A 65,873-nucleotide genomic window follows, 5' to 3' on the forward strand; every position below is an offset into this window, starting at 1 on the left:
GTTTCTTGACAGCAAAAATGGCACAAATATACACACTTTTTGCCGGCCGAGGACCGTGAGTGGTATTTAAAGAAGCTACTGGATATGGGGATACAGAGGTGTCCCTTTGAAATGGTCGAAAACTGGATTAATGACCCCACGCTAGGGCTGGGCGATAAAACGATAACGATAATTATCGCGATATATTTTTTCTTCGATAAAACGATATCAAGAGTTCGATAAATGTTCGATAATGTTTTTGCGCCAAAAGCGGAACGAATCTCATTTGAACTGCGCGCCACACGGGCCGTTTATCCGCTCGGCTCAAAGTCCAAACGGCAGCGCACGCAGCGCGAGTTCACTCGAGCAGACGCGTTTACTAGTCTGATCGGTCTCGGTCACTAGATCCAGTGAGAAGCGCTTGAATTCAGCGAAGAACACAAATGTCTCAGTGATTTAAACCAGTTTAAAGGCAGATGAAACAGCGCTGACGAACATGAGAAACAATGTGCGCAACGATACAGAGAAGGCTTTTCCGTCTAACGTTACACATTTCCATCATTTACCACGGATTTAACGTTACTGTAACGTTAGCCTAGTAATATTAACTGCACCATGAAATGTGCGTGGGATATAGCCTAAATAAATTGAATTGTATAATATTATTAATGTAGATGTATTAAAGGACTAATGGAATATAATTACAGTTTTTAATAATGTATTTAGGCTACTGGTTTTCATAAATACCATATAAACCATAAAGTTACATTTTATCTGTGGTTATCATGATCTAAATGCATGATGCTGGATGACCAATGGTTCATTTTAATAAAACTAAAGAATATTACATTTTACCAAATAAAAATAATGTTGTTACTTTTTTTTAACAGATGTTACTGTTTTTGTTAATGAACATAAATTGTATATAGTTAAATCTGCATCCTAACTCAAGCTAATACTACTGAAATAAAGATATTTATTTTGTTAAGGGAAAATGACAAATGTTTGAATGTTCTACCTCGGATTTGTGAAATGTTCACCTGTTTGTTAAGTGTTTGTCATGATATGTTCTGACAATAAAGTAGTAGTTTAAAAACACAACGCTCTGGTTTCTACAGCTTTCACTTTGGAGTAAAAATCTGTCTTTAAACTTGAAATAAATAAAGATTTGACATTTATCGATAATTATCGATATCGACTGATATAAAAAAAATATTGTGATATTTTTTTTGGGCCATATCGCCCAGCCCTACCCCACGCAGTGGCCAAATATGGACTATTCAGAGTTTCAGACATCTAACGTTACCACTGTCTCGTGGAATCACCAAATAACGTTAGCCTATTTTTTTTTTGTCATTAACACACTCACAGTATGACAAACTAGACGATGTCTAGAGGAGTCGGTGGTTTACTTGGATCATATTTCACTTGATTTAAGCTATTGACATTAGGCTATTGGCATTTGTTTTGTTGTCGACTAGCTAACGTTGTTACAAGGTAACGTTAGAAAGATGAAGCTGCTAGCTGCAGTTTAACTGTTAGTTGGTATGATAACGAAATTAAAGCCAGTAACTAGCAAGTACACTACTTCATGTTAAATCCAGATAGTTTGGGGGGTTGAATTAGTGACACAAGCAGAAACCAGCCAAGTCCACTTTAGTCCTAGCCTGCCACTATTTCAACTGTAAAATCAGTTAACAGCCAAGGTAACGTTAGCGTGCCTAGTGAGAGCTAATCACGTAACTTTAACGTTATAGCTGCTAACAGCTTCGTCTTTCTAACTAACATTAGTATAGCCAGTCGATAACAAAACTATGTCATTAGCTTAAAATAAATCAAGTGAAATATGATCCAAGTAAACCACCGACTCCTTTTGACATGGCCTCATCGTCTAGTTTGTCATACTGTGAGTGTGTTAATGACAAAAAAAAAATAGGCTACTTACTCTTTAAATACCGCTCACGGTCCTCGGCCGGCAAAGCGAGTGTGTATGTTTGTGCCATTTTTGCTTTTTAAGAAACTTTGCAGATCTAGAGCGAGTTCTGTTCTCAGGGGAATCCGTTTGTTTTCCCCCAAAAAGGGGCGTTACCCTTCGATGACGCAAAAGTAGCATTGGTCTATCTATCTATCTATCTATCTATCTATCTATCTATCTATCTATCTATCTATCTATCTATCTATCTATCTATCTATCTATCTATCTATCTATCTACCTATCTATCTATGCCCACCACCACCTCCTTCACTGGGAAGGACACTATCTATCTATCTATCTATCTATCTATCTATCTATCTATCTATCTATCTATCTATCTATCTATCTATCTATCTATCTATCTATCTATCTATCTATCTATCTATGCCCACCACCACCTCCTTCACTGGGAAGGACACTATCTATCTATCTATCTATCTATCTATCTATCTATCTATCTATCTATCTATCTATCTATCTATCTATCTATCTATCTATCATAAGCCAATCTATCTATGCCCACTACCACCTCCTTCACTTGGAAGGACTCTATCTATCTATCTATCTATCTATCTATCTATCTATCTATCTATCTATCTATCTATCTATCTATCTATCTATCTATCTATCAGGGTGGAGCAGACAGTCCATCGGGGGCGGCCAGGGCGGAGCAAGACAGTCCATCGGGCGGCCAGGGCGGAGCAAGACAGTCCATCGGGCGGCCAGGGCGGAGCAAGACAATGTTCCGCATTGGGCAGCGGAGACTTCCCCTCGGGCAGCCAGGGCGGAACCTGCCATTCGGGAGGCTATCTATCTATCTATAACAAGCTGTTAGTTACAGTTGCAGATTGTCATTTCTAAAATTGTCAGATTGAGTGCTGATTGTTATACTTTTTCTGTTATTTGTTTATAACTCACAAACTGCAGATTGTTATGTGCTATAAACAGACAGACAGATAGATAGATAGATAGATAGATAGATAGATAGATAGATAGATAGATAGTGTCCTTCCCAGTGAAGGAGGTGGTGGTGGGCATAGATAGATAGATAGATAGATAGATAGATAGATAGATAGATAGATAGATAGATAGATAGATAGATAGATTGATAGAGTCCTTCCAAGTGTCTGCTCCGCCCTGGCCGCCCGATGGACTGTCTGCTCCGCCCTGGCCGCCCGATTGACTGTCTGCTCCGCCCTGGCCGCCCGATGGACTGTCTGCTCCGCCCTGGCCGCCCAATGGACTGTTTGTAGTCCTTCCAAGTAAAGGAGGTGGTGGTGGGCATAGATAGATAGGCTTGTGATAGATAGATAGATAGATAGATAGATAGATAGATAGATAGATAGATAGATAGATAGATAGATAGATAGATAGATAGATAGATAGATAGATAGATAGATAGATAGATAGATAGATAGTGTCCTTCCCAGTGAAGGAGGTGGTGGTGGGCATAGATAGATATGTAGATAGATAGATAGATAGATAGATAGATAGATAGATAGATAGATAGATAGATAGATAGATAGATAGATTGATAGAGTCCTTCTAAGTGTCTGCTCCGCCCTGTCCGCCCGATGGACTGTCTGCTCCGCCCTGGCCGCCCGATTGACTGTCTGCTCCGCCCTGGCCGCCCGATGGACTGTCTGCTCCGCCCTGGCCGCCCAATGGACTGTTTGTAGTCCTTCCAAGTAAAGGAGGTGGTGGTGGGCATAGATAGATAGGCTTGTGATAGATAGATAGATAGATAGATAGATAGATAGATAGATAGATAGATAGATAGATAGATAGATAGATAGATAGATAGATAGATAGATAGATAGATAGATAGATAGATAGAGTCCTTCCAAGTGAAGGAGCTGGTGGTGGGCATAGATAGATAGATAGATAGATAGATAGATAGATAGATAGATAGATAGATAGAGTCCTTCCAAGTGAAGTAGGTGGTGGTGGGCATAGATAGATAGACAGACGGAGCAGACATGTAACTAAACAGACGGACACAATGTAACTAAACATTATGACAAAAAATTAAGTATAACAGAAATAAGCTGTCTGTCTATCTATCTATCTTATCTATCTATCTTATCTATCTATCTATCTATCTATCTATCTATCTATCTATCTATCTATCTATCTATCTATCTATCTGTCTGTCTAACTACCTATCCATCTATATCTGTCTGTCTAACTATCTATCTGTCTGTCCATCTGTAAATATTATAGCACATAACAATCTGCACTTGTGACTGCTAAACAAATAACAGAAAAAGCATAACAATCATCAATCAATCTGACAATTTTAGAGAAAAAATCTGTCTACTCTATATTGCCAAAAGTGTTGGGACGTCTGCCTTTACATGCACATGAACTTTAATGACATCCCTTTCTTAATCCGAAGGGTTTAATCTGGAGTTGGCCCACCCAGGTTTAGGACTGTGTTTGGAAATTTTTGACCATTCTTCTAGAAGCGCATAAGTGAGTGCAAAGCTGTTCTATTGTGTTGAGGTCAGGACTCCAGTTGACAGGCCAGTCAAGTTCATCCACACCAAACTTGATCATCCATGTCTTTACGGACCTTGCTTTGTGAACTGGTGTGCAGTCATGTTGGAACGGGAACATGACTCCTCAAACTGTTCCCACAAAGTTGGGAGCATGAAATTGTCCAAAATGTCTTGATATGCAGAAGCATTAAGAGTTCCTTTCACTGGTACTAAGGGCCCAAGCCCAACCCCTGAAAAACAACCCCACACCATAATCACAATGCAGATGCACAATGCAGTCAGACAAGCACCGTTCTTCTGGCAACCGCCAAACCCAGACTCGTCCATCGGATTCCCAGACAGAGAAGCGTGATTCGCCACGTCAGAGAACATGTCTCCACTGCTAGTCCAGTGGCGGCGTGCTTTACACTTGCATCCCACGCTTTGCATTGCACTTGGTGATGTAAGGCTGCTGCAGCTGCTTGGCCATGGAAACCCATTCCATGAAGCTCTACACACTGTTCTTGAGCTAGTCTGAAGGCTACACGAAGTTTGGAGGTCTGTAGCTATTGACTGCAGAAAGTTGGCGACTTCTGCGCACTGTGCGCCTCAGCATGCGCTGACCCTGCTCTGTGATTTTATGTGGCCTAGCATAATACCACTAACAGTTGACCGCGTGGAATATTTAGAAGTGAGGACATTTCACGAATGGACTTATGGCACAGCTGGCAACCTATCACGGTACCACGCTTGAATTCACTGAGCTCCTGAGAGAGAACCATTCTTTCACAATTTCACTAGGTGCTTGATTTTATACAACTGTGGCCAACCATGGAAGTGATTGGAACACCCAAATTCAATGATTTGGAGGTGTTCCCCTAATACTTTTGGCAATATAAAACCCTTTTCAGTTAGTAATGGTGAAGTTTTTTGTGGGCGGAGCTTAGGTGGTGGCACAACGATCCCTCTGGCCGCTTCTATAATGTTAGTTTTGTTAGCTTGTTTTTTTAACAATGACTGGTGAAAATCCAATTTTATCTTAAAGGGATAGTTCACCCAAAAATGAAAATTCTGTCATCATTTACTCACCTTCAAGTTGTCTTAAAGCTGTATGAGTTTTCTTTCTTCTGTTGAACACAAAAGAAGATATTTTGAAGAATGTTGGTGACCAGACAGTTGGTGGACCCCATTGACTTCCATAGTAGGAAAAAAAGATACTATGGAAGTCAATGGGGTCCATCAACTGTCTGGTCACCAACATTCTTCAAAATATATTCTTCTGTGTTCAACAGAAGAAAGAAACTCATACAGCTTTAAGACAACTTGAAGGTGAGTAAATGATGACAGAATTTTCATTTTTGGGTGAACTATCCCTTTAATGTGCAAGGTCACTCAATAGTTAATTTTAACGGACGAAACCAGATTCGCTGACCCGTACACAATGGATGGACGATCTGACAGGATTAACGTTAACGTTACCTCCAGTTGAGTGGCCTGACCGCACGGCTAAAGTAGTTCCGGCAGGTCTTGACCGCATTAATAATGGAGAAATTAGGAAAATAATGCACACCCGAGGTGTAATGGCCACTCCGCTTAGCGTCGTGACCGCATTACCACCTCGGGTGTGCATTATTTTTCTAATAATTCAATGGCCTGTCGTCAATTATTCCTTACATAATCTGCTATTGTGAATGCTAAACAAAATGGGCACAAAAAAAGCATAACAACAATCAGCAATCAATAAATCTGACAATTTTAGAAATAACAATCTGCAACTGTACTAAAAAATATTTAGTATTTACAGTTGCAGATGCAGATTGTTATTTCTAAAATTTATTTAAATATTATATAAAGAAGAACATAAATAAGCCGTCTGTTTTTTTTAACAATATCTATTTGTAAATATATTATAACAAATAACAACCTGCAATTGTGAATGCTAATTAAAATGACAACATACAAAAAAGCATAACAATCAGCAATCAATCAATCTGACAATGAGATATGACAATCTACAAATACAAAAAAGTAAAGTTTAACGAAAATAAGCTGTCTGACTATCTGTCTATATATCTATCTAGGCCTATCTATCTATCTATCTATCTATCTATCTATCTATCTATCTATCTATCTATCTATCTGTCTGTCTGTCTGTATTATAGCACATAACAATCTGCAATTGTGACTGCTAAACAAATAGGCTAACAGAAAAAGCATAACAATCATCAATCAATCAATCTGACAATATTAGAAATGACAATCTGCAACTGTAAACATTATGACAAAAATACAAAAATAAGCTGTCTATCTATCTATCTATCTATCTATCTATCTATCTATCTATCTATCTATCTATCTGTCAGTCAGTCAGTCAGTCAGTCTGTCTGTCTGTCTGTCGGTATCTATCACTTGCTTGTTCAGTGTACAGTGGAGTTTGTCATAGCACTCACTCACATAAACATACATGTGCACAAATGCACTGTATACAATATGCATGCACAATTGATTAACTTTACACTTCAAGTCAACACTGAACTGACTTGAGCTAAATAATGACACTATTGGCTTTAGAGCCTTTAAATTGTGAAGCTGCTTTGAAACAATCTCTATTGTATAAAGCGCTTTAGAAATCGAGGTGACTTGACTTGTATGCATTCAATATTTTGTACACAATAACAAATGCAACGGTGGAAAATCTTTATGTTTCTCAAAATATTGACTTGATTCCTATGTATTCAAATGAGGTATATTTACACTATAAACAGAAATGCAAGGGGGTGAAAATAAATTATTTATCTACATATGACAAATTAATGTAAGTTTTGATTTCTATGTGATCAATTTACAAGTGTTTTCACACATGATCACTGGGTGTAGCCAATTACAATTATTTTACAATTGGAGTGTAAAGCAGATAATGTGCTTGAAGTTTTACAGACTTGGTCTGAAGGTTAGTTACACGAGGGAATGGTTTAATTGAGTGAGTCTCAAGTACCAATTTTAGTGTGTAAGCAATTAAAAAACAGTAATATCACAACAGATCATCAGTGCATTTTTTAAAAACATTTCTGCATGTATTCAATTGAGTGTGTGTGTGTGTGTGTGTGTGTGTGTGTGTGTGTGTGTGTGTGTGTGTGTGACAGAGAGATTAGCCATATGCCAAATAGCCAAATGTTCTCATTACTCATTACAATCATCTTGTGTTTACTTTTGAAACAATGATGTGGACTGAATTATAAATGCTAAACAACTTAATTTACCAATTAAGCTATTATCTGCAGTATATTTATCTAGTAGCCTATATAAAACGGTTGTTCCAGTTGTTTTCTTCACGATAATGTATCACCCAATGTATCACTCACTGCACAACACCCCTAGCAACCATCTTAGCAACGCAAACACATTATCATTGATATTGTTCATTGAAGCTTATAGACTATAGAGTATTGTGAGAGATAGAGCGAGAGTAACGTTACCCGCATTTACAGTAGATATAACATAGCATTTTCCTTCAGCTCAGTCATATAACTTATTCCTAATAAAACATCTGTTTGAATTTCCGCTGCGATATCATGAACTTTTAACAGGTTTTCCCGTACCCTGACACGCTAGTCATTTTCGTCTTGCTTCTCCGTGTTCACTACAACTGACAGACTGTCTCATAAAGACGGTCTTTGCCGCCATCTAAAGGTGAAATAATGTAAATATAGTTTTGCCTACCTTTGATGTCGCGCGATGCAGCAGATTCACTTCTCTACCACACTGCACTCACTCGTCGACCTCGTGAGTGCTTATGACGTCTCAGAGGCGACGTCACCGCGCCAGAAGTTGAGGATGGAAATGGTTGTTTATTTAAAGTCGCGAATTTATGTTCTAGTTGTTGCTTCAAACAATTAGATTAACCTTTTTCTTTTTTTATCAAGTGTGAATGTTTTAAATGACTTTTAGATATTTTGATTTACCCTGTCAGCTCTAGACTTTCAATCTAAAACTATGAAAAGTCATTGTAAAACTATGATAAACCGAAAAAAATAAACATAAAACATTTCAATAGCCTAATTATCAAGTGAAATTCCCAAGAGTTTCCCAGTTACCAAAGAGCCAACAAAATGAAATGAGGTGAAAAAAACAGGTAGGCTACATTTCACATATCAAATATTTTTATTCTGCTGTGTTTTTATCTATGACGCAATTTTTGTTAAATTATGCACAAATAAAAGGATAATTTGTTAGTAGTTAATAATAAAATATGATTTGTTTGTATTCATGCATCAACGTCAATTCCAACACTGAGTATAATCAAAAAGAGTACATATTATTTTTTAGTTGGCCCACACTCTAAAAAATGCTGGGCTGTTTCAATCCAATTTTGGGTCAAATATGGACAAACCCAGCCGTTGGGTTAAATGTTTAAATTACATTTTTAACCCAACGTTTGGGTTTGTCCATATTTGACCCAAAATTGGGTTGAAACAAACCCGCATTTTTTAGAGTGCATTGACTTCAATTTTAAAATATGAAACTAGTTGCTCAACTAGTTTCATAGTTTATTCAACTGAGATGTTTTATTTAGTCCAACATTTAGAAATCTAGTGTGAAGATTCTGTCAATTAAATTACAAAAAAGCTTGTTTATTATTTTATTTGTTATATGATAATAGGAATTAGTTACAAAGCTATTTTATACTGACACTGCTAACATAAAATACTTAAATGCCAAATGATACATCAAATTATTTGCATTTAAAGCACATAAAAAAACATATAAAGTTTTTTTTCTGAGCATGGAATAGTTAAAATCGACAGATGCTTGACATATGCATGTTGACATACAAATACGAAATTTACTTTAAAATATACTCAATTGAAAGGTGCTTAAACACTACCGATTTGTTTAGATAAAAACTCTCTTCATGCAAAATCTAGCTTAAAAAAATGTCAGCTTAAAAAATGAAAAGGTACAGTTCACTTCATGTCTGTTGACCATTAAGAGCATCAAGACACCATTATAGACTTAAAGTGACATCCAGTCTAAAGAGTCTAGTCAGTTACAAAATCTATATTTACTGACAAATTTCCTGAATAAAGACTGAAAACCAATTAAGTATAATCTGTCTTTTACATTAAAATGTAGAAAAACCCTTTGCTATAAGCATACTATCCTCAACTAAATTAAAGTTAGATCATGATGTTTAATGTGGGAAATGTCAGACCTTAATCTGCAGGAAAAGTAGTTGTGCTGAAGCTCTCTCTCACTCACAGAGGTCCTTATGTTCAAAACAGACAGTCAGCACTGTGTTAAAGTATTAACTGATTAATATTGCTGCGATGAAGAAGATTCCTCTCAGCAGATTCAAGCAGTTATAGTTATGTATTTTGAGTTTGTGCTAGAAAAAAATACAAGACATTTGTGAGAAAATATTACAAGTGTGCAACTCTCATTGGATGAATGCACATACTGATTTGCGGATGAGCAAAATTTGCAAAAAAATACCATCATAGAAATATGCTAATAAGGAAATACAGTATGCTAATACGGGAAATATGCTAATATGGGACAGTCTGTCAGCAGTCGTGGGTGGAGCTTGAGCAATTTGACATCATATTGGTCAGAAAATCAAAACGGCTTGATTATTGAGAGTGTTTAGGCTTTTTGAGTGAATGGATTTTTATTTCATTGTATGGTAGTTGTGTTCACACACTGCAAAGACACATTTATATGCAAACACCATATAAAAGTGAATTCTGCATCCGATGACCCCTTTAAAGCCGCAGACACTACAGATTACCGTTGAATCCTTAGATCTTTAAACAACTTTGTGGAGCAGCTGCTTCAGTTTGAGCTGGACACTTTCACTGCCAAGACCCAGAAACACTTTCTGTGCAGCTTTTCTGTAAATCATGTTTCTTTTCTGTATAAACGTTTTATACAACAACAACAACATCGTCATTTACATCAAGTGGGCCTTGGTAATTAGCCATTAAACAGCAGTTTGCCTATATTTGGTTCACTGTGCCTGTCAGTGTGAGAGAAATGGTAGAGTCCCAGATGTGGTTTTCTTTAATTCTTTAATTACTCTTTCCACCAGAGTCCTTGTGACGGGCTATTGATTGTATACGTTTCGTCTCCTCTTTTGGAAATTGGGCTGCTCTTTTGAATGGAGGGATAAACAAGTCTGGCTCCCACATTCTCAAGCAGTCGCTCTATGGTAAAGCCTTTATCTGCCAGACAACAGTCTCCAGGCTCGAGCAGTTCCAAAAGTCCAGACTGTTTTGTTATCTCCCTGAGATGGATCCAGTGAACAGCTGTGAAACAAAGGTTATGGCCCCACATGGAGCAACACCAACCAAGCCTTTGAAGGTAGGGTAGTTTTTGTAATGTGAAAACATCTCCGACTGTAGTGTAAGTGCTGTGGGGCTGTCACATCTGATCTCAGTACAGTCCAAAATAACACGGACATCTGGGCAGTACTTCTTAAATTTTGTTGGCATGGTTGCTCTGACTTGCTCTTTGGTCATCCAAATAGGCAAGGACCCCAAAACAAGGTACAGAAAATGTGCCCGTGTTATGATAACTCGACTGACCGTTGTCGCACTCACATTGAATAATTTGTTACATTTATATAGCGCTTTTTCTGAGACCTCAAAGCGCTTTACATAGAAGGGGTGGGGGGGGGGGGGGATCTCCTCAACCACCACCAATGTGCAGCATCACTTGGATGATGCGACGGCAGCCATATTGTGCCAGAATGCACACCACACAGCAGCTTACTGGTGGAGAGGAGACAGTGAAGAAGCCAATCAGTATATGGGGATTGAAGATATCTGCCAAGACCTTCTCTCGTAGACCTGCAGACACGCGACATATAAAGAAATAAACTCATCAATAAGCTGAAGCTTTCTGTTAGGGCTTGGTCCTGGAACCGTCTCTAGACCATGTCTCTGTGCCTTAATACACAAGGTTCGATGCCGATGGTTCTATTGATGCCCAGAAAATCCTAATAAAAGTGTGTAAAATCGGAAGTCGTCATCCGAGAGACAAAATCTATTTATTTGAATGCGGGAGACAGACAAAGCTCGCACTTCAGCCTCCAACTCTCTAATTCTCTCTGCTGCAGCATCCAAACAAACACGGAGGTGTTGAGTAGTCATGGTCTGTGGGTGGGACGAGTCCGTAATAGACTACAGGCTGTTCATCACTGATCTCTGGTTCACTGCAATGTTGGCGCTTTAACGTTACCTCATCTAGTACATTGGTTCGTTTTTGGCGAACACTCCCCCAGTTGTTCCACTCGAACCTGGACGGTATAACTCCACGTTTCAAGCGTTTACGATCGGCTGTGGACGAGTAGTCAGATTCTGTGAAGTGTTGCCCGCATACGTATGTACTCCCTTTTAAAACAGCAAAACTTTTGCCTTTATCCCGTCGAATAGCATGAATCCACATTTTCTTCGCTTTTTCATTAGTTAGAAAAGAATGGAAACTGAGATACGGCTGTTTAGTAGATTAGAACATTTAGGAACAGTTCCTCGCTGTGCTCGCCGCCATTGCTACAGACTAGACCAGAAGTTGGTTTACGCTATTCGCCATTGGAAGTGACGACACACGCACTGTGATAAAGGCCTATAGGAAAGCAAAGGATTGCAATGACAGTTCGGATGCTGAGGAAATTGTAGCCTAAATGTCTAATCGTATGACAGACCTCAGCCATATAATTTTGAGCCTGCTATGTGGCCAAGAGAGCAGGATTAGACAAAACAACAGTCAGAGGAGACACATTGAGTTGTGGTGTGAGGAGAACAGGACAAGGGTCTCGGTGAGAGATCAGTGTTAGCTTATAGATATATTTTATCTATTCCCCTTGGCTTCGCCCTGGTCATCTGCACAGCCTGCTCCGCAGTGGTCTCCCGAGGGGAAGTCTCTGCCGCCCGATGGACTGTCTGCTCTGCCCTGGCCGCCCGATGGACTGTCTGCTCCGCCCTGGCCGCCCGATGGACTGTCTGCTCCGCCCTGGCTGCCTGATGGACTGTCTGCTCCTCCCTGGCCGCCCTTAGAGGCATGGGAACAAATGCCCATGCCTCTAAGGGGAATGCATGCCAGATTGACTGACTAAGCACAATCAAAAATGTAAGTGGCCTGAAAAGCCAGAGTAAAATTCAATAAAGGTACATATCAGTGGTCCACTGTTGATGACATTACTTACTACTAACTAGCCTCTCCCTATGAAGGATCCCTTTACCACTCTACAGATAAAGCATTGTGGAAAATTTGCGTATCTACCCCGTAGTGATAAAATAAAATAAAATTCTGTATCAAATTTATCGGCAGGACAAGTAGTTTGTTTAGGCTTAGTTTGTAGGGAATTACAAACATGCGCACATATATTCAAACGCACATAACTATAGAATTAATTATTGATGCGCACATGAGCGTCATCAGCGTTTCTCACAGGTTCGCGTTTAAAGTCTGTTTAGAGGGAACGATGTCGTCTTAGCGGCCCCTAATTTAATAACAAATTATAATTTCGACGGAAGTGAATCAATCAAAACTAACTTTAGCTGTAAAATAACATTATTCAAGAACCGCTATAAAGCCAAAACAATTTGTTACCTTAAATTATACGTTTATCTCTGTAAAGCTGCTTTGAAACAATCTACATTGTTAAAAGCGCTATATAAATGAAGATGACTTGACTTGACTTGACTATGGCCACTGCCCAATGAGGAAGTACAATCTTACCATTCACCTCGCAAGGTCAAACGGAAGGACTTGACCCAGGGCATACTTGCAATCATTATCCTAGGAAAGATTCCTTTAAGAAAATACAACCAGGGGCAAAAAATGGACCCTGGCCTGTCACTTTCAGGGGGACCTAAACTTCGACCCCTAGAACCACCAGGGAGGCTAACTTTGTTCTAACTTAACCCTGTCATGCAACAACCTGTCTGCTTAGGCAAATACACTTTGCCTATATCATTATTGCATAATGGCAATAACCACAACACATCGTATTCCAGAGACAGGCGTCTTGGGGAGCAAGACTTCACATAACAACCCTCCAAGTGAGGGGAGTGACACTGCTCATCCCGTAAAAATAGCTCTGGGGAAGCTAAGAACTCTGCCATAGTGACCCTCAATGAGGGAAGTACCTAACAAGCTCTACTAAAGCAAGTCTATCAGGGAGGCTCACAAGAATATTTCAACCTGATACTACCTTGCTTATAAAGAGGCCACAGGAAGGCCTATCGTTATCCAGCCCCGGGGAGCGGAGAACTCTGTAAACCGACCCTCTCAAACGAGCGGAGTACTAAACAAGCTCTGATCGGCAGAGTATAGGGAGGCGTTGGTACTACATAACCAATCAAGGGTACTTAAACCAGCTCAAGCTGAGGTCTGCTGATCAAGCCCCCAAAGAGGGCCAACAACTCAATAGCATATCTAAATTCTAGCAGCAAACGTCCCTAAAGGAGGCTGACACAAGGCCTCCTAGCTTGGCATAACTCCTGTACATAGCCCCAAGGAGCAAAATACTCAGCATAAAATTTCTCTAAACAAGAGGAGTACTTAAATATGTTATAAAGCAATGAGACTATCGAGGAGGCTATAAAGAAAGCTACCACACAAGTACTGTCATAGGCATATGCTCAGGGCTTGCATGCAAAGCTCTAGGGAGCTGAATACTCTTCAAAATGACCTTCTAAATGAGGGGAGTATTTGTCCAGACTCAACCTGAGCACATCAAGCGTTCAAAGGACACCTGTTACAAAGCGCTCTAAGAAACCAAAGCACTCTCTATGATTACCCTTAAAATGACGGGAGTACAACTATGCTTGACCATACACACAAAACGGGACAAAACAACTCAGAGAGGAGGCCTAACCATACTCGTTGCTCCAAAGACAGTCTATTAAAGAGGCTCACATTACCCAAGAGCCGGCTTTTCAATGACTCTGTCTGTGCGGAGCTCTGGAGAGCGGAGGCCTCAGCAGGATGACTCTCTAAAATGAGAGTAGGCCTTACAACACTTTGGCTTAAAAGACAGATTACCGAGGAGGCTCTAAAAGAGAGCCTACACTTTATGCAACTATCAGCACAGAGCGTTGCAAGCAGAAGACTCAACAGAACGACTCTCAAATCTCTTTATAGCGAGAGGAAACCTAACAACACTCAAACCCAAAAAGACAGTTAACAGAAGAATTTACCACACCATTACTACTCTCTGTGTGAAGCTCTAAGAGCAGTAACATCAGCAGAATTACTCTCTTAAGAGAGAGGAGATATGATCTATCCATACAGATAATTCCACTAAAGAGACTCACAGGTAAAAATACATAATTAGAGCTCTGGGGAGCAAGGGACTCTAGGGACCCTAGAGGCAGTTAACTGAGGAGGCTATTAAAGCCTACAACTCCAAGTATTACCCAAGGACAGCACACTAAAAACTACTCTTGGGCAATCTAGGCTGAGGAGGCTCTAAAAAGATTATGCACCTTTAGTTATTGTGTGTGCGGAGCTCTAGATGGTGGTAGCCTCAGCAGAACGACTCTCAAAAAAGAGAGGAGGCTCATAATTAAAATTATCACAAGACAAGGTAGTCACATAACTTGGAAGTTGTCAGGAAATATAGTCACTAAGGAGCTCCGGGGAGCGGAGGCAACTAACTAGATAGAGGAGGCTCAAAAGAGAGCCTAAAACTCAAAGCTACTTCTCCTCTTAAAAATAGCTTTTAATCCTATTTAACATAGCTACTAACGAAGCCATGGGGAAAAGAGATCTCAGCAAAATTACTCTCATCCCAGAGAGGAAACCTAACAATGCTCACACCTGTTTACACGAAGAGTGGAAGCCTCATAAAGAATGGCTCTCAAAATGAGAGGAGGCCTACAACGCTAGTTTAAAACCTATAAAACAACCTATAAAAAAAAGAGAGAGAAGATGTAAGATCTGCATCTGCCGGTTCCAGAACAATGTTCGCTTCTAGACTTGATCAGTTCCCTCAGAGCTTGTTTCTTTTTCCTCAACTCCTGCATGACCTGCTCCTTGGTGGAGGAGGGGCCCGAGCAGCAATGCTGGCCTTCTGGCCCTCTTTCTCCCCAATGCTGAATCTTTGGGCACCTGTGGGTGCAATGTTCACCCACAGGTGCCTCTCGGTGGCTACCATCGCTGCCATCTATCTACCGATCGTGGCAGCAGTCTGTTTAGTTCCCCGGAGAGCCAGGTCTGTGGTGTGGCTTGCTTCAAACACAGGTCACGCTGAGGCGTTCCCCATTAGTGTCCTATAGGACACAGTGAGAGTTCCTATTCGAAAGGGAACTCATGTTTCCTTGTTTACCTTTTAATAAAATGTTTGGGCATATATATTGGTTCTGTATCTTAGATTTTAAAGGTTCCTACTTTATTGTTAAAACTTGTCAATGGCTTAATGTGTATCTGTGACATTAAAAAATCTAATTATTTATCCACCTCTCATTGTGTGTGCATGTTATATGTCAATATTTTTTTTAAGTACCTAAGTAATTGACATGACTTTCATGACTATATATATTTTTTAATGTAAAACACTAATAGAGGTTATGTGACCAGCCAGGTAGATACAAATAAAAACCAAACAATCAAGTATTAATGCTGTGGAACCTTATGGAACCTTATAAAATAGTCTTAAGAGTAGTCTTTGTTCTTGCCCAATCACAGAGATTAGGGGCACAACCTATTTTTTTTTACAGTCTATGGCACAACCTTAGCCAGATAATGTGCCTTTAGGAACATTATTTTCATTTTAAAATCCAATTAAAATACACCCAGTAAAATCTACTTAACCTTACCAGTTACAAGGCATTGCAGTTTTGTCAGTCACAATGATATGGACGGTTTCTTAGCAGTGGCAGGACCTGCAGATATTATAACTCAACATCTCATAACTCAAAAACAAACATCTCTGGAGATACAAATCTAGGTGTGCAAAGCTTGTCGCATCAAGACTTGCGGTTGTAATTGCTACTAAAGGGGTTTCAACTTCGTACTAAAGGGCTGCAGTCATTGCACTGTCATCAAATTGATTAGAACCCAAAAGTTAATAAATAACAGTGAGAAGCACATGTCATGTGAAACAAATGGTACAGATATGTATTGAGTACAAGTGACTGCCTCTCCAGAACCATACTGAATTGTTCCAACAGTCCTCAATAAGCATATCGATGAATTTCTTACACAGATAAGCACTAGCATACTGGAATGATGAGCATTGTCAATGAGTTGCACAAATATTTGCAGCTGTACTGATATTAATAATAGGACTCTATCATTATATTAATGAAAATAAATATATTTCAAACAATTTAATTGAAAGCCACTAAATGTGTCTTAAATCTTTATTAATAGCAAAAATCTTACTGCTTATGTAAATGAAACAACAAAATGTGTGCATATAAGAGTAAACCAGACAACATGGAAGATCTCAGTAGTTTAATTCAACAAACATTCACTCTTTTTCCTCATATCACTCCAATTATAGATTGTATTGCACAACAGGGTAGTGTGACAGCAAAATAATATTACATCTTGGCTCTACAAAAAAAAAAAAAAAATCAGTTTTATACAAGTAAATTCCACAAACAATTAACCCTCAAAAGAAACCATGCTTCAATTCCAGTGTTTCTGCATTGCAATAATCAGATTCATAGTAAAATATATGTAAAGCTTCTCACAATGCTTGTCTCCTTGCTTATAATGGCTGCTAAAAGTTACGCACATTTAGCATACTAATAAAACATTAACTCAATATTCTCTCTGACACATACAACATGAAATAACTTAGAATGATAAAACATAATGGCTAAAGTAAATTTAAGATTTCAGTGCATAGCCATAACATCAGATAAACGTCTAATGTCATTCTGAGTACCTGTCAATGTACATGAGGTCTCTCCATTATAAATGCTGGTGTTAACGTCTATTATGTAACCAGTATGACCAGTAAGATTCAGTTCAAGGTTGAAGTAAACCACAGTTCACCATTCTGATTCACACCATTTGAGTGAGCAACTATATAGACATTCTTACACTGTTTATTTTATGCATAACAGAAAGTGTTTTGTTTGGATTGTGGGAATTCTTTTACTCTGCTTACAACAATTTGTGCAGATGTGATTCTGATGACAATTGTTCTCTAAAGAGACCAACTGAGGCACACGAAAACCAGCACATGAAGCATAAGAAGGTAGCCAATGAAAATGTAGCGTGACTTTCCCCTGGATGTCAGTAGTTTGGAACAGCAGAATATGCTCCTTCCTTTGAGCCACCGCTGGCCCAGATGAACCCCACTCTTCATCTAAAAAACACCAGATTGCAAAGCACAGCTTAAAATTTAGGCACACTCAAAACTGATACTGAACAGCATGGGAGTTCACTTGTAAGCAAATGTGTAGATTTATATTCAGGAAGTACAGTCCCAAAAAGTTAGTAAACCTCTGGAATTACCTGGATTTCTGCAATGATTACTCATAATATGTACTCTGATCTTCATCTAAATCACAATTAAAGACAAACACTTTCTGACTACTCAAATGATACACAACCAAGGAAAACCAAAGAGTGATCGTTGACAGGGCAGGCTGAAAAAAGTTTATCATATTTTTTATTGCATTTGTAGTTTTGAACTTTACAGTTATTAAACTGGACTGAACTGACTTAAGCTGAATAATGACACTATTGTTTTTCGTAGAGCTGCCTTACAACAGAATTTGAATTTGTCTCATATCTGATGATGAAGTTTGCATCATTGATCGTTTTTTCCCCGTTCATTACTGTGAAGCTGCTGTTTAAAATAAAATCTGTTATTGTATAAAGCACTATATAAATAAAGGCGACTTGACTGATATTCAGTACCTTGTGCAAGAACGTGTGCCGGCTTGGCCGAAGAATAAGATCTTCATACTGTTGCTCCTCTGTTTCCAGCTGAATACTAAAGTCCCTTTGAGAATTCCATGATTGTTTTGACTCCATGCTGAAACAAACACAAAAAACTAAATTAAAATGGTGTATAAAACACTAGCACAGCAAAGCTACCTATAAAATGTTTAGATACAACTGCTTATGTATATAATGTATATTATATATGATGCTGCCTGAATCATAATCATACACTGTTTGTTTGTTGGCCAGAGGAGAACTGGCCCCCGACTGAGCCTGGGTTCTCCCAAGAGTTTTGTTCCTTGCCACTGTGTCATCTTGCCAAAAATGAAACTTCACTGAACTTACTTAAGCTGGACTGTGATGCTATTTTCTTCTGGAAACAAACTCGGTTGCATTATTTGAATGCAAATGAATGCAAACATCCGAAGAGCGCCCTGAAAGCTGCAACGCACGAATTGAATATGTCTTGCGCTTGAACTGACAAATTTACACAAAATTATATAAAACGTCCATCTTGGCGAGTATCCTGGCAAACATAGTCAGTTATATATGAATGAACGTAAACAAAGAAAACGTATGTACAGTAGAATGGGCTATATTGGTCCTGTGCATTCAGTCTTAAAGGGACAGCAGCCTAATAAACCTGTTGCTGTGTTTTTGTCAAGTCAAGTGATGAAATCCAATTTGATGTTGACCTTAAAACTGTTTGAATTTGTGGAAGCGAATTTGTAAAGCGAAATAAAATGGACCGAAAATTGCCTGTTGAATATTAAAGGTTTTATTTTTAAACAGTTTGAATATTTTGGAAGTGAAATATGAAAGGTGAATATGGATTATTGAATTTTTAAAAATGAAAATGTGTTTGAAATGTTTTGAATTGAAATATTCACAGCTTAAATATTCAACCATGTCAAATTTGAGCCAATAAAAAAAATGCAAGTCCTAAAAATACAATGCATTAAAATGCAAGCATGGTTAATGCAATGCATTTTTTTTCAAGTAGTGCAATTCAACAAGCTTTTGGTTTCAAAAACATTTGGCATTATTTTACTTCCATAGTCCTTCGTCAGATCTGGATACGGCCTGGATCCGGCAATCACTCATCCGGCAATTTTGTGTAATCATTCACTGCTATTGACTGAATTACTTTTGCAACTTTATAAAGATTAATTTATAATTTATACATTGGTGAATATGCAGTATTATTTCACAAGTGATTACTTTATTCAAATTATGTACCTGCAAACTACTGTTAGACCTACCTGAAAATGTTTATTTCATTTGTAGGTTTTCTTTATTCTATTGTATTTATTTGTTCTATTAGTAATTTGTTCTTATTTTATTACTGACTATTTAATACTTGTCTTCAATAATGTTTCAAATTTACATTATGCGGGCTGGTATTTTTTGCTATCAAAATTGGAATAAAGAATTGTGATATTTCACTAGTATCTAAATATTTAAACCACTGACCCAATCCTTCAGCTCTAAATATGCAATTAAATGAAAGATCAAATATGATAGAGCAATATAAAGAACAGTGAAAGTAAAAGAAAATTGTACAATACATTTTAACATGCTTAAGCATGAAAATAACTAAAGGAAATATATATTTACTAAACAAATTAAGCCAACTAATATGATTCATATTCTTTTACTTTCTCTACTCTATTAAAAATGCAGTGAAAATACAAGTATCGCTATTGGTAGCGGCAAGTGCCAAAAATTTAAGTATCGGTATCGGAGTTGTTCTGGAAAAAGTGGTATCAGTGCATCCCTACTTTCAATGCGTCACCATCAGTTGGTCAAACTTCTCAGGACAAGTACCGCCTTTCATCAAATCATCACCTAGTGACCAGTAATGTTTAATTTTTTTCACCATTCATTCTGCACAAAGACTGCAAGGACTGCAAGCACAAGAGCCATATCTGTCTCCACAACATTACAGTATTATTCAGATTCAGACACAATGGCCACACTACATGAAAAGTTTGGGCCGCCTCATCACAACACCTTAAACAGAACTGCCACTGTCATGAACTTGTCAATGATCAAGTGTGAAGATACAGTACAGCAGCCATTAAAGGGATAGTTCACCCAAAAATAAAAATTATTTTATCAATTACTCACCCTATTGTTGTTTTAAACCCATAAGACTTTCATTCCTCTTCGGAACACAAATTAAGATATACATATATACAGTATGGTATACAGTATGTATTTGTGATTCACACTTTTTTATTTTCTCTTCATTCATTATATTCATTCTCCAAACATAGGCTTCGCTAAACATCTGCATGAAGATTGCTAAAATACATCAGCAAGAAACAATAAAAAAATTATAAAAAAATTAAAAAAAAGGAAAAATAATTAAAATAACACTGTCAAAGAGTTATTCACCAGATACATTAAAGAGACCCTTAAAATGTGTCTCCCCACCAGGTCATCCCTCAATAAATGTCAAGTATCTGCCCCACTTTCTCCTATAAACCTAATTTTCTTTCACAAGTAATCTGTATGCCTTCATATGCCCAATTCTGTAACCCATTCTTGAAAAGATAGCGAACCTGGTGACCGCCAACTTCTCATAATAATTTGTCTCCCAATCATAAAACTTATTTGAATCCATTCAGTTGTCTCTACATCAGGCCTTAGAAAAGATGGCTCTCCAAGGACATAAAAACCTGGACAGAATGGAAAGCAACATTCTGACACCTCTTGAATATAGTTATTAATCTTAGACCAAAATTATTGTATTTGTATGCATCAGGTCTCCGTCCTCCCTCTCACATCGCCAGCATTCAGGCTGAGCCTAAATAACCTGCACTGGGTCCAATAAAAACGATTCAATATTTTAAACTGGATAAGTCGTAATCCCAAATTGGCGTTACTTTATAATTTCTCCATATTCTGATCCAGTCTTCATCACTAACTGAGACATTCCAATCCTTGCTCCAGACCAGAGAGCAAGGGCAGAAAGGAAACTACAACCTACTTTATCCATTAGCAATCTATACTGATGCCTCATGTCCTCTACCTCTAGTAAATAGTTAATTCTTGGAAGACCTCTGGGGCTTTGAAACAAACGACTTTGACTTCCTTTTTTGATCCCCAAGGGAAATTAAAGTGTTACAGCATCAACAGAAAATCAAGACAACACACAAGACAAAGATAGACAATACAGTCAATCAATAATCTCAATAATCTGAGTATCTATCAATTAAAATACAATCCAAAACAGCAGTATGTCATCTGCATACAACATGAATTTGTGAACTGTTCCCCCTACAGAAACCCCAGGAAAGTCTGTACTTGCTGTTATAGCTGCTGCACGTGGTTCTCAAGCCAAGCAGAACAACACAGAGGGGATAATGGAGAACCTTGCCAGGTCCCTCTTGCCAACGTAAAATAAGAGTTCTGCCCATTGGTCTGATCCGCAGCTTGGGGATGCATGTACAGTAACTTTATCCATAAATAAAATAAAAAAAACACCCCTAAAGCCAAAGGTTTTTAATGTCTCAAATAAATAACCCCATTCCACGTGGTCAAAAGCTTCTTGTTCAAATCAGCCACTGTCCACATAATATTATCAAGTCTCCTAATATTATCCGCCCCAGTTCTCCCAAGTATAAAACCCACCTGATCCCCATGAACTAAGGAAGTAATTACACTGTCCAGCCTGTTTGCCAGGATTTTAGATTTTACATCCACAGGAATCAAATAGATTGGGGCAATAGCGCTTACATTCAGTTGGATCTTTATTAACGCTTGTGACAGGGTGGGCAGCAACTCACCTTTATTATAACTCATACATGTTAAGCAGTAATGGAGACACTTCAGCAGTGTAGCACTTAAAAGTTCAGCAGTTCAGCAGTAAAGCCATCTGGCCCCGGAGACAGAGGAAGGCAGGGACCTGATAACCTCCACATTTCATTCATTATAATAGGAGAATCAAGTTCCCGTCTCTGCTCTTCTGTTAACTTGGGTTAACTTAGTCTTTCATCATCTCGAATTCCCTCTTTTTGATTTCTCTTTTTAAATTTGCCAGATCTTTAATGTCATTTTTTTAAATATATGATGCACACTGAATAATATAACCCCTTAAAGGGCTATTTCAATTCAGAATTAAAATTTCCTGATAATTTACTCACCCCCACATCATCCAAGATGGTCATGTCTTTCTTTCTTAAGTCGAAAAGAAATTTAGCGTTTTTGAGGAAAACATTCCAGGATTTTTCTCCATATAGTGGACTTCAATACGTTTGAAGGTCCAAATTGCAGTTTCAATGCAGCTTCAAAGGTCTTTACACGATCCCAGCCGAGGAATAAGGGTTTTATCTAGCGAAACGAACAGTCATTTTCTAGTCATTCTCATCTTGCACTAGCTCTGCTATTTGTCATGCATTATGTAACCACGTTTACCTTCCTGGAAAAATCCTGGAATGTTTTCCTCAAAAACCTAAATTTATTTTCGACTTAAAGACATGAAGATCTTGGATGATGTGGGGCTGAGTAAATTATCAGGAAATTTAAATTCTGAAGTGAAATAATACTTTAACACATTCTTCAATGCTTCCCAAAGAGTTCCTGCAGAGGGCGCAGTTGCCATATTTTCCCCTTAATATACATGTATTTTAATTTCAGGAATTTCAAGCAAGATATGAAATAATGATGGAACCAGCGGGTAGATAAAGAGATGAGATTTTGATATAAAATAATAATAAATTCTAGAGTACATCTGATGAGAAGCAGAATAAAATATATAATCTCTTACATCCGGATTCAAAAGTCAACAAATGTCTACTAATCCAAAAGCTTTGCACATATTTGTTAATTTTACACTAGCTTTGGACACATTACATCTAAACAAACTACTCTGATCAAGCACTGGGTCAAACACCAAATTCATATCCCTACCTAAAACAATATTGTACTGCCTAGCTGCATATAACATGCCCTCCAAATTTACAAAGAAAGCTGGATCATTCCTATTTGGTGCATAAACATTCCCTCATTATAGAATATTTCACCAACCCATCCCCCCATTAGCTTCTCTGGTTCCTTCTGTAACAGGCGAGTTTCTTGAAGAAACACAACATCACATTTCTCTGCCCCAAGTTTAGACATTTCTTCTTTTAATTGGATGGCCTAACTCCTTGACATTCCAAGTGGTGAGACGCAGTACTCTAGATAAAATGCAATACCAACTTTCAAAAAGGCAATAAAAGCAATAGCATTCCAAACCATACATATACCATTGTGCCACTGACACCCCAACCCGAATGAAATTAACTGAGCTTGAACAAGTAGTGCATATTTGTCCACGCTTTGTCAATAAATGTTCTTTCAAACAAAAACTTGATGTCCATTACTCGCATGCAGGTCCAAGGCTGCAAACACCATCGAAATGCTAATCGTCAGTCAGTCTGTATGCATACTATAACCTATATGCAATAGCCTACTCAAATCAGTGACATAACCAATATTAATCAACTACTTGAAGCCGTAAAATTTCATAAAATCTGAGAGATTTTTGTCCCTCCAATGAAAGATGTTTCACCCAAAACTTGACGGTTCAAAACATTCTTAAAGAGAATGTAAAATAAATCCATATGAATCGAGTGGTTTAAAGATGAGCAGGGCTCAGAGAACATAAACAGAAGCTCAATCTTACTTGCTTGATGCACAAGAAAAAAAACTCATTGGTTCTTATGGAACATCAAATGTGCTGGTGTGACATGGTGGTGGGCTAGTTTTTGTGCGTCCTTTTAACAAATGTAGGTGTTATATGTACATTCGCTGATCAATGTTTCAATCTGGTAAGCCTCCCTATCGACCTGCTGCAGCATGCTAAGCTTCTTATACTAATTCATGCAAGACTGGGTTGAATGCTACAAGGCCCTGCCTCCCTTGTGCAAGATGAGATAGTAAGCATTCCCCGGTGTGTTATCCATTGAAAACAGAGGAAACAAGAGATGCCCCTGTACTAGCCATCTAAGAAAGCCATCTAATCAAGCTTGAGTAGAGAGAAGCAAAAGGCAAAGGACCAGCAAAGTGACAATTTTTGCAATGAGGCAATTCATTAACTTAATAGCAGTCAGGAAGCTCAGCCCAGATGAGTTGTAGCACTGAAGAGCTAGAGCAACACTACCACATTCAATAAATTCTTCCCACAAGCATTTTAGTCTTAACAGTCGTTGCAGTAATTTTCCTTATTATATATCAGGACTGCAATAAGTAAAACAGATTAAAACTGATAATCAAAAATGTCTTCAAATTTCAATGTTGATTAGTCGGAAAAATATGCCACATTGAGACAAATGGGAAAGACATGGCTCGAGTCACACACCCCTTGGAATGAGAATCAGCTGACACCACTGAGTCTAAAGAAAACAGACATATAAAGCGCATTCCCATTAGAGGAAGGTGAGCTCATTCCCCAAGCATCAGCGGATGCCACTTTCAGTCAGTCCCAAAGCACGTTCACCTGTGACCTTCTTGGCCAGGCTATTCACCACTGCACAGGCCACATTTTTAACCTAACAGTAAAAGTATCTCGGGGCAAACAACATATTTCCTATAAGAAAATGATCATAGTCATATTGTGCTAACATTTGCAGATGCTCTTATCTGTAAATTTAAAGAAATAAAAGCCCTGTTGTGCTTCGGGCGACCCGAGTTCGAGTCCCGGCTCGTGGACCTTTCCTGATCCCGTCCCCCCCTCTTACTGTCCAATCCAATAAAAGGCAAAAACGCCACAAGAAAAAAAAAAACTTTCTGCAAGGGATAACATTTGTATAGAAATTGCAGCAGTGCTAATAGCTAATAAATTTTATCATGAACATGTTGAGTTGTATGTAAGGTTGATCTAGGGCTGCATGTTTAACCGAAATCACGTTTTGGCGTGGTGCGAAAATGAAATAAAGGGTGCTATTTTTTAAATTAAATAAATACATGCAAAGCACTGCGATCAGAGCAGATTAAACGGTTCGCAGTAAATGCTGCTAATATCTGCAAGTGCTAAGAATTACATGACTCAATTTGACTCGCATTTGAAAAATTCCAAAAATCTTTCCAAACTTGTAATGAGAAGTTTTGACAATCTTGTTGTCTAACAAAAAAAAAAACATTTGATCAAGTGTTTGAAATAACTTCCTTTCGTGATCTGAAGTGGATTTACATCACGAGAATACTTGTTGAGACGGGTATTTTGACATATTTTGTGTGTATGTGTCCATTCAAGCGCAGGTAAATGCGAAAGAGGAATCAATTCGGTGTTCGAGTGCTGTCTGAAACACAACTCTCTTTTTCTCTCTCATGCGTATGAGATATAACACAGATAACGTGCACAAGTCCCAATTTTCGCCTCTTCTTCCGCGTTTAAAATCGTTTGAATGTGTAAATTAGCAAGACAAAACACGTCCAAATGATAAACTTTCACTCTATGATGGTTAAACTTAGCAGTTAATCCGCAAATCACATGCGCGCCGAACCGTAGGGCCTGGTCCATATGGATCACGGATCAACTGCGATCCGTTGCACCCCTAATAATTAATGAATACACTTATCATCATGATTGCTATCTTACCAGAGATGGAGAAAAATCCTACTTGAGTAAATAAATGTGTCCCTGCCCCCAAAAATGTTGGTACTCAAAAGCGCTTCCCTCCATGTTTTCTGGTGAGCATCATTTATTTTTACCACACATGCACACCAGTTATGTGCACCCCTGTTTATAGTACTCTATAAAATGATAAAGGCTATGTCGATTAGCAATGAATTATAGATAGATTTTATTCTGCTACAACGATAACTGGATGCCTTTGTCCATATCCGGGATTTCCTGGAATATCTCAACATCTGTAGCACCAGTGCTATGTGCAAAAAAAAGTTAACATTACAGCCCTGACATGATAAACACTGTACGACTTAGTACGAATATTTTCCATACATGACTTGGTATCATATACCGAATTATATACCAAAATATAGAAACCAGTACAATTCGTACTTGTTTTCTTAAAAGTGGTATTGTGTCAACCTTAGGCATTACACTCTTACTTCCACAAAGTTTTCTTTGACAGTTTTGAGAATAACAAATGCCATGCAGTCAGTGTCAAACACTGATTTAAAATTAAAAAAGCTTTTCTCTTGTACCTCAAAACTCTCTGTTCGGTCAACCGCATGGCTTCCTCTGCAGCCTCTCTCCTTGATCTCTCCTCTTCCAATCTAGAGTTTAACTGAGACAGATGAAACTCTGCCTCCGCTAGCCTGGGCAAAACATTTAAGAGTATTACAAAAAAAAAATCTAACAACATGAGTCATCTACAAACATTGTATGTCTCAAACAAACCTCATCCTCAGGTCTCCACTGTCTGATCCCTCTGGGTTGAAATTTGCACAGATTGGCTCCTGAGGTGCTCCTGGTGGAACTTCTGCATAGACTGCACCCTGTTGAGAAATTAACAGAAATTACACCTTTTAAAGACATTCTCATTTTATTTCAAGGCCCTATAGTACATATTCCACTTACTGGAGTAGACATGAACAGTTTTGAATTTGATAGTAAATACAAAGTTCCTGCATGAAACTCGCTTTTAGAAACCCTCCACCTTCCCCAGCTCCACCTGTATAGATCTGCTATGGGGGTTATTCCATGTTTGTTTTATGCACAGCCCCAGCATTACATCTCACATGCTTACAGCAATGTCTGTGAATGTATTGGCAGTAGCAAGTCTCTGTACTTGCTCTGCAGTAGCAGCAGCATAGCAGCGTATCTGTTCCTCCAAGGCCAAATACATTAACATTAGGGGCTTTCGCACCGGAGGAACCATTTCATAGTACCTAGAACTATTGGCGAAAGTACCCGGATGTTGGCGCAATCGCACCGCAGGGACTAGGAACGATTTTAGTTCTAGGAACTCTTTTGGAAGAACTCATTTAGCTCCTACTTCAGAGTAGGGTCTAAACCAGCACAATAGGAACTATCAGTGACGTTAGTGTTCACTGATTGGCCGAACGCACGCAAAACACCAGCACCCGCCATTTTTATAAAAAGCTATGTAAACACACAAATTATAGCCTATATGTTTACTCCAGAAACTGAACATGGAAAACAGTGATAGATGGGTCTCGTAACCTTTACGCTGAGGAGATCCAACGCAACTATGAGATAGTATGAGAATATGCAGAGAAAGTGTAATTACTTTAAGTCGGCATAAAACAGATGTTGCGGTAGTCTTTTCTTCCCTTTTGTGATATAACAAGAAACAAGTCCTCAGCCATCTTTAGAATTTTGTGCTTGAACTTCAGTTTTTGCGGAAAGTTTAATTAACTTTAATTTAATTATCATGAGGAAAATTTCAAAGCACACGTTTCATTATTAAATCCGTAAGATCTTACCTTCATGCTGGGGAAACGGCTTTTCGAACAAAGAAAAATGTAGGGCGGGACCTTATTTTGTCCATCAAGTATTGATATGAACACATTATCAAACAAGAAAAGAGATGTCGTTGCAAGAGGAAGGGAATGTTATTTTGATTAAAGATTATGAAGGCAAATTAATAATAACAAAAAATGTATGAGCACAGATAAATAACTTATGATAAATACAAATAATAATTGTTCATTTTGATTTCATGGTCATTTTAAGCTTGTCTGTGATTGAAGAAGAATATATTTTATTATTTATTTAAAACAAAACATTGTTCTTTGAAGCCGATATTTTACAGTATTTTAGATCCACATTTACAGAGACACATTTAGTCACCTGTGTGGGTGAATACTGGTTTTGACATTGTCCCTCCAGCCAATAGCAGCGATTCTGGAGCTCACTAACAGTCTGCTGTGCATCTCTGAGCATCTTGGAAACAGTGGTCAACTGGGTCGACACCTCTTCCTTTTCTTCAATTGCCCGTTGCAACTAGTACACATACATGGAAAATAATACATGCACAGATATTAGGAAAACCATTCATGGCAATAAATATAAGACATTATTTTGTTTTTCAGATGTAACATTTGGATGCATACCTTGATGTTGAGTTGTTGGAGGCCAGATTCTCTTTGCTGGATCTCTAGCTGATAGTGATGCAGATTGCTATGCAACTGTTCTGGAGACACATCTTTACCCTTCAAAGTCATGGACTCCTGCAGATACACAGAACATTTTTACTTATGTTTCTAGAGTATTTTTTTTTAAAATTACCCTTTCTAGAAGCATCTAGGTCATTGTGCTGTAACTTTTTCTGAGCTAGACAAAAATAAAGGATCTCCTGCATCAATTACTAAACTTCCCTGTCCTTAGACATCAACGTGTTTTAAAATATCTAAATGTTGCAGAGAAAAGAGTATTCTATGCTTGTGTTTGTCAAGAACAGTAAGTCAATCTTTTCAGACTCTAGAAATTTTAACTCTTTTCTTATTCTTGAATTTCAACTCAGTAAGGGTACTAAATTAAGCACTAACCAGTATGTGTAGCTTCTCTCTCTCCATTGTCTTATCTTCCTCCACTTCATTCATGGTGCTGGATTGCCACTTGTGTTGTACCTGGTCCTGAATTCTCTGAATCTGATAACTGGAATTTCTGCAGATCTCTTCCTTTTCCAGGACCAATTTACAGACCTCTTCTTCCATTAATGATTTTTCATTGATAACTTTAAACAACTCCTGTTTGGTCAAATGATATTCCTCTTGAAGTTTCTTGTATAGTTCATCCAGTTTCTGCATTTGTGACTGAGCAGCAAATATGATTAGTTCCTTCTCAGCATGTTTTTCTCTGAGCTGTGTGATCTCTGAGGTTAATTGCTCTATTTTAAAGTTCAGTTGTGAAATGGTGTTTTCCAGTTCTGATGAACTACCTTGCAAGCACAGATAGTTCTCTTTGTCCTGCATCAATAAAGAATCCTTTTCATTAATGATGCTAATGAGATGGCTATTCTTCTCTTGTAAGTTCTGTAATTCTCCCTGAAATTTAGCAATTACACCCATTTCTAATTGCAGTCTGCCTTCAGATGCCTCTGATTGTGCCAATAACGTAGTCTTAACCTGAGAAAACTCTTTATCTTTATTTAACAGCAAAACATCTTTGTCTTGCAAAGCTGTCTGCAAATGCTGAGTCTCTTCATGTAGCTCAGAGATCACTGTTATTTTCTGAGTGATTTGGTCCTCACTTTCCAACAGTTTGACCTGCATCTGATTTACATACATCTCCTGCATTCTGAAAACGTTTTCTTTTTCCTGCAGAGTGAGTTGTAAAGCTTCAAGATGAGATTGCTCCGATTTCAACTGGTCTGCCAAAGATGTCAGTTCCACACTTTTGCTAGCCAATTCATTTTGTAGAGAAGTGATTATCTCTCGTTGTCTAAATATTTCTTCCATTGAATTCTTCAGTTCAGATTTAATTACAATATTTTGGTCATTCATTGCCTGAAAACTATCCTGATATTCCACAACCTCTATTTGTTTCTGTCTCAATTCCTCTTTTAGTCTTACATTTTCAGTCAAATGCATCTCTAAAGTGTGTTTTAAATTTGCATGATCAGATTCAAGCTTATCAATATTTGTATTCATAATACCAAGCTGACTAGTTAGTGAAAGCAGTGACTCATTTCTTTTGTACAATTCCTCTGAGTGATTGTGACATTCAATATTTGTTTCTCTTAAAGTGCTTTCTTTTACTTCCAAGTCCACTTTCAGAGTGCGTATCTCTTGTTGAAGGGTAAAAACAAGTTCTCTTTCATGACTAAGTTCCTTTTGAAGCAAAATACTTGTATTTGATTCTGTCTGCAGCAGCGTGTCTTTCTCTGTCAGGCCTGATTTATGTTCATTAGCTTGTTGTTTAAGTATGGATATACTATTTTGTAAATCCTTGAGTTGGTGCAGATAAGTTTCCATTTGTGTACTTTGGTCTGTTAAGACCTTTTCTTTTTCGAGGACAATATGTTTGTATTGAATGACTTGAGAAGTGGAGGATTCAAGTTCTCTCCTAAGATGATCTACTTCCTCTTTGGTCTCCCTGAGACATTGTGAGAGGGCTGCACATTCTGAAGACTTTTCCTGTAAGGTCTCAGCTCCAGACTGCTGTTTCTGTTGAATAACTTTGTATTCCTCTGCTTGCAAAAGCAAATCTTCCTTTTGCTTAAGTAAACCTTCTATGATTTTGCGGTTTTCCACATCTTGCGATTCAAAAATCAAGATTTTGTTTTGTAATGTCTCTCTCTCCTTTTTTGTTTCTGTGAGTGACTTCATCTGTTCATTTGTTTGTTTTTGAAGGTATTTGTTCTGTTCATCAAGACTGATGATTTTAGAAGAAAGTTCTTCATTTTCTTTAAGAGTTAATGTGACCTTGCAGTTCATTTCAGACACAACCTGCGTCAGTGTAAACATTTCCTTTGTTTTCTCTTCAAACATTTCTTGTAATTGTTGAGTTTGTCTACTCAATGCCTCATTGAGTCTGACAGCGGAATCTTTTTCTAACAAAATCTCAGCCATCAATTGCTTGTTTTGTTTAAGTTCTTTGTTCAATTCAGTTTCTCTGAGAGCTAGCTCTTCCTTATCCATCTGCAAGTCTTCTGTTGTTTTAACACTTTCTAACAGCTGCAGTTCAACTTCAGATATTTTGCTTACCAACCTTTTCTTTTCATCTGAAACATCAGAAAGAGACTGGCCACTAGTCTCAATTTCCCTCTTTAATTGACAATTGTCATTAGTGAGGTTTTTGACTTGTAAAAGCAAGTTGGAATTCTGATCTTGCACAGCTTGTATTTCCTCCTTAGCATTATCCAGAAGCTGCTTTTGTCTTGTAAGCTCCCCCAAATTCTGCTCAAGTGATTCTTGAAGTTCCTTGTTGTTATCGTTCACGGTTTCAAAACTCTCAATTTTTCCAGACAAATCTTTCTCAAGGGTTTCTTTAGCTTCATCTCGAATCTTGAGTTCTGTGTTAAATCTATCCCTCTCTGCAACTGTCTCCTCTTGAACAGCCTTCAGTTTCTGCTCCAATAGGAATATTATCTTTGACTTGTCCTGGACATCTTGCATAAGCTGCTCTTGACATTCAACCTGCTCCTCAAGCTTTCTAGAGAACATCAAAAGCTCACTTTTATGTTTGCTGACTTCAGCAAGCAATTTATTACGTTCCTCTTTGACAAATTCTTCTTCATGCACTTGTTCTCCATCCAATAGGTGATCTTTGACATTCATACTCAACTTCTGTATTTCCATGCGGAGATCATGAATTGTTTTCTTATCGTCGTCTGTTTGCTTTGTGAAGTCTTTAATTTCATCACTCTTTGACTCACCTTCTTTTTTCGCTACCTTTAGATCACTTTCAGTTCTCTTCAATTGTTCAATCAGCTGAGGTATTAACACATTAAAAAACTGTTGGTCAGAAAGCTGTGGGTCTCTAAAGATTTGAACATCCCGTTCGACTTTATTCAGCACATCCTCATTGAGCTTAATTTCCTGTTTTAATTCATGGATTTGCTCTGAATATTCTGCTGTGATGGATGATAAAGCCAGAATTTCTTTGTCCTTGTCAGTGATGACATCTTGAAGTCTATCAATTTCCCGCTCACAGCTCTGCAAGTCATGAACCAGCTGTGCTCTTTCTTCCATATGAGCGGTGTTCAGTCTGTCAAGATCATCGTTTGTTTGAGCCAGATCACTCTGTAATGATTCTATAGTTGCCTCTTGTTTCTGCATCTGAAACAATAAAAAATAAAATATTGTAACGACATGTTAATGAACTTTAAAAGAAGAAATGATTGTATATATAGTCGAAATATAATAGTCAAACTTGCACATAAAAACAAACAAACATTCAAGACAAGAACAATAATGTCGTTGAGATGTTACCTTGTCTTTCAGTACACTAAGTTTGAGTGTCAGCTCTGCAACAGTTGCTTTCATCTCTGAGTTTTCCTTCTCAAAGGTGCTGCATGTCTTTTTAACTTCAGCCAGCTGCATAGCAAGGTAGTCAAAATCACATGTCATATCTTCAATGTGCGACACTGATCTTGATGGTTGGGTCGGTACTAAATTGTGTTTTTTCTTAAACTCAAATGGATGCTGAATGCAAGGAAGTCTTTAAAAGCTCTAAAATGCTTGTAAAATCACATTCCTATGTTAATGTTGTTAACTATGTCAAAAGTAAATTATTTAAATTCTGCCTGAGTGGTGGAGGTTTTTTTTTTTTTTAGATTGCAATTATTAGACATTTATTGTCAACTTAAAAATATATGTGACCAACTGCTGAAATGGAGCTCAATAAATATCCAATCATATAAACGAGTCCCCAAAATAGATCATGTCATCTTGTTAAACATACACACATTATATACAGTTCACATTCACCCACATTGTGTTCAGTTTGAAGAAGTTTGTCAGCGGCGTCTTGCTGTTGTTTTTCTTTTGTCTCTAAAGCCTCCCTCAGACTCTCAATACATTCCAGTTTCTCTGAGGTTCTGGCAAGCGTGTGCTCCTTTTCCATGAGCGAGGACTCCAGACACTCCTGTGTGCTGCTCAGTCTGTCAACAGATGTGTTAAGAAATAATTATGGCTTTTAAACAAAAAAAATGAGTGAATTACAAAGTTACAAAACAAATAAGAATCATGAAATGTTTCAGTAATAACGCCCCAGAAGCTCATTTTAGAGTTTACCCTTGGAGTTGTTTGTTCAGTCCGGTGATGAGCAGCTGATGCTTTTCTGTGTCTTTAATCTGCTGACTGCGAAGGCTGACAACCTGTGTCTGCAGCCGCTCAGACTCATTCTGACAAACAAGATGACAGATCATGAAGATACAAGCAAGAAAGCAAAAGTGCACCCCACGGCACAACTGCGTGTCATGTCGGCATAGTAGACAAATGTGGCTTAACCTAGGGCTGCACGGTAATGAAAAAAATATGAATTGCTCATTATTGATCATTAGTGTAGAACAAAAACCTGATCCTTGTAGTGGACTAAGAGGTGAACCAAGTGAAAAAGAACCCAAATCTCTTATTAGTAACTCTTATTGGTCTTAGACCCTCTTTGAGTTCATACTTTTTGGACCAAGTCTAATACAATGGTTGATGTCTGATGGCTATACCCTTTCAAAATGCGACCCCATTCACTTACCTCTGTGATAAAAACGAACGTTTGTGCTGGTTTGGTGTATGAGATATTGAACATTATTTTATGGTTGTATGATATCACTCCCGGTGCCATTCGCTTGTGCTCGGTTTGAGTTGTTTAGAATGATTTGGACGGCATGGTTTGGAGTCTGACGTCACAGCTCCCGAATTATATCCGTTATTTCTAACGAGGACAAATAAATACAATGCCCATTTTAATGGCACAAATTGAGCACAAACGAATGATACCGGTTTTGTGTACTGTGACTTAGATGAAATGGGGTGGAGAGTGACGTCACAGATCCCAAATTATAAGTTATATCTGCGGAAGAAAAATTGTTTCAGTGTTTGTTTTAACGGAACAAACCAGCACAAACCAAGCAAAAACAAATGGCAGAGGTTTGGAGCGATTTGAGCGAGATGGGCTGGAGAGCAGAGGTGGGTTTACATTTAACATTTATTCTGTTACATTTACTTGAGAAGTTTTTGGGGGATTTGCTAAATCCTTTTAAGAGTCGATTTAAATGTGGGTTCTTCAATTTCTACTTTTACTTCGTTGTACTATCTACAAACAAAGTATTCACAGTCTATCTAACAGTTTGAAAGAGGTTGGAATGACAACAGACAAATGCATGTCGTGAATTAATAATTTGGGGGGGATCAGCCAGTAGAAACAGTATAGCAAATTTGTGCGAAGGTATATAATGAACAAACTCCTAGAATGATTTGTGTTCACAGTGCATGTTTTAACAAACCGTTAGCAAACCTAACTCAGACCACCTCCCGAGATGTTGGTTTGGTTCGATTTATAAGGGTCTGAGATCGTGAAGTGTTCGCAAACCATGCTCAGACCCCTTAAAAGGACCTAGTGTGAAAACACTCTAAGTCTAAGACAACAACTAAATGGTCCTCTTATCAGGATGAGAAAAAAATTCAAACTGTGAATAAATGATATACTGAAAGTGAGCAAAGTACACAATCTAAAAAAAAATGGATTACCGTAGTTCTAAATAGTATGCTATAATCTTTAAGATAACTGTTTACAATTAGCTAATCGTGGCAGCCATAAACATAAATCACAATTATATTTTTGATTATTTGTGCAGCCCTAGCTTAACTCAAACTGTTAAAAATCACTACACACCCTGTTTGTGAACTGCACACTTATTTACTGTGTGAAGAGGACGGTGATGAAACAAGTACAAAGAGAAGATTACACGATCACACGTGTTTTTGGAAGCTAACACAAACATTAACAAACCTGAGATGTGGACAATGCTTGATGACCTTCATCTAAACCAAACGTTGCCTGCGTTAGAGGAGTGTTGCATATAGTTCACTCAATATACAGGTAATTAACTGGCAATCAAATTATACATCATGCAAAGATTCAACAAGATGTCAAAAAAAGAAAAAAAAAAGGGGGGGGGGGCAGAAACTGACCTTTCAATAAGCCTCGGCATCTTAAAAATATTAGTGACAAAATACATGGGCAACTCTTGCGGTCAACCTATTATGTTTTTGATTTTGTAGGTCTGTGATAGCTGTAAGTGTAATTTTTCAGAGATGATAGAAAAATATGGTAAATGCTGTTGCTGAAACAATTACTGTACAATATTGTCCTGAGAAGCTAGACAGTTATTTTTTTTCCTTTTCTAAATTAAATATTTTTTTCTGATTGTACAATAGTGTAAAATGAATATATACTGTATATATCTATGAATATTTAATTCACGGTATTACTCAGTTGATTTTGTTGTATTAGAGATTAATTCGATGTTTTATGACATTTAATGCAGTTGACATATCAAAAGCTCATTGGCTATCGCTTGTTTAGTCACCCACATGCTAAAAAAAATATTAAAACCGACATCTCAACAGTCAAAATGCCGTAACAGGTCAAATACATGACATCCAGCATCCACAAAAGCAGCATGGATATAATAGGTTGTGTGTGAAAAAAATAGGTAGTATGAAAAACAAATACAGACAGATTGTGCATAGAGATCATTTTAAGACTTAAACTCTCTTCAGTACAAACATATACCTTGTCAGAGTTCTTGTTTTTAATGTTCAAGAATGCAATTTTCCCCAAAATTGCAAATGAATGACATTGAGTTTATCCAACAGTTTAACAAACAAAAGGGTAATGTTAAGTGATGTACTTTTAAACAGTATTGTCAGTATTGTTTGGTCTATTTTGCAACAAAATAATAGTTCCAACAAAAGTCACAGCAGAACTGCAACCCACAGCGGTGTTTCGGGAACGAATCTGCGGCTTTGAACGAATCGAAAGAGTCAATGATTCAATGACCTATTCATACAGTATACAGCCACTTGCTTCCTTATTGAATGAAAGAATAGCTGCGTTTACATAGACCCTAATAATCAGATTGTAATCGGACTACAAGCATAGTTGGAATAAAAAAAAAGTCACATGTAACCACGTCAATTGGAATGAATTGGCCAAATCCGATTAAAATTTCCTTCGGATTGTAACAGGTGGTTTAAACCTTTTCTAATCTGATCGAGAGGACATGTAAACACTTGATTGGATTGAAAAACAAAACTGAAAAGTACTGCGCATTTGTAATGACATAGAACTGGCATAATGACATATGAAGCATAGAACAAGCTGTTGTTGTTGTTGTTGAAAAAAGTGTAACAAATGACAAGTCGTGTCATTCTAATATATTCCTTCCACTCATCATCTCTGAAGTGGAACAGAACAACGTCCCACCTTAGGACTCTCATCCACAGACGCCTCGTTTTGGGCATGGGAATGGGCGTTTTTACTGCTTGATAAATATAAGCAGCAGAACACAAAGCTTCATGTGCTCACCATCTGCTGATTAGAACCCAAAATAAATAAATATTAAGTCTGCTCTTAAAAAAAAAAAAAAAAAAAAACAGCAATGTAGGAGATTAGTATGCACAACCAGCGGGAAACTTTTCGTGCAGTGTGCGCATGCCAAACAATTAATTTGAAATTTGTGACATATAAACACACACATTAACCCGATCACTTTCTTTTAGCGTTCATGTAAACACATACGTTTGGATTCATAAATTGAAATTATTTAATTCTGATTGAAACAAAAAGTGTTTATGTAAACATAGATACTGACTAAATGACTCACTCATCAAGACAGTAACTTACCGCAACCTACAGGTGGTTTTAGTTTAATATTTAAAAGTATCACTTCGTTTTAACCATCATTACATATTTCTCTACAAAACATTTTTTTATAAAGGTATTTATAAAGTTAAATGCACTGGAAAATCTCTTTAAGGGGGCAATTCTGCATACTCATCCTGCTAGGTCTGTCTGCTGCCTTTGACACAGTTAACCACCAGACCTCAGTTAATCCTCCTGTCAATCCTAAAGATGAAGGGCATCTCGGGAACTGCACTCCTGTGGTTCAAGTCTTATCTCTCGGGTAGGTCCTTTAGAGTGTCGTGGAGGGGTGAGGTGTCTAAGACCCAACATCTAGCTACTGGTGTGCCTCAGGGCTCAGTGCTTGGACCACTTCTCTTCTCCATCTACATGACATCACTAGGATCTGTGATTCAGAAACATGGCTTTTCCTATCAATGCTATGCTGATGACACACAACTCCACCTCTCATTCCAGCCTGATGATCCGACGGTAGCCGCTCGCATCTCAGCCTGCCTGACAGACATTTCTGGCTGGATGAAGGACCACCACCTTCAACTAAACCTTGTGAAGACAGAGCTACTTGTAATCCAGGCTAACCCAGCACTTCATCACAACTTCACCATTCAGCTAGGCTCGTCATCCATAACTCCATCAAGATCAGCCAGGAACCTTGGAGTTGTAATTGATGACCAATTGATCTTCACAGACCACATTGCTAGCACTGCCCGGTCATGCAGATTTGCCTTGTACAACATCAGAAGGATCAGGCCCTTCCTATCAGAGCATGCTACACAACTCCTTGTTCAGGCGCTTGTTCTATCCAGACTGGACTATTGTAATGCTCTCCTGGCTGGTCTCCCAGCTTGCACAGTCAAACCTCTGCAACTGATCCAGAATGCTGCAGCTAGAGTGGTCTTCAACGAGCCAAAGAGAGCACACGTCACTTCTCTCCTCACAAAAATCGCACTGGTTGCCGGTTGCCGCTCGCATCAAATTCAAGTCACACTGAGGGTTGCCTACAGAACAACCACTGGCACTGCTCCCTTGTACCTTAACTCATTACTTCAGACTTATGTGCCATCCAGAAACTTGCGCTCTGCAAGCGAGCGGCGTCTTGTGGTGCCATCTCAAAGAGGCACAAAATCTCTCTCTCGGACCTTTACCATGACTGTTCCCTGCTGGTGGAATGATCTGCCTAACTAAACTAGAGCTGCTGAGTCCCTAGCCATTTTTTAGAAATTGCTGAAGACGTATCTTTTTCGGCAGCACTTGATCAAGTAATACTAACACTTTCTCCTCTATTCTATCAAAAAAAAAAAAACTACGTTAGACTGAACTGCGAAGGGTCATAGCACTTACATACTGTTGTCCTACTGCTAGTTTAATTGCTTCTATTGTTTCTCATTTGTAAGTCGCTTTGGATAAAAGCGTCTGCTAAATGAATAAATGTAAATGTAATGTGCTCCAATTCTTGGCAATTCTTCTCTTCCACTTAGACTGCAGTCACACCTTTTCCATTACGGGACAATATTTGCTCCATTAAATCGATTTTTCCAGTGCATTTTTTACCTTTATAAATACCTTTATAAAATACATACCGGTAATGCTGATAATAATTATAAAATTAAACAAATCTTTAATAGAGAAATATGCAATGATGGCAAAAACAAAATGATACTTTGTTTAAATATTTTAAATATACTTTTAAATATTAAACTAAAACCACTAGTAGGTTAAGTCACTGTCTTTATGAGTGAGTCATCGAGTCATTAATTCATTCAGTAAGGAAGCAAGTGGCTGTATGTATGAATAGGTCATTGAATTATTGACTTTAAAGATTCGTTCAAAGCCGAAGATGAAAACACCGCTGTGTGTTGCAGTTCTGCTGTGGCTTTCGTTGGAACTACTATGCAAAATGAGCAAAAAATACTGACAATACTCTTTAAACTGAACATTGCTTAATATTACCTTTTTGTTTGCTGAACTGTTGAAAAAAAATCAATGTTACATTTGCAATCGTATGGATATTCAGAAACGTTATGGTGGCGAGCAGGACGAAGCCGAGGGCTGTGAGAGAGCGGCGCAATGCCGGTGGTGTGATTACTGATGAGCGACACCTGTGCGACGCACCGGTCTCGTATCTCTTATGGAGGGGCGGAAACATAAAAGTAGGAGTGATGACAGTGAAGGACAAGAGAGGCCAGGCCTGGACTATTTTATTTGATGTTTATGTTTAATTTTATTTTACTTTGTTTTGTATTTGTTTATTTTATTATTAAAGCTGTTAAATGTTCGCCTTGTTACAGTTACATTCTTGCTCGTATAATATATGATCAATATTAAAAACAAGAACTCACACAGGGTATGTTTTTGTATCAAAGAGAGTTTACAAAGTTACCTGTTACAAAGGTGCATTGTCGAGAATGGCAGTAACGTACCGCGATTTGCTGAGGTAATTTGATTGGATGTCATGTATTTACTGCATTTTACCTACTAGAAATACATGCTCAGTTTTAATGTTATTAAGGCGGGTTAGAATAAAATGAAGGCCAAAACTCAGCATTATGTTCGCGCACCCCCTCTGTCACGGGGTATGCAGAAGAATGTTAAATGCCTCAGGGGGTACGCCACTAAAAAGTTAGGGAACCACTATTCTAAATTATACCTCAAACAAAACTATTTTATATCAACAGAGTGCACACATCTTCGCTTGGACAACTTTTGGAAAAATCAACTTTTCTGATTTTTGGAATAAATTATCATGATTACACTTGTCTTTCATTAAATCTGATGGGATGTATTGCTTCTGCATGGATTATAGGAAGTTAAATAAAGTGAATAGGCATGATTCATTTCCACTTTATTTAATTATTTTTAAGGCATTTCAATCCAGTAATTTCTCTCTGCATGATTTACAGCAGCAGTAACCGAGAAAGCGGGCTCAGCAAAAGGTCAGTTGGCAAGCAGTGTAATTGCTGACACTTATAACAATAGTGCATTAATACATATAGTCCAAACAGTTTCTGTGTACCTGTAGTAATTCAATGCGAGCCTGAAGTTGCAGACGGTCCTCTAGATCTCCACATTGTTTCTCAAGGACCAAAATCTGCTCCTGTAGTTGGTTTCTCTCCAGTTCAAGCTCCTCGACAACAGACCTCAAACCATCTAAACAAGTGAAAAAACAAATAGTTCATCCACATAAATAATGACAGATAAAGTGAATGTATTGATTTATATGTTTTACATTAGTTCTCTTTTACCAATCATTCTTTATTGTGTGTTGAACTAAATATTTAACAAACACAAAAAAGCACATCACCAGCAAAGTGGATGCTCAACCAAAAAATCAAGCAGAATGAAAAGATACAGAGATATCACTCTGAAAAGAAAACAAAACTGATGGAAAAGTAAATGACAGGAAGGTCAAGTAAAGTCAGGACACACAAAAGGCTCTTCTTATTTTGCATAATCTTAATTTAGCATTCCAATTAAGCAAATATTTTCATAATGATATGGCCATCTGGAATGAAGAAAGTAAGGACTAACTGTTCAACAGGATTCATATTCAAAATAGTAAGCAAGCGCTGCTTTGTTTACGGTTTGTACATTTGCAGCTTCAGTTTCCCTTTTTGAAAGACTACCGCCAGCTGCTGGTATAGACAGTCAGTTCCTCTCATGTAGGCACAGAAAGTATGCGCTAGTTGGGCGTTGGCTGTAGACTTTGCAATCTGTTAAAGCGCAACTTTTTGGTCCAGACGCAAGAGATGTGAGACGACAACACAGTAGGCTTTTGTCGCCACTAGTTCTTTGATGTCGGTTTAGTGTGTCAGAAACACAGAATCATGATTAATTTAATATATCAACAATCCCAGTTCCTGTTAATAAAAACATTAATGATGTTGTTATAATTATAGCAGAAATACCAGATTAAATATTTTAAAAAATTGGGAGCCTTTGAGTCAAAAAGGTTCAGAACCACTGATTTAAATTGGTGTAAACAATTTTTTTTAATAAATGTGTATTTGCTATTTTGCATTAGACATTGTATAGATAATGTGAGTTAATAAATACTAAGTCATTTGTTTGGGTAACACTTTACAATAAGGTTCATTAGTTACCATTAGTTAACTTGAACTTTTAATGAACTGCACTTCAACAGCATTTATTAATCTTTGTTAATGTTAATTTCAACATTTACTAATACATTATTAAAATCATTAAGTTGCATTAGTTAACATTAGTCAATGCACTGTGAACAAACATGAAATTCTGTATTTTAATGAACTAACGCTTCATGGTTAGTTCATGTAAGTTAGTACATTAACTAATGTTAAAAAATGAACCTTATTGTAAAGTGTGACCATTATTTGGAATGAAAAAATGGTTAATCAAAAATGTACATTTAAAGGGTTAGTTCACCCAAAAATGAAAATAATGTCATTAATGACTCACCCTCATGTCGTTCTAAGCCCGTAAGACCTCCGGTTATCTTCGGAACACAGTTTAAGATATTTTAGATTTAGTCCGAGAGAATTCTGTCCCTCCATTGAAGCTGTATATACAGTATACTGTCCATGTCCATAAAGGTAATATAAACATCATCAAAGTAGTCCATGTGACATCAGTGGATTAGTTAGAAGTTTTTGAAGCATCGAAAATACTTTTTGGTCCAAAAATAACACAAAATAAGACTTTATTCAGCATTGTATTCTCTCCCGGGTCTGTTGTCAATCTGCGTTCAGGACTCCGCAGTGACGCTGCTGACGTGTTATCTGGTGCGCCCGAGCTTCGTTTACAGTCTGAGGGAGACGCACGCTATATTCAAGCTATTCTACATTGTTTGCGTGGATATCATTTTTTTAATGGTGTGTAAATGTGCATGTCGCGGATGAGACACTTTTACAGCGTGCGTCTCCCTCAGTCTATAAATGAAGCTCGGGCGCACCAGATAACACGTCATCAGCGTCTTACGCCATCAGCGTAACTGTGAAGGATTGACAACAGACAAGGGAGAGAATACAATGCTGAATAAAGTCTTATTTTGTGTTATTTTTGGACCAAAAAGTATTTTCGATGCTTCAAAAACTTCTAACTAACCCACTGATGTCACATGGACTACTTTGATGATGTTTATATTACCTTTATGGACATGGACAGTATACTGTATATACAGCTTCAATGGAGGGACAGAAATCTCTCGGACTAAATCTAAAATATCTTAAACTGTGTTCCGAAGATGAACGGAGGTCTTACGGGCTTAGAACGACATGAGGGTGAGTCATTAATGACATTATTTTCATTTTTGGGTGAACTAACCCTTTAATATGATCCACTTGGACAATCATTCTTATAATGTCAATATGAAATTCATTCGCTGGTGCCCCGAGGTAAAAAGAGGAAGGTTTTCATACTGGCGTGTGACCAAAACAAGACCAAAAAACAGCACAGATCAAACATTTAGAACACGGACAGTGTCTAGTGAGTTCCACACCTGTATCTGCAGCACTGTGCTGTGGCCACCATCCACCCATATTCTCTCCATTCACATCGTAATCACTGGGACCTATCGGGTCTTGCCTATTATGAAATTCCAAGTCTTCCTGTAGAAATAAATGGAAGAAGAAAAAAAAAACACCCTTTTTACTACCACTTCTTTAAAATGAACAAATAATTACTTCTACATGAGTGGGGGGAAAAGCAACAAATTTACAAATTTATTTGTGTCATCATTTATACTCACCCTCAAGTCCTTCCAAACCTGTATGGCTTTCTTTTATTCTTCCACATCTTCAAACTTTAAGATTCAAGATTGGTTAAAAGACATAATAAAAATAAAAAAAGGGATGTGCCAGTTGCCAAATACCTTATTCGTAAAGGCAGGGATAATGGCTTCCAAACTAATTGTACCGAATAACAGGAAAAATATTCGGCAGACAAGTTTGCTGGATAACAGGTGAGCTAGGGGATAGCACGAAATTATACATAAACCTCTAAAATCACTACGCAATGAGGGTGTGAAGTGATTGAGTGTTAACTCTATGAATGAAGTGAGATTAGCACGATCACACACCAAATAGCCGTGTTGCCGTCCCTGCAGAAATCAGAGCTTTGTCAAGAGTAATATCATCTAAGGTTACTGAATCCTACACATTTTCTACTACTTGATTTGTCCTTTATACCTTGTACGATTTGATACATGACATGTTTCTCTATCTCACTCTCCCAGACAGTGATCAGGGTTGAGGAGAGACAGTCAAGTAAAGTCAAGATCTAGTGCAGATCAGAAAACGGTAACGGGGCGGTGACTCGCTGGTAGGAGCACCTGAACAAGGCAATCAATGTTTTCAGGATTACTAGATAGATACAGGCAGGTGAGTTGTTATCGGGGCTGAAGCTAAACTCTGCAGGAGAGTGGTCCTCCAGGAACGGAGTGGCCTATCTATTTATTTGTTTAAAGTAATTAAATACTATTTAAATACTATTTGGCAAGTGTAAAAGATTGAGAATAACGTTAACTTTTTCTGCAATACAGTTTTGATATATTTATTCTAAAACAAGGCAAGAATTCAGAATGATTTTTAGTAATGTAATGTGACTGCACATAGTCTGGATCTCATATTTTCTTAATGCCTTGCACCATTGAATATGGTATCACATGGATGGAATATGCATAGAAATGATACGCGATGACCTTATGCATAGTAAAACGAGTTGTTGTAAGCTCCATATATGGTTATTTAGGGGAGGAGAAGGGGTAGAGACGCATGTACGCACAATCTTCCGCTGTCAGGGTTTTATTGTGGCCTTTGAGCTTACACACACTTTTAGGATGAAAACTACGCAAGCTATACACGAGGCCCCAGGACTTTCTGAGGATGCACACCAATTTTGTAAAATTGTGTCAATAGGGGGCGATACAACACTTTAACTCCGGAACTGTATGATCTATGAAGTTGAAAACTGTAGTTAATAACTCCGCAACAGTGTTGTTTCATCTGAATCCTTAAAGCTGTTCAATTCACACAAAACGTATTTATCAAGTTGCCAGACAAGACTGAAAGTATTGCCGTCCAATTAAAATGAAGAGACAATTAGTCTATTGTACATAGAATAATACATCATACCAAAGACACTTAAAAGACACTTAAAAGACATTATATTTGAAAAGAGACATGCCCATTGCATAACTGCAATATATTTTAACATTTAGTATTATTTTTTTAATTATAAGATATTTAAATATTTATCGGGAAAGGTTACTGAGCTGGGACTTGGACTCGGGTCGCCCGAAGTGCAACCATGTTAAATGTCAGAGCACTGCCTATGAGGCAATCAGCTCTGACAATTAAAAGAATAATTAGAATCAAAATCAAATATGTGGCGAGCAGGACGAGGCCGAGGGATGTGAGACAATGGCGCAAGACCGGTGGCGTGATTACTGATGAGCGACACCTGCGCAACGCACCGGTCTCGTATCTCTCACGGAGGAGCGGAAGCATAAAAGGAGGAGCGACGACAGTGGAGATCGAGACTGGTGCGTCGGGCAGGTGTCGCTCATCAGTAATCACGCTACCGGTCTTGCGCCGTTCTCTCACGTCCCTTTGAGAAAGGGAAAGGGTTTCAGTGAACAATGTCTTAAATTATATGGTGTCAGAAGATACCGGTACTCATTTCACACAAGTCAATATGGACTACTTTTATAGTCTAATTTTTGCCTGGTAACTGTACGATTCTATTACTGTATATGAAAGAAAAGCAGCATTAATATTCTTCAAATCATCTACTTTCTGTTCATTGGGGAAAAGTCATACAAGTTTGAAATGACAAGGCCAAGTGAATGGTTTACAACCAATTCTTTGCTAAACTACAACTTTTCAACACAGCAAAAATGTAAAAAGACTAATAAATACAAGATGGGTGACAAATTAAAGTTAAATCTGAGGGAACCCATGGCTGTGTGTGTGTGTGTATGTGTGTGTGTGTGAGGGGGGGGGGCTCCTCATTATTATTATTTTTTTACTCAAATTTCGACCGAATTAAATGTTTTAGAGCTTGACGTAACTAGGGGGGAAAAAAATGGCAATGGAGTTTTGAAAAAGAAAACTCTGCCATAGAGGGACATGTCACTACAAATCATTACAAAGTTGTTCTGAGTGCTCTGCTTTATCCGATGATGAACCATTTCTATCCTGATGGGAGTGGTCTCATCCATGATGACAATCCTCCACAGGACACAATCGTTCATTGAATGACTTGAATATAAAAATGATGCAAAAGATATGCTATGCCTTTGCAGTCAACAGGGTCTCAACCCAACTAAACACCTATGGGAGATTTTGGACTGGCAAAAAGCACTTACCGCCACTATCATCAAAACACTACAAATCTTTGGGAAGAATTGTGTTGAATCCCTGCAGTAGGAGGGATCCAGGTACTTTTGGAACCAATACCAAAGTGACGGCATCAATCTGCCGGCACGTGGTGGCCTAACACCTGACTAAGACCTATTTCCTTTAATTTGTCACTCATCTGAATGTAATTTATGTAGTAACTTTAGTTCATACCTGCAGGCTGCGTGGGGTGAAATATTTAGGCTTCCTGCTTTTCAGTCCATGGGCCTGGGCCAACTCCTCCTCCACTTCCTGTTGCCGATTGGCTAATGCTGGATCGGAGCAGCCAGGAAACAACCAGTCATCCTCAATCAGTTTTGTGCCACAAGACAAAGGTAATGGATCAAATATATTTAAGGGCAGAGTACAAAATCAGGGTTGAGGAGAGACAGCCAGGTAATTCTAGTGCAGATCAGAGAGTGGTAAAGGGACGGAAAAGCAGCAGGAGCACGCATTGCAAATTCGGTTTTCAAGGCATGACTACGGAACAGAAGTTCACACAAACCCATCATAATAATTAAAGTGCAAATTACCGTGATAAACATGTTTTTAAAAATATATATAACAATTCGTCTCGGTCACAGCAATATGTGGATAACATCTCCTGAAGTGATACTTCTCGCTCTCTCACACTCCCCGTCAGGTTGGGAGGTTTGGGGGTACTGGGTCTTTTCATTTCCAACAGATAGAAATACTCAACTTTCTCTTCTCTATTCAACAATAATTATTTTAAGTTTCATTCAGTTACCGTCACAGTTCCTGTAAAACTTGTTGTATCTACATCTATCGCCCTCCATGTCAGCTGCGAAACTTTCTAGAGGAGCTGGCTGTGCTGCTGTTCTCATTCCCTGAGGATGGCAGCCCACACTTGAAGTCTTTGGCTACTTAAAACATCCATATGTAGAAGCCTATGAGCAATTCTGAGAGAAAACACTATACTGCATGACTTTTCTGTATACGCCTAACACATTTCTGGTTCTTTTGGTCTAGTCTGACTACAGAACCAGTTCACACTGAATGCACCAGTAACATCTGGCAAAATGCAGTGTGTTGTTTGATGACATCAAATGATTTTCTATGGAAACCTCAAGTTGCAATTTTCCCCAAAATATTTCCAAAATTCTGAATTATAAAGAATTTGTGGAGCCTGTTAGTGGAAAATATGTATCAGTGACCACCAGGTTTTAAACCAACAGACAATAAGAGGGCACAACAAATAAATATAAACAACAAAACTGGACCCCACTGAATTGTCTGGAGGAAAAAAAAAAAAGATCATCATTTACTCACCTCCATGTTGTTCTAGGGCTGTAAACGATTAATCGTGATTAATCGTTTACAGCCCTATGTTTTTCCAAACCTGTATGATATTTTTTCCATGAAAGGTGTTCACAAAAAAAGACCCTACTAAGTGTAACTGTATGGACTAAATAAATAAATACATACATACTTACTTGCATACATACATACAGTGAGACAAAATCCAGTGAGGCCTAAAGGCTGATTTATACTTCTGCGTCGGACGTACGCCAGAGCCTCTACACTGTAGTCTACGCGTTTTCATTTATAATTAAACATATAGCACGTAGCTACGGCGTGAGTTTGACGCAGAAGTATAAATTGGGCTTAAGACATTTTTAAAAAAAATCTTCCTTTTTCACATGATCCACATAAAGAAAGTCAATGAAAGTAAATGATTACAGAATTTAAACGGCTGAAAGCCTGAACTTTACAACATCACGCAAACAGTTGCTAACGGTTCATTTTATAGCACAGACTTGTGCAGAGATTGAAGTCAGGTAATTGGAAAAAGAGAGAAAAAAAAAAAGGAAGACATAAATGACAGATGAAGGACAGGACCCCATGAGTCAGCCTCGTCTGTACTGCCAGAGTTTCCTTAGAGGAGGAAAAGTTGCAGAAAACTACTGGTAGTACAGACAGGGGCAAACGATGGAGGCAATGAAACCTGCATGCACAAAACTGATGGGAAACTGTTCTCAGTGGCTGCACCCATCATGCAGAGCAGGAACAGAGGCAGAGATGGGGAGGAGGAGGGTCTCAGGGCCAATAGGTGGGAGAGAAGTGTTACAAAACAAATGTAATCAAAAAAACATTTTGAAACTCATTCAGCATGCCACCATGTCAGTAAGGCTCATTTCACACTAGACGCGTGTAGCAGGAGCAGAGTAGAAGCGGCAGTGCCGTGCAGAATCTATTTTTGCTGCTCAGCTCACGCTCAGTTAAAGCAACACTGTATTATTCATGATTGACATGAAAAAATTATATTTTTTACATAAAAGTATATAAGTGAGGTCTATTGTGTTTCACATAGTCCCACTGACTTTAATCAGTATGTAAATGTAAGCATGTTCAACCAATTTAAATGATAGCTTAAAAAAACATGCTAAAACAAATGTATCATATCAAACTACACACAGTTTATGCAAATAATTTTTTACAAAAAATTATTTAGTTTAACATGTTATGATTATATGGCATAAGTACATAGGAGGAGGGAACATTGTCATATCACAGCAGCGAATGCTGCGACCGTAAACAAAAGAACATGATAGGCTGACAATGATTGGAGGACTAAAGCATCAGCTAAAGTTCGGTTGCACGCTAGAAATGATGCCAGTCTAAAAGCACAATGGGCACAAGCTGCTTGGCTTTGCAATCTGCTTACGCTTCCAGTGTGAAAACAGGTGTAAGAAACCCAAATATCTCAGACATTTTTGTAAAGGGTTTATCCTCTTTCACAATTCATAGCAAGTAAGGACAACTGAACTTGCTAACAAATGGATAAATAAATAAACAAATGGTACGCAAATTTCACGCACTTGTGCAGACATCCCACCCATCAAGCTAATTTCCAGGAGATGGCACAACACTCCCGCAAAATCTGAACGCAAGAGGTCAGAGAAAATGCATTCGAAACACGTGATACTACCAGGAGTAATGGTAATGCGTCTTGGCTGACCACTTAACGCATCTTTCTTAATACCAGGTGTAAACAGGCTTTCTCTCTCACTTGTTCGATTTCTGGGATATTGCATATAATATGTGGCCTTCAGGAAGCCGCTATCAATATGCGGAAGACTCCCGGACCTTCCGGGAGAGGTGGGACGTCTGACTGTGCCAACAAAACATGCGTCTAATTTGACAACTTATGAATTACAGTCTCAAGTTTATGAAGACTGCTCCACCAAAACGTTCATTTAAATCAAAGTTATGTTTTTGCAATAGCAAAATAATAAACAACACAATATAGAAACACATCTTTAAATGTGTGGTCTCATGCTGCTCACCATAGAAGCAAGGACACTAGACGCGCAAGTGCAGTACGGTACTGTAAGTACAGTCAAGTACAGCATGTTAATGTGCTTGTTTCTTACAGAAATGGTCAAGAAGTTGGACCCTTGGTGGGTTTTCACTCTTGTTTCAGATGTCTCAAAGTGGTTCACTGAACTGAACAACAGACAACAGAGGCATCAGTCACTGAGGTGCTCGAAGTATGGCTCGCACACAATAAAGGGCTGTCCAAGCAACTAAGGGCTGTTTTACAAGAAAATACTATTTCAGTCTTACTACCTAAAAAGCACTGTGATATTAATATAGAATAAAATGTCACTGCACTGGTTTACCCTGCAACACTTGACCGTGTAGACATGCACATGAACCCAGGGACTATTATGTCACAATTGATCATGCTTTCTGCTTTGTCTACCTAACAGCTGCCATTACTTTTTAGGCAGAATCTATGATTCTTCTTTTTGAAACACTTGTGAATGTATAGCATACGCATCCTCACCCTCTCTCTCCTCCTCGATGTGGCTTATTCTGAAGGACATGACGTTCTTCTCGTGACCCTGATCTCGAGCCCTCTCTGCCTCCGTCACCATGGTAACCATTTCTTGCCACTCCATCACCTGCACATCATCCATGCTGCAGGTCTCACTCCCCTGTTATCAGAAATATACATATACTGTATACACAACTCAACCCACCTCACATGACTAGTGAAGCTAGGTAAATACTATTGTTAACTTTTAAAAGTGCCATTTGAACACTCTAGTTACAAATGCTAAATAAAACTGGAAATAGCTGTCCCTTACAGTGGTTTAATCATTTTTTATTTTTTATAATAAAGTCATGAAAGTAAAATAAAAAATCATTGCCTGTGATGCTGCTCTCTTGGTCACCTGCTCAAGGTCGGCCTGCATCTTCCTCTGCTGTTCCTTATATTCCATAAGCTGTTTCTGCAGTTCATCTGTCAATACAACAAATTCTTACCATAAGACAACATGCAAATTAGGGATAGACACAAGTACCCACATTTTCGAGAACGTGGAAGTGATTAGTCCAATCGAATGGTTGATACATTTTGTTTGTTTGTGGCTATTTTCATGGCAAGAAAAATGTAAGGTAAAACTATATCAGGTTACTATTTATTTTAGCTAAAAACTAAAACTATATTTGGGTTAACTTTGTTAAAAACTTCTTCAATAGAGTTAACTAAATAAAAAAGGATTGTCACGGGGTTAAAACCAGCATAATCTAATAAAACATGCTTCAATGATAAAGAGTTTTGACAGAAAGAACATTTTGGTGGATCTTCTCCTAGTATTAAAAACTTGTGCGTCATCCTGGAATGTCCTATTCTGCAATGGGTATAAACAATCTGGCCACATCGGTTTGAGATTTGATAGAAACTACTTCGAACATTGGGGCTGATTTCATGAAGTTTGTTCATAGTATATAGATTAGTTGATGCATTAAGTGACTTTTTTAGGGAATTAAAAATTCTACAAACATGAGTCAAAAAGGAGCATCAATTTTGAAACATTCCATGTAAAATCAACCAAATTTCAGCAAACTCAAAAGTTGGTTTATTAGTAAAAACCTGTTTACTTTGTCAATCTATGTTACATTACATAGCAATGATGACAGTTCAAACATGGGGCGAGTTTCAGTTCAGTCCCAGAAGTATTAAAATATCTTAAACACTGAAACACTGGTTCCACTTATGTATACCATTTTTTGCCTTTATATCTTCATACAGCTCCAGTTTGCTGAGCATTTCCTCTCTTTCCTCTTGCAATTCAGTAATGCGACCATGTAGGGACGTGATGTCAGGGGACATATCAAGAGATACTCCAGACTGAAGTCAAAAACAGAAAGAAGATAATTAAATTTAGCTGAGTATTTATGTGCAAATCTGACGAAAAATGCAATATACTTTCTCACCTGAACTTTTTTGAGTTCCTGCTCGAGCTGCCTAATCCGAGACTTGGACCATGCTTTCATCTTTAAGAACTTTGCCTCTGCTTTACTGACCTCGGAATCTTTCAGTTTCACTTTAGCTAAATTGGACAGAAGAGAACAGAAAGAAATATAAAAGCAAAGCCAATGAGAAATTCAACAATGCGACAATTCAACAATAACAGGACACAGCAATCCTAAAATTGATCCACAAAATAAAATGACAAAAGTAACTACCCAGGCTGTGCATGTTTTAGTGTGTTTATCTGATTCATCTAATAAGGATTGAAAAAAGAATTGCCCTAATAAAAGGCCAAAAAAAATCCCTTGGAAATCAGTTATGGAGGCAAATAATGCCTCATAGTGGAAAAGTTCATTTCTATCACTGCAGTTAACTGACTACAGCACAGAATATAGAAGGTTTTGGGAGTCAGCTGTCCTCAAAAGGCCTAAACCAGCCAAGATCCCAGCATAAAAACACACAAAATATTGTCAAATTATTGACAAAATCACAGAACATATCGGTGGGTTTTGTCAATATCACACAACCCTACTAAAAACATGTCTATTGGTGTCTAAACCAATAAAGTCACTGGGATGGGACAGGGGTTTAAGGTCATTTGAGAAACAAAGGTCAAACTGCAGATGACATTCTGTAAGTATGTGGCAAAGTTGACTACCTTGCAGGTCTGTGACTCTCTGAGCTGTGATGCAGGTGGATTGGTTTGCGGAGGCGTCTGCAGGTAGTGATATAGAGCGCTGAAGAGTCTCAAGCTGTCTGCGTAAGGCCTGCTCCTTCTCCGACATCTCAGCCTCATGTTTATTAGCAGCCCTGAGGAGCTCAGCCTCATGTTTCTCCATTAGATCTCTGACCCGAGCCCGAGTAATGTGGCGCTCTGCCTCCAGCTTTGACTGAAAGTTTTCTCTCTCGCTCCGCAGATGCATTTGTTCTGTCAGCTCCTACCAAATAAAAAAAACACATACAAGTCACATAACAAATAGAATAAGATACTTGTGAGCACCACAGACTTAAAAGTGTAGAGGACTGACTATTTAATTTCCTTATGTGTGCACAAAGCATACAAACAGACACTGATCAGTGAAGAAGTTACACATTATAATAACATTATATGTATATCAGACTCCTGCTATCACACATACTGCAGCAGTTCTAACAGACGCCCAGTAAAGGGATAGTTTACACACAAAAAAATTATTCTGTCATTAATTACTCGCCCTCATGTCATTCCAAACCCGTAAGACCTTCGTCTTGTGGTCATCCTCAGAACACAAATTAAGATATATTTGATGAAATCCGAGAGCTTTCTGATGCGACATAGACTGCAAAGTTAAAATAGCCCATGTGACTACAGTGGTTCATCCTTAATTTTATAAAGCGATGAGAATACTTATTGTTCGCAAAACAACAAAAACTTAATTAAACAATTTCTTCTCTTCTGTGTGAATCTCCGACGCCGTTCACGTGAGCACTATACGCGTGGTGCTGACGCAGGATCCGACCAGTACTGACCCGGTCTTACGGGTTTGGAACGACATGAGGGTGAGTATTTAATGACAGAATTTTAATTTATAGGTCAACTAACCATTTAACGGGGTTGTTCCAAGCCTGTATGAATTTCTTTCTTCTGCTGAACACAATAGAAGATATTTTGAAGAATGTTGGTAACCAAACAGTTGTGGGGCACCATTGACTTTTTTTTCATTGAGTTTTTTTTTTTTTTTTTTTATACTATGGAAGTCTCAATGGGCCATCAACTGTTTGGTTACCAATATTCTTCTAAATATCCTCTGAAGAAAAATTCATACAGGTTTGGAACAACTTGAGGGTGAGTAAATGATGACAGAATTTTATTTTTTAGGTGAAATATCCCTTTAAATACAGACATGAATTTTAATAAAAAAAAAAAAAATAGAAAATAGCATCAAATTTCAGTTCATTATAGTTGATTTTATTTCAGAGACTGGTTTTTAGAAGCTCCTAAAAGCGTGAAATTTACTCTGGAGTTAAAGACATCACAGCTCATGCACAAGCCTCTGGAATGGTTCAAGTAGAGCTACAGAACTTATACACATATAGGAGGTTGAAGAAAATTAAAGTCAGTAATAAAATAAGAACAAATAATCAAATTACAAGCAATAGTCACAAATAAATACAATAGAACAAAGATACAAATAAAAAAACAGTGATTTCAGGCAGGTATAACAATAGTTTACTACAGAAATTGAATTAAATGTGGAGTAGGCTAATACTGCACTCTTCACTGTATAACTTAAATATAAACTAATCCTTATTGTATTTACAAAACATTGCTGTCGGTTGGAAACCTAATGACCATATCTTGTCATTTATTAATACAAGATACATTAACACATAGCAATACATTTGTTACAGTATTTATTATACTTTGTTAATGTTAGTTAATAAAAAATACAACTGTTCATTGTTAGTTCAAATTAGTTCACAGTGCATTAACTGATGTTAACAAATACAACCATTGATTTTAATAACTTATTAGTAAATGTTGAAATTAATATTAACTAAGATTAATAAATGCTGAATAATTATTATTCATTCTTAGTTTATGTAAACTAAGGTAGTTAACTAATGAACCTTATTGTAAAAGTGTTACCGATATTTCTTAATGACACATAACTTTTATATTTTTTTAATAAGATAGAAATATATTCAGCATCTTTGAAGGTGCTTTCCCTAAAGACAGTGCTGCTACTCGTGCTCGTGTCAATGAAGGGAGTGGGTGACAGTTAATGAGTAGGAGTAGTGTAAACATATTAAAGACGTGCCTGCCCTGCGCATGAATACAGTGAGGATCTGGTAAGTGCAGTTATTCTTTGTCCATGTATATTTTCTCATTTGACACCAAACATGCAGTTGTATGCCGCTTTACGTTGAGAAGTGCCACATCAAGTGTCATGTGACACCCGCTCCCTGAACAAAGTGCAATGAGCAATATTGTCAGCATCAAGATGACAGACTTTCGGGGTAACTGCGCTAGCCGATCAGACGCCATTGGAAATAATGGAGATGCTGACAGAAGGCTCTTTAGTTTTTTTAGTTTTTTTAGCTCCTTGGGGCTATAATTCACATTGTGCAATTTAAGCTTTTATTGTTTAGAAATAGTTAAAGTGTTATATAAGTTAAACATTAAAAGTCCAAGAAAGCAATAGAAATTACAGAATATGTTGGAACTAAGCCAAGTTTCATTTTATTTCCTCCCAAAAAATGTTGTGTTATATATCCTGCTCTGCAATTCTAAGGGAGATGGGAAATATGAGCAGGACAGAGCTCTTCTTAAAAACATGTTTCAAGTAATTGTATGTTTGAACAGCATCTTAATGCATTTTTAAATAAACTAAATAAAAACAGTGGGCATCAGGTCACTGAACCATTGAACATATTTTTCAGAATTGGAAGTTACCTTGACTTGTTCATCTTTATTGCGGAGTGCTGCATCCTTCTCCCTGATCAACTCTTTTAGATGAGCCACAAGTTCCTGCATTTGCGTGAGCTGCTCAGTGATCTCAGAAAATCTTATATCGGAGCCTGTGTCCACCGACGGGGAGCCAGGAGCCTGAGACAAGCAAAGGATATATTAATGACCATGAACATGCATGTAAAGTATAAATACACTCAGAAGGTTATTATCATAAATCACCCGGGGTGATCAGGATCCCACCGTGGAAGGTGTGTGTTTGGGGTCTTGCGTTACCCTCAAGGGGTTTATTTTGTGATAATAACCGGATGACTAGATTATTACACGGCATCACACCAAATAAATAAATATGTTGACATGACACATTTAGAATTATTTCTGAATAAAAGATGCAGTTCACTCCTAGACATTCCCACAATCAAACACTCCCAGGAAGATACATTAAATATACATCACAAAATGTACTCTGCATTATGAGATATTTAAACAAAAGCATGTTTAATACTCACTCCATGGGCAGAGCCGGACTCATCTGCCGAAAACCACTTCAGCATTGTTTACACAACCTATGGCCTAGGACAGGTTTTAAATAAATGAAAGCAAATTCTACAAAAAACTCATTTTACTGTCATCCTACTGGAGGGTTCTTCAAATCCAGTCCTGGAGAGCCCTGTATTAAAATAAAATAATTCATATGCGTAAATATATATTATATTAATGACATGTTTATATGCAAATAAATAAAGTAATAAAATGTATGAAGTTATTGAAAATAAGTAGTATTATACAGGAGCATTATATATATATATATATATATATATATGAAATCTAATTGAAGCTTTTTGTGTTCAGTCAGGGGATGAACATCATAAATTAATATCTAAACAAACAATGCTAACTATCATCAACAATCACAACCTGCTAAAGCGATAAAAAAAGACAAAAAGAAAATAACAACATCAACGGAACAATTCGCACATCTTCAAACATCTCATAATGTTGGCAGAAATCTGATACTAAGCGCATAAAATGTAAACCGTGACTTAAAGCAACTATGAATATTTAAAAATGAAATTAATGAAATGCCAGTCACACTCTTTACCTAATCTTACCTGTCTCCCAATAACATGGAATTATATCGCGTCACATTTCGAAAACAGTACATGACAATAAGTTCACTCGTACATGTATTAAGATGTCAAATATATATATACTTGTTGTGTTTAAAAGCGGCGATCCAGCAACTTCATTTTGTATAGGTTAATCAAGTCATCTCTTGCTCTGCTGCTGCTAATGCTCAAGTTCTTCTTCTAGTTGTTTAATGGCCGCTCACTGCTTTGGAGCATTACCGCCGCCTACTGTACATTGTGCCTGGTCGCCAGAGACTAGTTGCTTCACTCAGTGACTATTCTGATACCAGTCAGATAATTCAACTTCAATAAATTAATTTAAAAACAAATGTTATACTACAGTACTTTTTTTTTTTTTTTTTAAGAAATAGCCTAAATTAAATGATGTGTAAAAAAAATTGAATAAATAAAAATCTAATTTCTTCAATTAAATTAATAAGGGTAATGTATTCATTTTATTGTGTGTATTCTTTTGTGTACACATTTATTGTGTGTATTTTATTGTGTGATGTAGTCAGCCGGATCAGGGCCGTATCCAGATCAATAGAGGACCTACACACGACCACACACAACGCTGCATCCCTGAAGTGTCAGCAGAGATTGTGTCAACTAGACTCTCCCCTGTGAAGGCCTCATCGACACGACAGCCATCGGCACTGATCCTCAACAAACCTGTCTCCATACCGGCGTGATGACTCCGATCTTCAGATGGAACTGGTTAATATTCTGAATGTTCCAATCCAATCTGACTTCTGACCTATAATGCTGCCTGAATCATAATCATACACTGTTCGTTTGTTGGCCAGAGGAGAACTGGCCCCATGACTGAGCCTGGGTTCTCGCAAGGTTTCTTCCTCCATTCTGTCTCCTGATGGAGTTTTGGTTCCTTGCGGCTGTCGCCTTTTTTGTCTTTTTCGCCTTTGGCTTGCTTAGTTGGGGACATTTAATTTAATATTCAACAATATTATTGATCTGCCTGCATTGACACCATTATATGAGAACTGAACTGAGCTGGACGATGACATTGCGGTTTTCTCCAGAGCGGCTATATATATAAATTAACTAAATGAATAACTTTTTTACAACAAAAATGAAACATCACTGAGCTTACTTAAGCTGGACTGTGATGCTATTTTCTTCTAGAAAAAAACTTTGTAGCATTATTTTCTATCTCTGTAAAGCTGCTTTGAAACAATCTGTATTGTAAAAAGTGCTATATAAAGGTGACTTGACTTGACTATTCGGAAAACATGGTAGCCTACTGCTAATTTTTTAATACATCACATCACTTCAAAATAAGAAATATTACTAAGAGTTATACCTGTCACCTACACTCAGTTATGTGCTCTGTTTACAGATCCAGGGGTGCATGGTGAACTCCGGACAATGCAGAAAGGTGGTGGAAATAGCATAGTCTTGGCATTTTTGGTCTTGCCAGTATACTGTCTTTGTTGCCCCTATTATGGTTTTTTGAATATTCACTTTCATGCAGTGTGTAGCTGTTTGTGAATGTAAACGTTCTGCAAAGTTGTCAAGACGAAAGTGCCCGATTAAATAAAGTTATTGTCTCCCACAAGAAAAATCGACTCTGAACCGCCAATACGAGTCCTTTTTTATTCGAATACTGCTTTACGGTTCTACGTCACTAGAAGATACTTTTGCATAAAATAATTAAATTAAAAAATGAAAAGTTTGTTGTAACTCAAGCGTTACTGAACATATAGGCTAACGAGTAAAGTTTTACTGAAAATTGATTAGTAATGCCTTACACTACTGCGTTACAGCAAAAAGTAATATGTTACTGTAATGCATTACTTTTGTAACGTGTTACTCCCAACACTGCCTATGTTGTACGTTGTCCGTCCGTGAACAACGTGACCAGTCTTCAAACATAATTTTACTGACGACTGCTTCTCAAATTCAACACTGGATTTGCAAAACGTTTGCTCTTGAAATATGTGTCAGAACCCAGTTTATTTGGTTCAACTTTCTCCTCAGAATCACAACCTGTAAGTGTGAATAATTATTGATGTAGGCCTATATATTTTCTAGGTGTTCAAAATACTTAGTTTTCTGTTTTATATTGTGTAAGCTTCCAGCTAACCGACGTTATTACTGGCTTACTGAAATACTTCTGCTAAGCAGCTGTATATTATTACCTAAAACTGTGTCTATTAATGCAGATTGTCAGTCGTTCTTAATACTTTGAGTAAAGATAAAGGATGGACCAAGATTTGTTTTACAAACGTTTGTTACATCACGCTAGTGCTGCGAACATACCCTTACGAAAAAAATGTTTATTCAAGTGTTCTATTAGTATACTTCTTTTCAACTAAAAATAAGAAAGTCTACATTTTATATACTTGTCAAAAATATACTTTGTGTAGCCTACTTCTTAGAAATATACAAAAAAATACACTTAAGTGTACTTGACTTATATAGCCTACTGAGAGAAAAGTATATTTGGCCTTTTGATCGAGATATAGGCCTACTTAAAATTATAATTAAGTATTCAAAGTATACTTGGCCTGTAGTTGCGTTAACTCTTTTTCTCTCGATTGAGTAGCCTATTAAATATACTTTTTTTTTTACATATAGTCTTATATTGTTTGAAAATATTGATTAGAATATTGATATAAAACAGATATGTTTCTAATTCTGCGTATCTGAATTTGTGTGTAGGCTAGTCCACTGGTAGTGTAGGCCTACATTAAGAATTTACTTTAATTCTACTTTATTCTTTCCCACCATTGACTGAATTTTCCAGCAATCCATGTTGGTGGAATAGCTGCATTTCCATTACCCTCGAAATTGCGCAAAGTGAAACTGCGAATTTAAAATACGTCCAATGGAGACACCAATTTCGCAAAAACTCCCATATATCACAAAAAAAGTATTTAAGCTCACATGAGGTGGTTTTTCAGGCAATTCGAAAAAGGAATATTTCGCAAAACTGCAATGGAAACAGTTTTTTCGCATTTAGCCTACAGGTTACCTGGCCTACGTAAAAGTCGATCATTCTTTAACGATGGCGCAGTATGTTTAGACAGAAGACGAGACAGAGGTCTTTATTACAATCATGAAAGACAAAATAATTATTAGAAAACTGTAGGATGCAAGAGAAGGCTGCAAGGAAAGAAAATGAGGACAGAGGAGACGAAGGAAAGCTTATTTGTATATTGGAATATTCTTGATCACTCGAGGGTCACTTTAAAGCGTTATAACCTGCGCTCAAAGGATCTGCCCTTATGTTGTTATATATATATATTTTTTTAAAGAAATGAATAAATAATAAAGATAAAGCAAGATGATGTCTCTATTGATATCTGTGTGTAATATATGGTTTATTTAAACTGCAAAGGTAAAGCATAAATTCAAATTATTATGACAGATGTGAAGGAGGAGAATTTATATGTGCGTCAGGTTTCTCGACATGAAAGTGTTAGGGGTTAACAGTTATAAGACCCGAGACCAGATATGTAGAAAAGATGACCAGGAGTCGTGAGGTTCAATCAAAAAGATAAAAATTTACTGAAGAATAGTTTGCAGTTTCATTGGTAGAGCGAGCGTCAAAGTCTCACGAGGAGGTCGCAAGCCAACTCTACCTTACACAAAATAATACACCAATTATACCATTTTGCAAGGGCAAGCATCGCATCATCATACATCTGATTGGCCAAGAGAATATAAGACCATAAACAATTTCACACATGTGAGCAGATAGAAGGTGCCTATCGCCATTAGTCCGGATAGCTGTCGCCAATCCTTAGATTTAGGTCAGCGTTAACCTCGCAGGTTAGAGGAGAGCGTCGATGAGGCTGAGCGTTGGGTCCCAAATGCCTACGTAGAAAATCAAACACACACACACACACATAACACCACCAAATAACATCGCCAAGGCCGAAGAGTGCTTGAGCTTCGTATTATCAGTTAGCCAAAACATAGCTCTTCAGGAAGAAAGGGAGAGAAATTGCATTGCTCTCTAGAGAAAATATATAGCACAAAAGAATATAGAAATGATTATGTGATAATGCATATATATATATTTGATTATTGATTTGTATAAAAGTAATGTAAGCATTCAAAAGGATATGGAATGAAATATATATATAACTGACTGAAGAGACAAGGGATTTTGACCGACCCTTCAAAAGACTTCCACATATAATACACCTGAGCATCCTCGCTCATTGTTCCTCTGGAAACTTCCTCACTCCTCGTTCCTCGCGGTGGAATTAGAGAATTGAGATGTCCTTCAAGATGGCTGAATTCGATCGGTTTCCATGTCACAGGCTGGAGGAGAGACGAGCCAGGAAAGGAGGAAGCAGCATCAATTTGAGTATTGAGTTCTATGGAGAAGTGTTTTTTGTTAAAACACCTAACACTCATATAAATGATTCTCCCTTTTCACATCTGTCAAAATCATTCTAATTTATGCTTCTCCTTTGCAGTTTAAATAAACCATACATCTCACATATTTCAAAGGGGCATCTTGCTTTATTGTTATATATTCAGAATACAAGCTAAAGGTCCATGATAACAACACAAACATAATTGTGACATTACATCCCCGAAGGGATGGTGAGAAGGGTAGGTGAATGATGGTGAGAGGAGACAGCAGGGATGGTAAAAGCAGGCAGATGGGACCCTGGAGGCGTAGATGGGGGTGCTGAATGGAGTTGCCTGGGGGTCGAGACCCAGGGCACAGCATGGATGCCTACAATGGAGGTGCAAGAGGGAGGAGCCATGATGTTATGGTGGCCGACGACATCCGGGACGATGACCAACGGAGAAGAAGTTGATGGATCCCATGGCGCAGACAAAGAGCCGATGATACAGAGCGACACCACTGGCATTGGAGACCAAGGCGGAGTCGCTGCGACGAGCATCTGAGGTGTAGCCAGAGTGCCTGAGGACTGAGGCGAGCCGGAGGTAAGGAGGAACCCGCTGAAGCCACAGGGGAGTGACCAAGGGGGAGCCGGTTGGACAAGGGAACCTGGTGGAGCCACAAGGTTGAGAGTCTTTGGTTGAGCCAAAGGTGGGAGGAGCCATGGCGAAGTCGAAAAGTGGACGGGCCAAGGTGGAGTGAAGGGATCAGAGGCCTGAGATGGAGCCACAGGATCCTCTCGCTTGAGCGAGGCTGGTGGTTGCACGACCTTAGGCTTCAGGTCACAGCAAGGTGTTCCCGGGGAAGACAATGGGCTGCAGGCATCCAACAGAGGCGGGGCTGAAGGACTGGCTGAGATTTGCGGTGAAGGTGACAGAGGTAAGCTTGCTCACCCCCTGGTCAGACTCACTCTGGGGCTCCGGCTCCGGAGCGATGGTCGGCACTGTCCCTTCCTCTTCGGGCTCTGGCTCACTCATCGCAATGGGCAGTCCCTCTCCATCTGTGGGGGGCTCTAGTGAATTCTTCGCCTTCGAGGGTGGTAGTTGGCTGGGCTCTGGGTCTGGCTGTGACCTGGATCAGGGAGAGACATTCTCTAGACACCTGATGATGGCCTGAGGTGTCTGGGAAGTTTACAGGGTGAGGTAGTTGGCCCCAATTTAGAACAACAATTTGAAGGTCACTCGTCATCATCGTAGAGGAAGGTGACGGCAAGACAGCATAATTGTTTTGTATACAATATTTAAAAAATCGACACCCTTTTGGGCAATCACATTTTGCTGCATTAACTATTTCTTGTTCCGGTGGTCTTCTGTTCCACAGTGTTCCACAGACAGAAGAAGATTATAATGATGATGAGTTTAACCTCATCAAAAAATCCATAAGTCCAAATAATACAAGAGCGGTAGCAAACACTTCAGAGTAAGTGTGACCGGACAAATGAGAACACTGCAACTTAAATGTAGACCAACGAGGGTAAATAATGACACCCAGCTGAACTAAGAGAACTAATCATATCAGTAACATGACAACAAAAGAGAAGCAGGAAAATCTAAGGAACAAAGAAACTAGAGAATACAAACTAAATGTCCATGATAACAATACTGACTGAACATAATTGTGACACTGCACTTGCCATTATTTTTAATCGAAGAAGACCAAGCGTTTTATCCAAGCACTAATGGCAAGGAAAGCCCCTTATATACCAAGGCGTCATATACTGACGCTTTTGACAAATCGTCTACATCCAACGCACATGGCACCCTTTAGCGTCAATATGAGACGCAGATAAATATGGGCCAGAAGGCGCCTCCTAGCGGTCTAACCCTAACCCTACCCCAGACCTAAACCCAACCACAACCGAACAAAGCTCTGTGCGTGTCATATTGACGCTAAAGCCTGTTTTATGCTTCTGCGTCGAATCGACGGCGTACCCCCGCAGACCCTTCTGCGTTGACGCGAACCCCTCTCCGCCCCCTCCGCCGTAGCTCGACGTGCACCTCCAAAAAATTGTAACTACGCATCGAGGCGACGCAGACCACAAGGGCTGTGATACCGCCCCCCTAGCGTTCTCGTGGTGAAATGCACCGCGATGCAACACAACCCGATGCAGAACCATAAAACGGACCACGACGCCGTAGGAGTGACGGCGTAGCTACGGCGTGGAGTTGACGCAGAAGCATACAACAGGCTTAAAGGGTGCCATGTGCGTTGGATGTAGACGATTTGTCAAAAGCGTTAGTATATGACGCCCAAGGATGAGAATGCATTGCAGCCGCCACGTATGAGATGTTTCTAGGTGTTTATCCCTCCTATCTTCTTCGAGGTCTTGATAAATTGTGGCAATTCGTTGCTGTTTAGAATCCAGTTTTCTAATAATTCTTTTGTCTTTCATGATTGTAATAAAGACCTCTGTCTCGTCTTCTGTCTAAACATAGTGCGCCATCGTTAAAGAATGATCGACTTTTACGTAGGCCAGGTAACCTGTAGGCTAAATGCGAAAAAACTGTTTCCATTGCAGTTTTGCAAGTTCAAATAACCTCTTTATTTGAGGCAAAAAGGCACAACCATGAATAGGGAAAAGAGCATAGTACAGGGCAGGACTAGAGCACAGCAGGTGGACAGTACAATGAACATTAAAAAATGAACACACAGGGTGCTTCTCAATACTCAAATTGATGCTTCCTCATTTTCTTGCTCCTCCGCCCTCCAGACTGTGACCCAGAAACTGATCAAAGTAATTCAATTTGAAGGACATCTCAATTCTCCAATTGTACCATGAGGAGGCGAGGATCGATGAGTGAGGAAGCTTCCAGAAGAGACCATGGGTGGTTGGGTGCTTCTCATTTCTTATTTGTGCATCCTCATGTCCTTTCCTCGCGTCACAGCTCACTGATCACTCGAGGGTCACTTTAAAGCGTTATAACCTGCGCTCAAAGGATCTGCCCTTATGTTGTTATATATATTATTTTTTTTAAAGAAATGAATAAATAATAGAGGAAAGGACATGAGGATGCACACATAAGAAATGAGAAGCACCCAACCACCCATGGTCTCTTGTTGCATCTGACCCTGGGAATTAATGGGGCCATTGCAACCTATCTGGGCTACTTTACGGGAAGAGAAGGACTGTGTCTCCAGAGCATGTAGATGCATGTGGGGCAGTGTGATCTAATGCAGTGTTTCCCAACTCTGTTCCTAGAGGCACACCAACAGTACATATTTTTGTACTGTTGATAAACTCTTTTTATTCAAACATACCTGAGAACTGAAATGGATCGATCAAATTAGGGTGACATCCAAAATATGTACTCTTGGTATACTTCTAGGAACAGAACTGGGAAAGACTGATCTAATGAACATGCTGTGTATGCAATGGAGAATACGGGTTCATAGATTTGATTAACATCCTGGCCGATGAAGCAAAGACAGTGATCTTGAAGAGCAGCAAGGCTCAAGGGCTGGATGCCAAACTACTGATGCAAGGCAGCAACAGTGAGTGGCAATGCTAATTAAACTGTTTAATGAGCGCTGACAAGCTTAATGTGTCCCCAGGGACAGGAGAAAAGGTTTGATTGTTAAACTACCAAAGAGAGTGATAAATTGTCTGATTGCAAAAATTGGCGAGGCATCATGATGCTCTCAGTCTGACGGTCTACAGTATCATCAACGTCTGCAAAGGGAACTTCACGAGTACACACTTACAAATAAGTTAGATAGAATAAATGGTATGCATATTTGGCGTGCTGTCCGAGGAGAGGGCTCCGGGCTCGGTATTCGGCCCGAACCCAGAGTACTCCCCCCGTATTGCTGGTTTAGGAAGTAACCAGGCGAGTGTGAGGAGACGGGGTGGTGGAGGGATGCTGAAAAACTGTCGAGGAACGTTGGTGAGTCAAATGAGTATGTATATAGGTCTCCACTCATGCTGATTGGATATAAATGTTGATTACTGATTGTTGACAGCTGGTTGGAATGTGTGATAATTGGATCAATTATTTGAACGTGCTCCTCCCGAACTTTGTTAATAAAACATCATAAAGTGCTACAAGAAGTGCAAGTTGGGTTCCATATGGGATAATCTTGCAGTGACCAAATTTTCATTTGGCGCCACTGGTCATCATCTTTACATACTTTTCGAAGGCCTTCAATAGTTTCCATAGGGGCTCTCTCAGGGAAATCACAAGATCATAGAGACTCCCTGCAGAACATCAGTATCTTCCGGATCCTGTACCTCAATTCCAGCTGCTGCGTCAAGATAGAAAACGGGTTCATCGATTTTAACATCGTCACCAGTGTGCAGGAAGGCTGCGTCCTATCACCATTTCTGTTCCTGCTAGCCATGGATATTGTCATGTTGAGAACGATGACATGCCCACGCATTGGTATCCTGTGGAAGAACAAGTACCAGCTTACAGACCTTGCGTTACTGTCAGAAACCGATCCTGGTCTGCAACACATGGCCTTGAGCGAGAAGCTGCACCAAAATCCTGCAACAAGACAGAAAGCTGAAAGAAACGGTCAATGAATGCAGGACTGGATGGACATATCCTACACCTGCTCACTGGAGAGCATTTGTTGCCCAATGTGCACATCAAAGCGCAAGAAGAACTAAACAAAATCCTTATTATTATTATTTTAAAGTGGACAAACAAATCCTTATTTCAGTCTCCAGTACAAAGACTTCTATGACCCTTTAGCTTTATAGCTGCACTGTAAACAAATAATTTAACAAAAAATAACTGATTTTTTTGACGATCATTTTCTTTAATTTTAAATTGTACTCAAAACTCTGTAAAATTACAAATAATATATGTAAATTAAAAATTGAGCTGTTATTTTAGGTATTGTGACAATAATGACAAATTCCAGTAATTAACATTTGTTATACAGAACATTTACTGTATTTTTTATACTGTATTTTTTTCTGTTTTCTTAAATTACATAAAAATGTATGTAAAATTACAAATATAATCTGCAATTAAACAGTAACAAAACAGTTAAATGATAAAACGGTCAAATGACTGGCAGCCCCCCCCCCCCCCCCAAAAAAAACTGTAACATTAAAGTAAAACATCCTAAACTAAACAAACTGAAAAACACTGCTATTTTACAGGTATTTCCTGAATTATCGCGACCATACACCTTCATTGTAAAAAAAAAAAACGTAAAAAAGGGTAAAATGACTGGCAGCTACGGCTGCCAAATAAAAACCATAAAATGATATGCCAATTTAAATAAAGTGGGGGGAAAAAAACGTTGACAGAAATTTGATGTCACCATGATGGAGATCAGTGTTTGCTTTAGTTGGGCTCATCACCCTTGAATTTTTAACGTTAATTGTAACTGTGTTTTTGATAAACATTTTTATGGCAATAAATGCAGAAGAAATGTCATGAGATGATGCTAATCACTTATTGGTGATGTAGTCATCATATGGTAACCTGATTCACTGATATGACTGTGTCAAATCTCTGAATATGTTAGCTAATGTTGCATAATTCATATAAAGATACTTTAGTTTTACAAAAAGTAATCAGATATTAGACTTCAGGTGGACCAAAATTCAGCACAAGGATATTTTCAAAGATGCATAGATGCATGCGGATTTTCAATCAGTTCTGGTCTCTGGCTCCACCTACTTTCACCGTAAACCATGAATAGCTCATTTCCTTCACTATTCCATCAGTCACAATGTTCCTCCTCATTATAGCAATGAATTCACAGTGTGGGTGGCATTATTTGTTTTAAAATGTCTGCCAACTGTGGGTCCTTCCTGATTGCACACACACCTTATGATCCATATGATCACCCATATGAAATGCCTCAGTTTTACCCCTTAGGGGGTAACTTGGACAATAGTAACTCCACAACATCAATAAGGGCAGAAATTTTAGTTTTTATTTAATGTCCATGCATTTTATCTTTTTAGTTTACATTTTCTTCTGCCCCCATCCTGATTATACCTCACCTCAGAAAAGCCCTAATGGAAGTCTGCCCTTTGTTCTTGAGGCGAGCTATATGGTTTTCCAGATTATGTGGTTTTAGATATTTCTTGGAAGAATTCTGCCAGTAGATTGGGCCACCCTTAACCCTTCTACCTGGAGTCAGCAGCTGATGTGTGACTTTTACTGGGCTTCATGTGTTGCCTTGGTTATCATCCCCCTCTTTTCTATTCACAGGGTTCTTCTGAAGCTGAAAACTCATGCTGAAAAAATGATGTCATCATTATCTCACCCTCATGTTGTTCCGAACCTGTATGAATTTCTTTCTACTGCTGAACACAAAGAAAAAGAAGATATTTTGAAGAATGTCCAAACATTTGATAGGACTCATTGACTCATTTGCCTTTGGCTGGATTCTGGACTTTTGTTATTTTGTTAATAAACTTCTAGAACTGCATTTGGATCCTACTCTTCGTCTTTCTGAATCAGCCCATGTTACAATATTGATCCTTGACTTTTCAAGATAATTTTATATCTAGCATTTAAAACAGTTTAAAGAACACAGTTATGTAAGAAGACAAATCAAATGAGATCAGTTGATGATTACTTATTGATGATGATATCATTATAAACTTGCCTGATTCACTGATCGTGTTTCGTGTAACTCTGTGATTTT

The 65,873-nt window shown here is 38.2% G+C and overlaps 1 protein-coding gene across 6 annotated transcripts; it reads right to left on the reverse strand.

The window, feature by feature from the left end:
* Positions 1 to 16,775: 16,775 nt before the first annotated feature.
* LOC307003155 (uncharacterized protein) lies at positions 16,776 to 55,159 on the reverse strand. 6 transcript variants are annotated; one of them, XM_079621306.1, is made up of 22 exons: positions 54,854 to 55,072; positions 54,251 to 54,411; positions 53,727 to 53,879; positions 50,949 to 51,228; positions 50,254 to 50,369; positions 50,041 to 50,167; positions 49,185 to 49,276; positions 48,818 to 48,968; positions 45,181 to 45,323; positions 42,108 to 42,216; positions 39,648 to 39,781; positions 34,718 to 34,765; positions 33,004 to 33,113; positions 32,702 to 32,870; positions 32,200 to 32,304; positions 28,813 to 32,046; positions 28,378 to 28,494; positions 28,115 to 28,267; positions 26,699 to 26,796; positions 26,503 to 26,616; positions 18,319 to 18,436; positions 16,776 to 17,761 (listed from the first exon to the last, which is right to left on the reverse strand). In XM_079621306.1, exons 2-22 carry the CDS (start codon positions 54,293 to 54,295, stop codon positions 17,600 to 17,602), a joined length of 5,778 nt encoding a protein of 1,925 aa, XP_079477432.1. In that variant the 5' UTR covers positions 54,296 to 54,411; positions 54,854 to 55,072; the 3' UTR covers positions 16,776 to 17,599. The 6 variants fall into 6 exon arrangements, with proteins under 6 accessions (XP_079477432.1, XP_079477437.1, XP_079477434.1 ...); XM_079621311.1 differs by lacking the exon at positions 34,718 to 34,765 and having other exon boundaries at positions 45,181 to 45,278; positions 49,209 to 49,276; positions 54,956 to 55,159; XM_079621308.1 differs by lacking the exon at positions 34,718 to 34,765 and having other exon boundaries at positions 45,181 to 45,278; positions 54,956 to 55,159.
* Between the last annotated feature and the right edge of the window lie 10,714 nt (positions 55,160 to 65,873).

This window comes from Phoxinus phoxinus (genome assembly GCF_949152265.1).
Source record: "Phoxinus phoxinus genome assembly, chromosome: 8".
Classification (NCBI taxonomy): domain Eukaryota; kingdom Metazoa; phylum Chordata; class Actinopteri; order Cypriniformes; family Leuciscidae; genus Phoxinus; species Phoxinus phoxinus.

Coding starts and splice junctions, on each gene's coding strand:
- LOC307003155 (XM_079621306.1), bottom strand. CDS start 54,295: ATGCTGAAGTGGTTTTCGGCAGATGAGTCCGGCTCTGCCCATGGA. Junction 33,114..34,717: donor AAGCATTGTCCACATCTCAG/GTTTGTTAATGT, acceptor CTTGTTTGTCAG/AATGAGTCTGAGCGGCTGCA. Junction 18,437..26,502: donor ACCGAACAGAGAGTTTTGAG/GTACAAGAGAAA, acceptor TGTTTGTTTCAG/CATGGAGTCAAAACAATCAT.